The sequence below is a fragment of the Petromyzon marinus genome, chromosome 57 (assembly GCF_048934315.1).
Source record: "Petromyzon marinus isolate PM22_M1 ecotype Great Lakes invasive population chromosome 57, UKy_Petmar_22M1.pri1.0, whole genome shotgun sequence".
Classification (NCBI taxonomy): domain Eukaryota; kingdom Metazoa; phylum Chordata; class Hyperoartia; order Petromyzontiformes; family Petromyzontidae; genus Petromyzon; species Petromyzon marinus.
Genome location: NC_133723.1, coordinates 1,466,673 through 1,538,761, shown reverse-complemented (window position 1 = coordinate 1,538,761; position 72,089 = coordinate 1,466,673). Strand labels below are relative to the sequence as shown.

Here is a 72,089-nt window from a genome sequence, read left to right as displayed (position 1 = left end):
GTGTGTCAGTATATTGTGTGTATTGTGTGTCAGTATATTGTGTGTGTCTGAAAATTGTGTGTGTGGCCTTCATAGGTGCCCACTTACAGCTCTTGCCCCAACAGTATGTTAAAGGTTATAGGAGAGATATAAAAATACATGCTGTGTGTGTATATGTATATTGTGTGTGTCTGTGTGTATTTTGTGTGAGTATATGTATATTGTGTGTGTGTCTGTGTGTGTATTTTGTGTGTATATGTATACTGTGTGTGTGTCTGTGTGTATTTTGTGTGAGTATATGTATATTGTGTGTGTGTTTGTATATTGTGTGTGTATATGTATATTGTGTGTGTCTGTGTGTGTATTTGTGTGAGTATATGTATATTGTGTGTGTGTCTGTGTGTGTATATTTTGTGAGTATATGTATATTGTGTGTCTGTGTCTGTGTGGTTTTTGTGTGAGTATATGTATATTGTGTGTGTCTGTGTGTGTGTATTTTGTGTATATATTGTGTGTGTGTCTGTGTGTGTATTTTGTGTGTGTATATGTATATTGTGTGTGTGTCTGCGTGTGTTTTTGTGTGAGTTTATGTATATTGTGTGTGTGTCTGTGTGTATTTTGTTTGAGTATATGTATAGTGTGTGTGTCTGTGTGTGTATTTTGTGTGAGTATATGTATATTGTGTGTGTGTCTGTGTGTGTATTTTGTGTGAGTATATGTATATTGTGTGTGTCTGTGTGTGTATTTTGTGTGAGTATATGTATATTGTGTGTGTTTGTGTGTATTTTGTGTGTGTATATGTATATTGTGTGTGTGTCTGTGTGTGTATTTTGTGTGTATATGTATATTGTGTGTGTGTCTGTGTGTGTATTTTGTGTGTATTTGTATATTGTGTGTGTGTCTGTGTGTATTTTGTGTATGAATATATGTATATTGTGTGTGTCTGTGTGTGTGTATTTTGTGTGTATATGTATATTGTGTGTGTCTGTGTGTGTATTTTGTGTGAGTATGAGTATATTTTTATTGTGTGTGTCTGTGTGTTCAACAGCAGTGGTTTCACTCTGAATCAGTCGAGCGGCAATATCTTTTCATCGGTTGCGTAACGCTGTATGGAAGCTACCTGGTCTGTCGCTCCGCACTAAGCTTCAGGTCTTCTCGGCCACGGTCATTCCCTCCCTTCTCTACGCTTGCGAAACGTGGACCCCCTAATGGAACATCTTCGCCGGTTAGGAACATTTAGGCAGGCTTGCCTACGATCCATCCTGGGTTTAACCAGGCTGGATTGTGTGAGGAGCTCACAAATCCTTGAAAGATCTGGGCACGGTCCCATCGGTGAGCTCCTCCGGCAGGCAAGGCTGCGTTGGCTGGGTCATGTAGCCCGCATGCCCAGCCACCGCATGCCGAAACAGCTTTTGTTCGGCCGGATCGAGGGGGCTAAACGGGCGCGGCACGGGCTAGAGAAGAGATGGAGTGATGTGGTACAGGAGGACGTGGAGCTGAGTGGACTTGCCGATGACTGGTACCAGCGGTGTCAAGATCGGCCTCTGTGGAGGAGGCTCGTGAAGGACGCTGCTACTGGGCAGTTGGAGGTAGTCGCCCTCCAACAACAACGGAGGGCGGAGGAGCGACGCTCACAACAACGAGCAGAGCGCCGGGTGGCTAAAGCACAGCAGGTTGGCACAGTAGGGGGCACAGGTGGTGCATCAGCCAGTCATCTCAGTCAGTCGACCCCTGGCACCTGGGTCTGCCCCGTGACCTCCTGCCAGCGGGCGTTCGACACTCCACGTGGCCTCAAGGTGCACATAGCCTGGCACAAGCGTCGTGGTGACGTCACTGCCACTTAGTGGCGAATGGCGGTTGTTGTTGTGTATTTTGTGTGTATATGTATATTGTGTGGGTGTCTGTGTGTGTATTTGTGTGTGTATATGTACATTGTGTGTATATGTATATTGTGTGTATATGTATATTGTGTGTATATGTACATTTTGTATATGTATATTGTGTGTGTGTATTTTGTGTGTGTATTTTGTGTGTGTATTTGTGTGTGTGTATATATGTACATTGTGTGTATATGTATATTTGTTTGTGTATATGTATATTGTGTGTATGTATATTGTGTGTGTATTTTGTGTGTATATGTATATTGTGTATATGTACATTGTGTGTATATGTATATTGTGTGTATATGTATATTATGTGTATATTGTGTGTGTATGTATATTGTGTGTGTATTTGTGTGTGTATATGTATATTGTGTATATATATATTGTGTGTCTGTGTGTGTATGTTGTTTGTGTATATGTATATTGTGTGTGTGTATGTGTGTATATGTATATTGTGTGTATATGTATATTGTGTATATGTATATTGTGTGTATATGTTTATTGTGTATATGTACATTCTGTGTATATGTATATTGTGTGTATATGTATATTGTGTGTATATGTATATTGTGTGTATATATTGTGTGTGTATTGTGTGTGTATATGCATATTGTATATATTGTGTGTATGTATATGTATGTTGTTGTTGTGTATTTTGTATGTGGGGAGCGGCAGTGTCGCGGTGAGCACGCGGGAGTGCGAACCCGGTGATCGGAGTTCACTTCCCGATCACGGCCCACACCGGTGACGATACTCTGAACTGGTCCTGGGCCTCCCCTAGGTCGACTCAGCCTCAAATGAGTACCTGGTGCGGTGTGTAAACATCGCCACTGGGGAGACAAAGGCGGTCGGGCGTGGTGCTCGCCATCCACTCCCTCGTGTGCCATGCCGGCCTTCATAGGTGCTGCTCGCTAACAGCACTTGCCCCTACAGTGGGTTTAGGCGATACAGCTGATCTTGATCTTTGTTATTGAATGTGTATGTGTATATTGTGTGTGTGTACACGTTGAGTATATATCCTGTGTATACATGTTGAGTATATATTCTGTGTGTACATGTGGAGTGTATATTCTGTGTGTACACGTTAAGTATATATTCTGTGTGTACACGTTGAGTGTATATTCTGTGTGTACACGTTGAGTGTATAGTCTGTGAGTACATGTTGAGTGTATATTGTGTGTGTGTACACGGTGAGTGTATATTCTGTGTGTACACGTTAAGTGTATATTCTGTGTGTACACGTTGAGTGTATATTCTGTGTGTACATGCTGAGTGTATATTCTGTGTGTACACGTTGAGTGTATATTCTGTGTACATGTTGAGTGTATATTCTGTGTGTACACGTTGAGTGTATATGCTGTGAACATGTGGAGTGTATATTCTGTGTACATGTTGAGTGTATATTCTGTGTGTAAACGTTGAGTGTATATTCTGTGTGTACATGTTGAGTGTATATTCTGTGTTTACATTTTGAGTGTATATTCTGTGTGTACTTGTTGAGTGTATGTATATTCTGTGTATACATGTTGAGTGCATATTCTATGTGTACATGTTGAGTGTATATTCTGTGTTTACATTTTGAGTGTATATTCTGTGTGTACCTGTTGAGTGTATGTATATTCTGTGTATATATGTGGAGTGTATATCCTGCGTGTACATGTTCAGTGTATATTCTGTGTGTAAATGTGGAGTGTATTCTGTGTGTACATGGGGAGTGTATATTCGGCGTGTACATGTGGAGTGTATATTCTGTGTGTACATGTGCAGTGTATATTCTGCGTGTACATGTTGAGTGTATATTCTGTGTACATGTGGAGCGTATATTTTGCGTGTACATGTGCAGTGTATATTCTGCGTGTACATGTGGCGTGTATATTCTGTGTGTACACATGGAGTGATTATTCTGTGTGTACATGTTGAGTGTATATTCTGTGTGTACACGTCGAGTATATATTCTGCGTGTACATGTTAGTGTATATTCTGCGTGTACATGTGGAGTGAATATTATGCGTGTACATGTTGAGTGTATATTCTGTTTGTACACGTGGAGTGTATATTCTGCGTGTACATGTGGGGTGTATATTCTGTGTGTACATGTGGAGTGTATATTCTGTGTGTACATGTGGAGTGTATATTCTGTGTGTACATGTGGAGTGTGTATTCTGTGAACATGTTGAGTGTATATTCTGTGCGTACACGTTGAGTGAATATTATGTTTGTACATGTTGAATGCATATTCTGTGTACACGTGGATTGTATATTCTGTGTACATGTGGAGTGTATATTCTGTGTACATGTGGAGTGAATATTCGGTGTGTACATGTGGAGTGAATATTATGTTTGTACATGTTGAATGCATATTCTGTGTACACGTGGATTGTATATTCTGTGTACATGTGGAGTGTATATTCTGTGTACATGTGGAGTGAATATTCGGTGTGTACATGTGGAGTGTATATTCTGTGTGTACATGTTGAGTGCATATTCTGTGTGTACATGTTGAGTGTATATTCTGCGTGTACATGTGGAGTATATATTCTGTGTGTACATGTGGAGTGTATATTCTGTGTGTACATGTTGAGTGTATATTCTGCGTGTACATGTGGGGTATATATTCTGTGTACATGTGGAGTGTATATTCTGTGTGTACATGTTGAGTGTATATTCTGTGTGTACATGTTGAGTGTATATTCTGTGTGTACATGTGGAGTGTATATTCTGTGTGTACATGTGGAGTGTATACGCTGTGTACACGTTGAGTGTATATTCTGTGTGTACACGTTGAGTGGATATTCTGTGTACATGTGGAGTGTATATTATGCGTGTACATGTGGAGTGTATATTCTGTGTGTAAATGTGGATTGTACATTCTGTGTACATGTGGAGTGTATATTCTGTGTGTAAATGTGGAGTGGAAATTCTGTGTGTACATGTGGAGTGTATATTCTGTGTGTACATGTTGAGTGTATATTCTGTGTGTACATGTTGAGTGTATATTCTGTGCGTACATGTTGAGTGTATGTTCTGTGTGTATATGTGGAGTATATATCCTGTGTGTACATATCGAGTGTATATTCTGTGTGTACATGTTGAGTGCATATTCCATGTGTATATGTTGAGGGTATATTCTGTGTTTACATTTTGAGCGTATATTCTGTGTGTACCTGTTGAGTGTATGTATATTCTGTGTATACATGTGGAGTGTATATTCTGCGTGTACATGTTCAGTGTATATTCTGTGTGTAAATGTGGAATGTATTCTGTGTGTCCATGTGGAGTGTATATTCTGCGTGTACATGTGGAGTGTATATTCTGTGTGTACATGTGGAGTGTATATTCTGTGTACATGTTGAGTGTATATTCTGTGTACATGTGGAGTGCATATTCTGTGTGTACACGTGTAGTGTATATTCTGCTTGTACATGTTGAGTGTATATTTTGCGTGTACATGTGCAGTGTATATTCTGCGTGTACATGTTGAATGTATATTCCGTGTGTACACATTGAGTGGATATTCTGCGTACATGTGGAGTGTATATTCTGCGTGGACATGTTGAGTGTATATTCTGTGTGGAGTATATATTCTGCGTGTACATGATGAGTGTATATTTTGTGTGTACACGTTGAGTGTATATTCTGCGTGAACATGTGGAGTGTATATTCTGTTTGTACACGTGGCGTTTATATTCTGCGTGTACATGTGGGGTGTATATTCTGTGTGTACATGTTGAGTGTATATTCTGTGTGTACATGTAAAGTGAATATTCTGTGTGTACATGTGGAGTGTATATTCTGTGTACATGTGGAGTGTATATTCTGTGTGTAAATGTTGAGTGTATTTTCTGTGTGTACATGTGGAGTGTATATTCTGCGTGTACATGTGGAGTGTATATTCTGTGTGTACATGTGGAGTGTATATTCTCTGTGTACATGTGGAGTGTATATTCTGTGTGTACATGTAGAGTGTATATTCTGTGTACATGTGGAATGTATATTCTGTGTGTACATGTTGAGTGGATATTGTGTGTAAATGTGGAGTGTATATTCTGCTTGTACATGTTGAGTGTATATTTTGCGTGTACATGTGCAGTGTATATTCTGCGTGTACATGTTGAATGTATATTCCGTGTGTACACATTGAGTGGATATTCTGCGTACATGTGGAGTGCATATTCTGCGTGTACATGTGGAGTGTATATTCTGTGTGTACATGTTTAGTGTATATTCTGTGTGTACATGTGGAGTCCAGATTCTGTGTGTACACGTGGAGTGTATATTCTGCATGTACATTTTGAGTCTACATTCTGCCTGTACATGTGGAGTGCATATTCTGCGTGTACATGTTGAGTGTATATTCTGCGTGTACATTTAGAGTGTATATTCTGCGTGTACATGTTGAGTGTATATTCTGTGTGTACATGTGAAGTGTATATTCTGTGTGTACACGTGGAGTGTATATTCTGCCTGTACATTTTGAGTGTTTATTCTGCGTGTACATGTTGAGTGTATATTGTGTGGAGTGTATATTCTGCGTGTACATGTTGAGTGTTTATTCTGGGTGTACATGTGGAGTGTATATTATGTGTGTACACGTGGAGTGTATATTATGTCTGTACACGTGGAGTGTATATTCTGCGTGTACATGTGCGTGCACATGTGGAGTGTATATTTTGTGTGTACATGTGGACTGTATATTCTGTGTGTAAATGTGAAGTGTATATTCTGTGTGTACATGTGGAGTGTATATTCTGTGTGTACATGTTGAGTGTATATTCTGGGAGTACATGTGGAGTGTATATTCTGTTTGTACACGTGGAGTGTAAATTCTGCGTGAACATGTGGGGTGTATATGCTGCGTGTACATGTTGAGTGTATATTCTGTGTGTACATGTGGAGTGTATATTCTGTGTGTACATGTTGAGTGTATATTCTGTGTGTACATGTGGAGTGTATATTCTGCGTGTACATGTGGAGTGTATATTCTGTGTGTACATGTCGAGTGTATATTCTGCGTGTACATGTGCGTGCACATGTGGAGTGTATATTTTGTGTGTACATGTGGACTGTATATTCTGTGTGTAAATGTGAAGTGTATATTCTGTGTGTACATGTGGAGTGTATATTCTGTGTGTACATGTGGAGTGTATATTCTGTGTGTACATGTGGAGTGTATATTCTGTGTACATGTGGAGTGTATATTCTGTGTGTACATGTTGAGTGTATATTCTGTGTGTACATGTGGAGTGTATATTCTGCGTGTACATGTGGAGTGTATATTCTGTGTGTACATGTCGAGTGTATATTCTGTGTGTACATGTGGAGTGTATATTCTGTGTGTACATGTGGAGTCTATATTCTGTGTACATGTTGAGTGTATATTCTGTGTACATGTGGAGTGTATATTCTGTGTGTACATGTTGAGTGTATATTCTGTGTGTCCACGTGGACTGTATATTCTGCGTGTGCACGTGGAGTGTATATTCTGCGTGTACATGTGGAGTGTATATTCTGTGTGTACATGTGGAGTGTATATTCTGTGTGTACATGTTTACTGTATATTCTGCGTGTACATGTGGAGTGCATATTCTGTGTGTACATGTGGAGTGTATATTCTGTGTGTACATGTTGAGTGTATATTCTGTGTGTACATGTGGAGTGTATATTCTGTGTGGAGTGTATATTCTGTGTGTACATTTTGAGTGTATATTCTGTGTGGAGTGTATATTTTGTTCGTACATGTGGAGTGTATATTCTGTGTGTACATGTTGAGTGTATATTCTGTGTGTTCATATTCTTGGGTTTTTCGTTCAATTCACGTAAATACAAAATAATAGATCACGACGTTTCGATTGCAACATCAGCAATCGTCTTCAGGTGACTTGTTCAGTGCATTCAGATAGCCTGCAGCAGCGAGCTCAGTCGCCAAAATCTTTCATTAGTCCTGAGAGCCCCTCCCCTCGACCCCCCCCGATCCCCTCCATCCTCAACACAGACCCCCCCCCCCCCTCCCACCACCTCTACACCCCTCGACCCCCCCCCTTTGACACGGCCCCCCCTCCACACACCCCGACACAGCCCCCCCATACCGCCCCACACGCCAGAGACCAGCCAGGTGAGGAGTCTAGAGACCAGCCAGGTGAGGAGTCTAGAGACCAGCCAGGTGAGGAGTCTAGAGACCAGCCAGGTGAGGAGTCTAGAGACCAGCCAAGTGAGGAGTCTAGAGACCAGCCAGGTGAGGACTCTAGAGACCAGCTAGGTGAGGAGTCTAGAGACCAGCCAGGTGAGGACTCTAGAGACCAGCCAAGTGAGGAGTCTAGAGACCAGCCAGGTGAGGAGTCTAGAGACCAGCCAGGTGAGGAGTCTAGAGACCAGCCAGGTGAGGAGTCTAGAGACCAGCCAGGTGAGGAGTCTAGAGACCAGCGATGTGAGGACTCTAGAGACCAGGCAGGTGAGGAGTCTAGAGACCAGCCAGGTGAGGAGTCTAGAGACCAGCCAGGTGAGGAGTCTAGAGACCAGCCAGGTGAGGAGTCGAGAGACCAGCCAGGTGAGGAGTCTATAGACCACCAGGTGAGGAGTCTAGAGATCAGCCAGGTGAGGACTTTAGAGACCAGCCAGGTGAGGAGTCTAGAGACCAGCCAGGTGAGGACTTTAGAGACCAGCCAGGTGAGGAGTCGAGAGACCAGCCAAGTGAGGAGTCTAGAGACCAGCCAGGTGAGGAGTCTAGAGACCAGCCAGGTGAGGAGTCTAGAGACCAGCCAGGTGAGGAGTCTAGAGACCAGCCAGGTGAAGAGTCTAGAGACCAGCCAGGTGAGGAGTCTAGAGACCAGCCAGGTGAGGAGTCTAGAGACCAGCCAGGTGAGGAGTCTAGAGACCAGCGATGTGAGGACTCTAGAGACCAGGCAGGTGAGGAGTCTAGAGACCAGCCAGGTGAGGAGTCTAGAGACCAGCTAGGTGAGGAGACCAGCCAGGTGAGGAGTCTAGAGACCAGCCAGGTGAGGAGTCTAGAGACCAGCCAGGTGAGGAGTCTAGAGACCAGCCAGGTGAGGAGTCTAGAGACCAGGCAGGTGAGGAGTCTAGAGACCAGCCAGGTGAGGAGTCTAGAGACCAGCCAGGTGAGGAGTCTAGAGACCAGCCAGGTGAGGAGTCGAGAGACCAGCCAGGTGAGGAGTCTATAGACCACCAGGTGAGGAGTCTAGAGACCAGCCAGGTGAGGACTTTAGAGACCAGCCAGGTGAGGAGTCTAGAGACCAGCCAGGTGAGGACTTTAGAGACCAGCCAGGTGAGGAGTCGAGAGACCAGCCAAGTGAGGAGTCTAGAGACCAGCCAGGTGAGGAGTCTAGAGACCAGCCAGGTGAGGAGTCTAGAGACCAGCCAGGTGAGGAGTCTAGAGACCAGCCAGGTGAAGAGTCTAGAGACCAGCCAGGTGAGGAGTCTAGAGACCAGCCAGGTGAGGAGTCTAGAGACCAGCCAGGTGAGGAGTCTAGAGACCAGCGATGTGAGGACTCTAGAGACCAGGCAGGTGAGGAGTCTAGAGACCAGCCAGGTGAGGAGTCTAGAGACCAGCTAGGTGAGGAGACCAGCCAGGTGAGGAGTCTAGAGACCAGCCAGGTGAGGAGTCTAGAGACCAGCCAGGTGAGGAGTCTAGAGACCAGCCAGGTGAGGAGTCTAGAGACCAGCCAGGTGAGGAGTCTAGAGACCAGCCAAGTGAGGAGTCTAGAGACCAGCCAGGTGAGGAGTCTAGAGACCAGCCAGGTGAGGAGTCTAGAGACCAGCCAGGTGAGGAGTCTAGAGACCAGCCAGGTGAGGAGTCTAGAGACCAGCGATGTGAGGACTCTAGAGACCAGGCAGGTGAGGAGTCTAGAGACCAGCCAGGTGAGGAGTGTAGAGACCAGCTAGGTGAGGAGACTAGAGACTAGCCAGGTGTGGAGTCTAGAGACCAGCCAGGTGAGGAGTCTAGAGACCAGCCAGGTGAGGAGTCTAGAGACCAGCCAGGTGAGGAATCTAGAGACCAGCCAGGTGAGGAGTCTAGAGACCAGCCAGGTGAGGAGTCTAGAGACCAGTGATGTGAGGACTCTAGAGACCAGGCAGGTGAGGAGTCTAGAGACCAGCCAGGTGAGGAGTCTAGAGACCAGCCAGGTGAGGAGTCTAGAGACCAGCCAGGTGAGGAGTCTAGAGACCAGCCAGGTGAGGAGACTAGAGACCAGCCAGGTGAGGAGTCTAGAGACCAGCCAGGTGAGGAGTCTAGAGACCAGCCAGGTGAGGAGTCTAGAGACCAGCCAGGTGAGGAGTCTAGAGACCAGCCAGGTGAGGAGTCTAGAGACCAGCCAGGTGAGGAGTCTAGAGACCAGCCAGGTGAGGAGTCTAGAGACCAGCCAGGTGAGGAGTCTAGAGACCAGCCAGGTGAGGAGTCTAGAGACCAGCGATGTGAGGACTCTAGAGACCAGGCAGGTGAGGAGTCTAGAGACCAGCCAGGTGAGGAGTCTAGAGACCAGCTAGGTGAGGAGACCAGCCAGGTGAGGAGTCTAGAGACCAGCCAGGTGAGGAGTCTAGAGACCAGCCAGGTGAGGAGTCTAGAGACCAGCCAGGTGAGGAGTCTAGAGACCAGGCAGGTGAGGAGTCTAGAGACCAGCCAGGTGAGGAGTCTAGAGACCAGCCAGGTGAGGAGTCTAGAGACCAGCCAGGTGAGGAGTCGAGAGACCAGCCAGGTGAGGAGTCTATAGACCACCAGGTGAGGAGTCTAGAGACCAGCCAGGTGAGGACTTTAGAGACCAGCCAGGTGAGGAGTCTAGAGACCAGCCAGGTGAGGACTTTAGAGACCAGCCAGGTGAGGAGTCGAGAGACCAGCCAAGTGAGGAGTCTAGAGACCAGCCAGGTGAGGAGTCTAGAGACCAGCCAGGTGAGGAGTCTAGAGACCAGCCAGGTGAGGAGTCTAGAGACCAGCCAGGTGAAGAGTCTAGAGACCAGCCAGGTGAGGAGTCTAGAGACCAGCCAGGTGAGGAGTCTAGAGACCAGCCAGGTGAGGAGTCTAGAGACCAGCGATGTGAGGACTCTAGAGACCAGGCAGGTGAGGAGTCTAGAGACCAGCCAGGTGAGGAGTCTAGAGACCAGCTAGGTGAGGAGACCAGCCAGGTGAGGAGTCTAGAGACCAGCCAGGTGAGGAGTCTAGAGACCAGCCAGGTGAGGAGTCTAGAGACCAGCCAGGTGAGGAGTCTAGAGACCAGCCAGGTGAGGAGTCTAGAGACCAGCCAGGTGAGGAGTCTAGAGACCAGCCAGGTGAGGAGTCTAGAGACCAGCCAGGTGAGGAGTCTAGAGACCAGCCAGGTGAGGAGTCTAGAGACCAGCCAGGTGAGGAGACTAGAGACCAGCCAGGTGAGGAGTCTAGAGACCAGCCAGGTGAGGAGTCTAGAGACCAGCCAGGTGAGGAGTCTAGAGACCAGCCAGGTGAGGAGTCTAGAGACCAGCCAAGTGAGGAGTCTAGAGACCAGCCAGGTGAGGAGTTTAGAGACCAGCCAGGTGAGGAGTCTAGAGACCAGCCAGGTGAGGAGTCTAGAGACCAGCCAGGTGAGGAGTCTAGAGACCAACCAGGTGAGGAGTCTAGAGACCAGCCAGGTGAGGAGTCTAGAGACCAGCCAGGTGAGGAGTCTAGAGACCAGCCAGGTGAGGAGTCTAGAGACCAGCCAGGTGAGGAGTCTAGAGACCAGCCAGGTGAGGAGTCTAGAGACCAGCCAGGTGAGGATTCTAGAGACCAACCAGGTGAGGAGTCTAGAGACCAGCCAGGTGAGGAGTCTAGAGACCAGCCAGGTGAGGAGTCTAGAGACCAGCCAGGTGAGGAGTCTAGAGACCAGCCAGGTGAAGAGTCTAGAGACCAGCCAGGTGAGGAGTCTAGAGACCAGCCAGGTGAGGAGTCTAGAGACCAGCCAGGTGAGGAGTCTAGAGACCAACCAGGTGAGGAGTCTAGAGACCAGCCAGGTGAGGACTTTAGAGACCAGCCAGGTGAGGAGTCTAGAGACCAGCCAGGTGAGGAGTCTAGAGACCAGCCAGGTGAGGAGTCTAGAGACCAGCCAGGTGAGGAGTCTAGAGACCAGCCAGGTGAGGATTCTAGAGACCAGCCAGGTGAGGAGTCTAGAGACCAGCCAGGTGAGGATTATGGAGACCAGCCAGGTGAGGAGTCTAGAGACCAGCCAGGTGAAGACTCTAGAGACCAGCCAGGTGAGGAGTCTAGAGACCAGCCAGGTGAGGAGTCTAGAGACCAGCCAGGTGAGGAGTCTAGAGACCAACCAGGTGAGGAGTCTAGAGACCAGCCAGGTGAGGACTTTAGAGACCAGCCAGGTGAGGAGTCTAGAGACCAGCCAGGTGAGGAGTCGAGAGACCAGCCAGGTGAGGAGTCTATAGACCACCAGGTGAGGAGTCTAGAGACCAGCCAGGTGAGGACTTTAGAGACCAGCCAGGTGAGGAGTCTAGAGACCAGCCAGGTGAGGACTTTAGAGACCAGCCAGGTGAGGAGTCGAGAGACCAGCCAAGTGAGGAGTCTAGAGACCAGCCAGGTGAGGAGTCTAGAGACCAGCCAGGTGAGGAGTCTAGAGACCAGCCAGGTGAGGAGTCTAGAGACCAGCCAGGTGAAGAGTCTAGAGACCAGCCAGGTGAGGAGTCTAGAGACCAGCCAGGTGAGGAGTCTAGAGACCAGCCAGGTGAGGAGTCTAGAGACCAGCGATGTGAGGACTCTAGAGACCAGGCAGGTGAGGAGTCTAGAGACCAGCCAGGTGAGGAGTCTAGAGACCAGCTAGGTGAGGAGACCAGCCAGGTGAGGAGTCTAGAGACCAGCCAGGTGAGGAGTCTAGAGACCAGCCAGGTGAGGAGTCTAGAGACCAGCCAGGTGAGGAGTCTAGAGACCAGCCAGGTGAGGAGTCTAGAGACCAGCCAAGTGAGGAGTCTAGAGACCAGCCAGGTGAGGAGTCTAGAGACCAGCCAGGTGAGGAGTCTAGAGACCAGCCAGGTGAGGAGTCTAGAGACCAGCCAGGTGAGGAGTCTAGAGACCAGCGATGTGAGGACTCTAGAGACCAGGCAGGTGAGGAGTCTAGAGACCAGCCAGGTGAGGAGTGTAGAGACCAGCTAGGTGAGGAGACTAGAGACTAGCCAGGTGTGGAGTCTAGAGACCAGCCAGGTGAGGAGTCTAGAGACCAGCCAGGTGAGGAGTCTAGAGACCAGCCAGGTGAGGAATCTAGAGACCAGCCAGGTGAGGAGTCTAGAGACCAGCCAGGTGAGGAGTCTAGAGACCAGTGATGTGAGGACTCTAGAGACCAGGCAGGTGAGGAGTCTAGAGACCAGCCAGGTGAGGAGTCTAGAGACCAGCCAGGTGAGGAGTCTAGAGACCAGCCAGGTGAGGAGTCTAGAGACCAGCCAGGTGAGGAGACTAGAGACCAGCCAGGTGAGGAGTCTAGAGACCAGCCAGGTGAGGAGTCTAGAGACCAGCCAGGTGAGGAGTCTAGAGACCAGCCAGGTGAGGAGTCTAGAGACCAGCCAGGTGAGGAGTCTAGAGACCAGCCAGGTGAGGAGTCTAGAGACCAGCCAGGTGAGGAGTCTAGAGACCAGCCAGGTGAGGAGACTAGAGACCAGCCAGGTGAGGAGTCTAGAGACCAGCCAGGTGAGGAGTCTAGAGACCAGCCAGGTGAGGAGTCTAGAGACCAGCCAGGTGAGGAGTCTAGAGACCAGCCAAGTGAGGAGTCTAGAGACCAGCCAGGTGAGGAGTTTAGAGACCAGCCAGGTGAGGAGTCTAGAGACCAGCCAGGTGAGGAGTCTAGAGACCAGCCAGGTGAGGAGTCTAGAGACCAACCAGGTGAGGAGTCTAGAGACCAGCCAGGTGAGGAGTCTAGAGACCAGCCAGGTGAGGAGTCTAGAGACCAGCCAGGTGAGGAGTCTAGAGACCAGCCAGGTGAGGAGTCTAGAGACCAGCCAGGTGAGGAGTCTAGAGACCAGCCAGGTGAGGATTCTAGAGACCAACCAGGTGAGGAGTCTAGAGACCAGCCAGGTGAGGACTCTAGAGACCAGCCAGGTGAGGAGTCTAGAGACCAGCCAGGTGAGGAGTCTAGAGACCAGCCAGGTGAGGAGTCTAGAGACCAACCAGGTGAGGAGTCTAGAGACCAGCCAGGTGAGGACTTTAGAGACCAGCCAGGTGAGGAGTCTAGAGACCAGCCAGGTGAGGAGTCTAGAGACCAGCCAGGTGAGGAGTCTAGAGACCAGCCAGGTGAGGAGTCTAGAGACCAGCCAGGTGAGGATTCTAGAGACCAGCCAGGTGAGGAGTCTAGAGACCAGCCAGGTGAGGATTATGGAGACCAGCCAGGTGAGGAGTCTAGAGACCAGCCAGGTGAAGACTCTAGAGACCAGCCAGGTGAGGAGTCTAGAGACCAGCCAGGTGAGGAGTCTAGAGACCAGCCAGGTGAGGAGTCTAGAGACCAACCAGGTGAGGAGTCTAGAGACCAGCCAGGTGAGGACTTTAGAGACCAGCCAGGTGAGGAGTCTAGAGACCAGCCAGGTGAGGAGTCTAAAGACCAGCCAAGTGAAGAGTCTAGAGACCAGCCAGGTGAGGATTCTAGAGACCAGCCAAGTGAGGAGTCTAAAGACCAGCCAAGTGAGGAGTCTAGAGACCAGCCAGGTGAAGACTCTAGAGACCAGCCAGGTGAGGAGTCTAGAGACCAGCCAGGTGAGGAGTCTAGAGACCAGCCAGGTGAGGAGTCTAGAGACCAACCAGGTGAGGAGTCTAGAGACCAGCCAGGTGAGGACTTTAGAGACCAGCCAGGTGAGGAGTCTAGAGACCAGCCAGGTGAGGAGTCTAGAGACCAGCCAAGTGAGGAGTCTAGAGACCAGCCAGGTGAGGAGTCTAGAGACCAGCCAGGTGAGGAGTCTAGAGACCAGCCAGGTGAGGAGTCTAGAGACCAGCCAGGTGAAGACTCTAGAGACCAGCCAGGTGAGGAGTCTAGAGACCAGCCAGGTGAGGAGTCTAGAGACCAGCCAGGTGAGGAGTCTAGAGACCAGCCAGGTGAGGAGTCTAGAGACCAGCCAGGTGAGGAGTCTAGAGACCAACCAGGTGAGGAGTCTAGAGACCAGCCAGGTGAGGACTTTAGAGACCAGCCAGGTGAGGAGTCTAGAGACCAGCCAGGTGAGGAGTCTAGAGACCAGCCAGGTGAGGAGTCTAGAGACCAGCCAGGTGAGGACTCTAGAGACCAGCCAGGTGAGGAGTCTAGAGACCAGCCAGGTGAGGAGTCTAGAGACCAGCCAGGTGAGGATTCTAGAGACCAACCAGGTGAGGAGTCTAGAGACCAGCCAGGTGAAGACTCTAGAGACCAGCCAGGTGAGGAGTCTAGAGACCAGCCAGGTGAGGAGTCTAGAGACCAGCCAGGTGAGGAGTCTAGAGACCAGCCAGGTGAGGAGTCTAGAGACCAGCCAGGTGAGGAGTCTAGAGACCAGCCAGGTGAGGAGTCTAGAGACCAGCCAGGTGAGGAGTCTAAAGACCAGCCAAGTGAGGAGTCTAGAGACCAGCCAGGTGAGGACTTTAGAGACCAGCCAGGTGAGGAGTCTAGAGACCAGCCAGGTGAGGAGTCTAGAGACCAGCCAGGTGAGGAGTCTAGAGACCAGCCAGGTGAGGAGTCTAGAGACCATCCAGGTGAGGAGTCTAGAGACCAGCCAGGTGAGGAGTCTAGAGACCAGCCAGGTGAGGATTCTAGAGACCAACCAGGTGAGGAGTCTAGAGACCAGCCAGGTGAAGACTCTAGAGACCAGCCAGGTGAGGAGTCTAGAGACCAGCCAGGTGAGGAGTCTAGAGACCAGCCAGGTGAGGAGTCTAGAGACCAACCAGGTGAGGAGTCTAGAGACCAGCTAGGTGAGGACTTTAGAGACCAGCCAGGTGAGGAGTCTAGAGACCAGCCAGGTGAGGAGTCTAAAGACCAGCCAAGTGAGGAGTCTAGAGACCAGCCAGGTGAGGATTCTAGAGACCAGCCAGGTGAGGAGTCTAGAGACCAGCCAGGTGAGGAGTCTAAAGACCAGCCAGGTGAGGAGTCTAGAGACCAGCCAGGTGAGGAGTCTAGAGACCAGCTAGGTGAGGAGTCTAGAGACCAACCAGGTGAGGAGTCTAGAGACCAGCCAGGTGAGGAGTCTAGAGACCAGCCAGGTGAGGAGTCTAGAGACCAGCCAGGTGAGGACTCTAGAGACCAGCAAAGCACCTCCTTATCTTGCAAGGCATGCGGTGAAGCTGGGTTTGAGTAGGGAGCAATAATTCACAGTGGACTGGACCGTGACGCCGACACACAATGGGGCTTCCTCTTGCGAATTACGCCACAGGATCTTTAACAATCGCCTTGAAGCAAACGGCGTATAGTGCAGGGACTCGTCTGCTTACGAACATTCGGCTGACGAACTTTCCGAGATACGACCAAACCTATCTGTATGTACAGTTGCAGCTGTTCGGACCGAGAGTTGTAAGTTCAAACGCCGTGGTGACATCTACATCTACAGAACATGAAGAACCAGTGGCATCTACATCTACAGAACATGAAGAACCAGTGGCATCTACATCTACAGAACATGAAGAACCAGTGGCATTTATATCTACAGAACATGAAGAACCAGTGGCATCTACATCTACAGAACATGAAGAACCAGTGGCATCTACATTTGCAGAATGTGATGAACCAGTGGCATCTACATCTACAGAACATGAAGAACCAGTGGCATCTACATCCGCAGAACGTGAAGAACCATTGGCATCTACATCTGCAGAACGTGAAGAACCAGTGGCATCTACATCCGCAGAACGTGAAGAACCAGTGGCATCTACATCTGCAGAACGTGACGAACCAGTGGCATCTACATCTGCAGAACGTGAAGAACCAGCGGCATCTACATCTGTAGAACGTGAAGAACTAGCGGCATAGACATCTACAGAACGTCAAGAACCAGTGGCATCTACATCTGTAGAACGTGAAGAACCAGTGGCATCTACATCTACAGAATGTGAAGAACCAGTGGCATCTACATCTACAGAATGTGAAGAACCAGTGGCATCTACATCTGCAGAACATGAAGAACCAGTGGCATCTACATCTGCAGAACATGACGAACCAGTGGCATCTACATCTGCAGAACATGAAGAACCAGTGGCATCTACATCCGCAGAACGTGAAGAATCAGTGGCACCTACATTTGCAGAACGTGAAGAACCAGTGGCATCTACATCTACAGAACGTGAAGAACCAGTGGCATCTACAGAACGTGAAGAACCAGTGGCATCTATATCAAAAGGAGATAGTACAAATCTTGACTTGAAGCTTTTGTGACTGGAGGAATTCATATTCTTTGTTTTTTTCGGTAAAGTCACGTAGATAGGTTCAAAGAAAATAACCAAAAAACTACGACGTTTCGATCACAACACAAGCGATCGTCATCAGGAGGCGATCGCTTGCATTGTAATCGAAACGTCGTAGTTTTTGTTATTTTTTTGTTATTTTCTTTGAACCTATCTACGTGACTTTACCGAAAGACCGAAAGAATATGAGATGGTACAACTTTTAAAGCCCTTCCCTGTGTTTAGTGTACATGTCGTACAACATTTTTGGAATCGACCGGAGTGAAGTTGGACTTAGGAACAACTCGACTTACGAACAGACCGAAGGAACCTAACTCGTTCCTAAGTATAAATAAATAGAATTATTTTTTAAGTGGCAATGCCACGCCCGCAATGCTAACCAGGAGGCGGCCGCTGGAATCCGAACCGCGAGCATCTGCAACGAGCGGCGAACCGCGCTACCGACCGCTCACCAGGCGGCCAGTCGCCTCTTTATCGCCCTTCTATCGCTATGTAATCAACGACTTCCACAACGACTCTGGACTGGTGTCTTTTATTTAACAGAATGTCCGCACAGCTCTGCTTTCTCTCTCCGGATGGCTTCCCTCTCTCTCTCTACTGCCGTGACGAGCGCTCTTCCCCTTCCACCGTCGCGGCGTGTCTCTCTCTCTCCACGCTCACCGCTGGCTGGCGGCGCGCTGGAAGGAGAGACGGCTTCGCTGGCAGAGCCCGCCACGTTGCCGGTGGCGAGAAGAGGTCGGCGATGATGCAGTCCGGACTCCAGGCTTTCCACACCGACCCTGAGTCCTCTCCTGCCTCCGCTTATACGCCCCCCGGCAGAGCTAATCTCTAACCCCGAGTAGCCACAAGGAGTAAGCCCAAAAGCTCTAACCCCTAGTAGCCACAATGAGTAAGCCCACAAGCTCTAACCCCTAGTAGCCACAAGGAGTAAGCCCACAAGCTCTAACCCCTAGTAGCCACAATGAGTAAGCCCACAAGCTCTAACCCCTAGTAGCCACAATGAGTAAGCCCAAAAGCTCTAACCCCTAGTAGCCACAATGAGTAAGCCCACAAGCTCTAACCCCTAGTAGCCACAAGGAGTAAGCCCACAAGCTCTAACCCCGAGTAGCCACGATGAGTAAGCCCACAAGCTCTATCCCCTAGTAGCCACAATAAGTAAGCCCACAAGCACAAACCCCGAGTAGCCACAAGCAGTAAGCCCACAAGCTCTAACCCTGAGTAGCCACAAGGAGTAAGCCCACAAGCTCTAACCCCTAGTAGCCACATGGAGTAAGCCCACAAGCTCTAACCCCGAGTAGCCACGATGAGTAAGCCCACAAGCTCTATCCCCTAGTAGCCACAATAAGTAAGCCCACAAGCACAAACCCCGAGTAGCCACAAGCAGTAAGCCCACAAGCTCTAACCCTGAGTAGCCACAAGGAGCAAGCCCACAAGCTCTAACCCCTAGTAGCCACAATGAGTAAGCCCACAAGCTCTAACCCCTAGTAGCCACAATGAGTAAGCCCAAAAGCTCTAACCCCTAGTAGCCACAATGAGTAAGCCCACAAGCTCTAACCCCTAGTAGCCACAAGGAGTAAGCCCACAAGCTCTAACCCCGAGTAGCCACGATGAGTAAGCCCACAAGCTCTATCCCCTAGTAGCCACAATAAGTAAGCCCACAAGCACAAACCCCGAGTAGCCACAAGCAGTAAGCCCACAAGCTCTAACCCTGAGTAGCCACAAGGAGTAAGCCCACAAGCTCTAACCCCTAGTAGCCACAGTGAGTAAGCCCACAAGCTCTAACCCCTAGTAGCCACAAGGAGTAAGCCCACAAGCTCTAACCCCTAGTAGCCACAATGAGTAAGCCCACAAGCTCTAACCCCTAGTAGCCACAATGAGTAAGCCCACAAGCTCTAACCCCTAGTAGCCACAATGAGTAAGCCCACAAGCTCTAACCCCTAGTAGCCACAATGAGTAAGCCCACAAGCTCTAACCCCTAGTAGCCACAATGAGTAAGCCCACAAGCTCTAACCCCTAGAAGCCACAATGAGTAAGCCCACAAGCTCTAACCCCTAGTAGCCACAATGAGTAAGCCCACAAGCTCTAACCCCTAGTAGCCACAATGAGTAAGCCCACAAGCTGACCCCTAGTAGCCACAATGAGTAAGCCCACAAGCTCTAACCCTAGTAGCCACAATGAGTAAGCCCACAAGCTCTAACCCCTAGTAGCCACAATGAGTAAGCCCACAAGCTGACCCCTAGTAGCCACAATGAGTAAGCCCACAAGCTCTAACCCCTAGTAGCCACAATGAGTAAGCCCACAAGCTGACCCCTAGTAGCCACAATGAGTAAGCCCACAAGCTCTAACCCCTAGTAGCCACAATGAGTAAGCCCACAAGCTCTAACCCTAGTAGTCACAATGAGTAAGCCCACAAGCTCTAACCCCTAGTTGCCACAAGGAGTAAGCCCACAAGCTCTAACCCCTAGTAGCCACAATAAGTAAGCCCACAAGCTCTAACCCTAGTAGCCACAAGGAATAAGCCCACAAGCTCTAACCCCTAGTAGCCACAATGAGTAAGCCCACGAGCTATAACCCCTAGTAGCCACAATAAGTAAGCCCACAAGCTCTAACCCCTAGTAGCCACAATGAGTAAGCGCACAAGCTCTAACCCCTAGTAGCCACAATGAATAAGCCCACAAGCTCTAACCCCTAGTAGCCACAATTGTCTACCACGAAACCGGTCCCTGGTGCCAAGAAGGATGGAGAATCCTGCTCTCGATGGTCCCCGTAGCTCCGCCCATTACCTTTGACCATAGATTGAATCCCTACTCCAGATTGGATACCGGTTACCCAGCGGTGGCCGTGCAGATGTCCCCTGTAACCCCCCAGGTGGCGCTCTCTCATGACAGCTACTACCGCGGTCTGCTGCTCCCATGCACGTCTCCAGTTGATTCCTCCAGCACGCGGGATGTGGACTCACTCTCTCTCTCTACCACACACGGAACGCTTCATCTCATTTACCAAACACAGTGTTCAACCACCACGCTTCAGTTCACGATAACACTCACCCACTCACCCACTCACTGACGCACCCACTCACCCACCGATTCTCCCGCTCATTAACTAACCTACCCGCCCGCTCTCTCAACCACTCACCCACCCACTCATCTACTCACTCACCCACCCACTCACCTACTCACCAACCCACCTACTCTCCCGCTCATTCACTAACCCATCGACCAATTGTCCTGCTCATTCACTAACCCACCTGCTCTCTCAATCACTCACCATCTCATAAACCCACTCACCCATTCACTTTTGTAACCACACACTAGTCCACCTACTCACCCATTCACTTTTGTAACCACACACTAGTCCACCCACTCACCCATTCAACCACACACTAGTCCACCCACTCACCCATTCAACCACACACTAGTCCACCCACTCACCCATTCAACCACACACTAGTCCACCCACTCACCCATTCACTTACGTAACCACACACTAGTCCACCCACTCACCCATTCACTTATGTAACCACACACTAGTCCACCCACTCACCCATTCAACCACACACTAGTCCACCCACTCACCCATTCAACCACACACTAGTCCACCCACTCACCCATTCAACCACACACTAGTCCACCCACTCACCCATTCAACCACACTAGTCCACCCACTCACCCATTCAACCACACACTAGTCCACCCACTCACCCATTGAACCACCCACTAGTCCACCCACTCACCCATTCAATCACACACTAGTCCACCCACTCACCCATTCAACCACACACTAGTCCACCCACTCACCCATTCAACCACACTAGTCCACCCACTCACCCATTCACTTACGTAACCACACACTAGTCCACCCACTCACCCATTCACTTATGTAACCACACACTAGTCCACCCACTCACCCATTCAACCACACACTAGTCCACCCACTCACCCATTCAACCACACACTAGTCCACCCACTCACCCATTCAACCACACACTAGTCCACCCACTCACCCATTCAACCACACTAGTCCACCCACTCACCCATTCAACCACACACTAGTCCACCCACTCACCCATTGAACCACCCACTAGTCCACCCACTCACCCATTCAATCACACACTAGTCCACCCACTCACCCATTCAACCACACACTAGTCCACCCACTCGTCACACCACTGATGTCTCTGATTCTTTCCCTCGCATTGCTCAGCCTTGGAATCCCCTCGTCACTGCACCGGCTCCTTCAGACCAAGTTACACTGGTAGGAACCTCCTGGTTACACCAGCCCACAGGGGATTATTGTGTCCGACCGTCGGGCTTCCAAAAATGGGAGGGGTGGGGCTGGGTGGAGAGGGGAGGGTGGGGCTGGGTGGGGAGGGGCTAGGTGGGGAGGGGCTGGGTGGGGAGGGGCTGGGTGGGGCTGGGTGGAGAGGGGAGGGTGGGTAGGGGCTGGGTGGGGAGGGGAGGGTGGGGCTGGGTGGGGAGGGGCTAGGTGGGGAGGGGCTGGGTGGGGAGGGTGGGGAGGGGCTGGGTGGGGCTGGGTGGGGGGTGGGAGGGGTGGGGCTGGGTGGGGGGTGGGAGGGGTGGGGCTGGGTGGGGAGGGGCTGGTCACCCCGTGGTGCCCTTATAAAACTCAACGTTTAACCTACTCACGCCGGCTTGTGCCCGCCCTCACAGTCGGGCATATTGTGCGGAATACACCACGTGGTGCCGCCGTTGACCCTGGCCATTGACCGAGCAACCCAACTACCAGCCCCCTCCGCAGGAGAATGTGTTTACAAACGCCGAGACAGCCGAACACAAAATTCTATTACAGGAATGTCCGGGGCGAAACCGGGACAGGTGGCAACTCCAACCAGGACACAGACTCACCAATACCAACACCCCGCCATTCGCCACTAAGCGACGGTGACGTCAACACGGCGCCTGTGCCAGGCTAGGTGCACTTTGAGGCCACGTGCAGTGTCGAAGGCTCGCTGGCAGGAGGTCTCGGCACAGACCCAGGTGCCATGGGTCGGCTGAGATGACCGGTAGATGCACACCGCCTGTGCCCCCCACTGTGCCAACTTGCTGCGCTTAGCCGCCCGGCTCGTTGTTGTGAGCGTCGCTCCTCCGCCCTCCGTTGTTGCAGGAGGGCGACTGCCTCCAACTGCCCAGTAGCGTCCTTCACGAGCCTCCTCCACAGAGGCCGACCTTGACACCGCTGGTACCAGTCATCGGCAAGTCCACTCAGCTCCACATCCTCCTGCACACACACAGGTCTCTTAAAGGGACCAGGACGCATGCTCATACACTTCTCTTAAAGGGACCAGTACACAGACAGACACACGTGTCTCTTAAAGGGACTAGGACACAAACTCAAACACGTGTTTTATTAAAGGTACCAGGGTACATGGTTACAGACGTGTCTCTGAAAGGGGCCATGACACCTGTCTCTTAAAGGGACCAGGGTACACACACATGTATCTTAAAGGGACCAGCACACATGCCCAAAGACCCGTCTCTTGAAAGAACAGGGTACAAACACACATACCTATCCCTTAAAGGGACAGGGTAAAGCCACACAGACGTGTCTCTTAAAGGGACAGGATACGGACACACCCACGCGCGTCTCTTAAAGGGACCAGGACACATGGCCACACACAGACTTCTCTTAAAGGGACAGGGTACGGACACACCCACGCGCGTCTCTTAAAGGGACCGTGCGTGGGTGTGGGAAGCACCGCGCTTCTCCCAACGGCGTCGTCCCAAGGCCCGCGTGGGCGACTCCGTGCGGCTGCTCGACCACCGCCGATGTCGCTGCTTTTCTCGGCACTGGCGATCCCTAAGCAGTCGACCGCTCCTCTCGCCTCCACACCGCTCCCGCACGCTTTATATGGCCATGTCCGAGCAAATATTTATTTGTATTTATTTAAAATCAGTGTCACTTGCCACAGTTATTTTTTTTTGGTCCCGATTTTGAATTTTTGCTTCGTTGGCAAGTCCAGGACGGGTGGTGGCTGAGGTTCGCTTCCTGATCACCCGTGGGCCACGTGAGAGACTGTACACACGTGGGAGACTGTACACACGTGGACCCCGAGGGAGACTGTACACACGTGGGCCACGTGGGAGACTGTACACACGTGGGCCACGTGGGAAACTGTACACACGTGGGCCACGTGGGAGACTGTACACACGTGGGAGACTGTACACACGTGGACCCCGTGGGAGACTGTACACACGTGGGCCACGTGGGAGACTGTACACCCGTGGGAGACTGTACACCCGTGGGAGACTGTACACCCGTGGGAGACTGTACACCCGTGGGAGACTGTACACCCGTGGGCCACGTGGGAGACTGTACACCCGTGGGCCACGTGGGAGACTGTACACACGTGGGAGACTGTACACACGTGGACCCCGTGGGAGACTGTACACACGTGGGCCACGTGACAGCAGCACACCTGTGATCACAAGGCATGACGAGTTCGCTTGCACGTTCCTCGTCACACGGAGAGCTCCTGCCCAGAAGCGGATTCGGGTGGGGGGAACAAAGGGGTCACGTGCCCCGGGCCCCCTATTCATGCCTCGCTGATGTCAAGGAGCTAGAAGGGCCGTCCATAAATGACGTCACGCACGTAGGGCGGGGGGGGGGGTAACAGACATTTGTGACGATGTGTGACGACGGGAGGGGGGGAGTGAGAAATGTGACGTCACATCAAAATTCGCAACTTTAAATATAGACAACACGTTCTACTTAATTAAATAGACTTTTTAATAAATGTTTTCTCCTGCAACATCAGAGTGCAGCGGCACATTAAATACGCACTACAATAGTGGTCATCCTCGCAGCAGCAGCAGCGCCTCTTGGTTGCCGTCAAACAAAGACGGTGGTCACCGAATCATCATCATCATCGTCGTCATCATCGTCATCATCATCGTCGTCATCGTGCGGCACTTTCAGATTCACTTCCGCGGCCGTCTCGAACGCTCTTCCCGATATTGGGAAGCCACTGGGAAGCTCGGCACTTGTCAATCATCGTCGTCTCCACCGACGGACTCGTCTCTTTACAACTGCTCTGCGTGTTTCGTGTTGTTCTCCTTGCTCCGCGCCTCCGACGAGCGACGGTGGCCGACGTACGGTGCCAAGGAAGTTCCACGCAGACACGTGCTGCGTGCGGATTTAAGAATGTCGTCCGCAGGCCGACGACGGTGTTCCTCTCCGTTCACTCCCAACGCTCGGCCGCTCACCCCCACGTTGTCGGTGGTCGCCGCCCATTGGCTCAACGAACGTCTATCCTGGGCGCTTCGTGACCGTTAACACACACAAGGCACGGTCTCTTTGTGAAAGAAGTGATATTTAAAACATACTTTAGTTTTTAAATCACGCTTTAATTAAATGTGCCGCACGAGTAATGGCACAACTCCACGACTCCAGGAAGTGGCCCCGAAGCTTGCCACAACGTAAGGCGACCGTGGTGATTTACAGCCAACGTGAGTTGAGCGTGGACAATTAGACCCAAGACGAAACATAACATGTAAAAAATAATGTTTAAAAATATATTTTTTATTTGTAACGATAGAATATAGTATTGTCATCAGTATGACATGAGTATACCAAGTTTGCAGTCGATACCACATTGGGAAGTGAGTTAAAATTGAGTTACAAGATTTGAGGATACAACAGAGTGAGTTAAATAAAAGCGTGTAAAATAACTGACGCATGAGAAATGTACCACAACCATCCTCGATTTCGTTTGTGTTCGTACACAAGCCTAGCTGGTGATGTATGGTGGGGTGGGTGGGTGCCTGCGTGAGTGAGAGGGTGGATTGGGTGAGAGAGTGAGTGGATGAGTCAGTAAGTAGGTTGGGTGAGAGTGAGTGGGTTAGGTGAGTAAGTGGGTTAGGTGAGAGTGGGTTAGGTGAGAGTGGGTTGGGTGAGAGTGGGTTGGGTGAGAGTGGGTTGGGTGAGTGGGTTAGGTGAGAGTGGGTTAGGTGAGTGAGTGGGTTAGGTGAGATTGGGTTAGGTGCCCACCCACCCACACTCACCCACCCACACTCACCTGCCCACCCACACTCACCTGCCCACCCACCCTCACCTGCCCACCCACCCACACTCACCCACCCACCCACACCTGCCCACCCACACTCACCTGCCCACCCACACTCACCTGCCCACCCACCCACACTCACTCACCCACCCACACTCACCTGCCCACCCACACTCACCTTCCCACCCACCCACACTCACTCACATGCCCACCCACCCACACTTACCTGCCCACCCACACTCACATGCCCACCCACCCACACTCACCTGCCCACCCACACTCACTCACCCACCCACACTCACTCACCTGCACACCCATCCACACTCACCTGCCCACCCACCCACACTCACTCACCTGCCCACCCACCCAAACTAAACACAATACACAACTACACTATATACATTACATTATACACTACAATACACTACACTATACACTACACTGTGTATGTTGAACTTCTTTTGCACCGTACATAGCCAACCACATTAATCGGAGGTGCGGGAGGGGGGGGACAGCAACACTAAACACAATATGAAGTTTTTTAAAGAATTTTATTTTTCAATCTCAGAGATGAGACCCAGGGGGTCAAACCCGACACAGAGAGAGAGTTTGATGTATTAACAAATGCTGCTGGATACTATCGGTCCGGAAACTCGACAGGCCTGTGGACTACCGTACACGCATTTGCTTCGTGTGTGTGTGTGCGCGTGGTGTGTGTGGAGACATCACCCAATTCTGCACGGACTGATTTCCCTGTTACAAAAAGTATCCAGCGGGAGGGGATGCCAAACGCTGTTAGCGCCGCCTGCTGTTACCTCTAGAATAAAACATCATCAGCCATCAAAAAACACGCACGTAACAGCAATGGTACAAAATCCGTCAAATCAATTAACTTATTAAAATCAGAACTAAGTGCCTCTTTGTTTTACCTGGCATACGCTGGAAAATATGCGTTTACATTATTGTCCAACTGGTTCGTGACTTTGTGGCTACTCCACCACCACCACGCCTCCAGTGAGGATTCTCCAAAATCCGGCGAAATGTTGGGATTGCGGGTTGGGTTATGGAGACCGAACTGGTTTTATTTATTTATGTAAACGTATTTTCTCTGAGATTATTTTTTTGTTGCACGTATATATATTTTACCTCGTTATTTATGTATTCATGTTTTTTTTACATTTGCTAAATAGTAGGGGGGATTGTTTTTTTTATTATCTGTGAACGGGACTGGATGATCGTGCAGCGTTATGGGATCCAATTGCACGAACGACGATTCTATAAAATGAAAGCATTATTAATGCCACCCCGATGATTTAACTCGGGGAGTCTCTCCCCTCTGCTATGGCGCTCCCTGCTGTCACCCATCCTCGAATCTCACCCAGATCGGGAGGAACGCCGCCGCTGGTTTGACGGAGTGGAACGACGTCCGTAATAATAATAGCCACCACCTCGCTCCAGACCAGGGTCGTGACTTATGGGGCCGTTCATAAATGACGTCACGCGGCGTCACAAAAAGTCAGACCCCCCTCAAAAATGACGTCACAAAGCTCTGCCCCCCCCCCAAAAAATAAAACATGCTTCAAATCGCTTTAAACTATTGTCATTGTAGTGCGTATTTAATGTGGCGCTGCACTCTGATGTTGTAGGAGTGTTATTATAACAATTAGTGTTATAACAATTCTATATATATTTAAAGTTGCGCATTTTGATGTGACGTCACATTTCTCAAACCCCCGCCCCCCCCCCCCTCGTCACACAACCGTCACAAATGTCTGACCCCCCCCCCCAGGTGCGTGACGTCATTTATGGACGACCCCAAAGGAGGGCGGTGGGGGGGGGGGAGCTGTGAACCCACATTCGGATCTTGCACACACAGAGGCCCACCAACTCCCCCGCTCGCTCCAGACCCAACAAGCGTCGGCGGTGGAGCAGTCGTGTCAAGTGAAGTGTGCCGCACGAGCAGCAAGGGCACGACTCCACGACTCCAGCAAGTGGCTCCGAAGCTTGCCACAACGTCATAGACCGTGGTGATTTACAGCCAACGTCAGTTGAGCGTGGACAATTAGACCCAAGATTGATTAAAAAACATTTTTTTAAAATTTTTCATGATAGAATATAGTATTGTCATCAGTATGACGTTTACCAAGTTTGCAGTCGAAACGACATTGGGAAGTGAGTTAAAATTGTGTTAGAAGATTTGAGGAGACAACAGACTTGAGGATGCAACAGAGTAAGTTAAATAAAAGCGTGTAATAATAATAGTAAAAGGTGTGTAATAATAGTAAAAGGTGTGTAATAATAATAGTAAAAGGCGTGTAATAATAATAGTAAAAGGTGTGTAATAATAATAGTAAAAGGCGTGTAATAATAATAGTAAAAGGCGTGTAATAATAATAGTAAAAGGCGTGTAATAATAATAGTAAAAGGCGTGTAAATAATAGTAAAAGGCGTGTAATAATAATAGTAAAAGGCGTGTAATAATAATAGTAAAAGGTGTGTAATAATAATAGTAAAAGGCGTGTAATAATAGTAAAAGGCGTGTAATAATAATAGTAAAAGGCGTGTAATAATAATAGTAAAAGGCGTGTAATAATAATAGTAAAAGGCGTGTAAATAATAGTAAAAGGCGTGTAATAATAATAGTAAAAGGCGTGTAATAATAGTAAAAGGCGTGTAATAATAATCGTAAAAGGCGTGTAATAATAATAGTAAAAGGCGTGTAATAATAATAGTAAAAGGCGTGTAATAATAGTAAAAAGCATGTAATAATAGTAAAAGGCGTGTAGTAATAATAGTAAAAGGCGTGTAATAATAATAGTAAAAGGCGTGTAATAATAATAGTAAAAAGCGTGTAATAATAATAGTAAAAGGCGTGTAATAATAATAGTAAAAGGCGTGTAATAATAATAGTAAAAGGCGTGTAATAATAATAGTAAAAGGCGTGTAATAGTAAAAAGCGTGTAATAATAGTAAAAAGCGTGTAATAATAATAGTATAAGGCGTGTAATAATAATAGTAAAAGGCGTGTAATAATAATAGTAAAAAGCGTGTAATAATAATAGTAAAAGGCGTGTAATAATAGTAAAAGGCGTGTAATAATAATAGTAAAAGGCGTGTAATAATAATAATAGTAAAAGGCGTGTAATAACAATAGTAAAAGGCGTGTAGTAATAATAGTAAAAGGTGTGTAATAATAATAGTAAAAGGCGTGTAATAATAATAGTAAAAAGCGTGTAATAATAATAGTAAAAAGCGTGTAATAATAATAGTAAAAGGCGTGTAATAATAATAGTAAAAGGCGTGTAATAATAGTAAAAGGCGTGTAATAATAATAGTAAAAGGCGTGTAATAATAATAGTAAAAGGCATGTAATAATAATAGTAGAAGGCGTGTAATAATAATAGTAAAAGGCGTGTAATAATAATAGTAAAAGGCGTGTAATAATAATAGTAAAAGGCGTGTAATAATAATAGTAAAAGGCGTGTAATAATAATAGTAAAAGACTTGTAATAATAATAGTAAAAGGCGTGTAATAATAATAGTAAAAGGCGTGTAATAATAATAGTAAAAAGCGTGTAATAATAATAGTAAAAGGCGTGTAATAATAATAGTAAAAGGCGTGTAATAATAATAGTAAAAGGCGTGTAATAATAATAGTAAAAGGCATGTAATAATAATAGTAAAAGGCGTGTAATAATAATAGTAAAAGGCGTGTAATAATAATAGTAAAAGGCGTGTAGTAATAATAGTAAAAGGCGTGTAATAATAATAGTAAAAGGCGTGTAATAATAATAGTAAAAGGCGTGTAGTAATAATAGTAAAAGGCGTGTAATAATAATAGTAAAAGGCGTGTAATAATAATAGTAAAAGGCGTGTAATAATAATAGTAAAAGGCGTGTAATAATAATAGTAAAAGGCGTGTAATAATAATAGTAAAAGGCGTGTAATAATAATAGTAAAAGGCGTGTAATAATAATAGTAAAAGGTGTGTAATAATAATAGTAGAAGGCATGTAATAATAATAGTAAAAGGCGTGTAATAATAGTAAAAGGCGTGTAATAATAATAGTAAAAGGCGTGTAATAATAATAGTAAAAGGCGTGTAATAATAATAGTAAAAGGCGTGTAATAATAGTAAACGGCGTGTAATAATAATAGTAAAAGGTGTGTAATAATAATAGTAAAAGGCGTGTAATAATAATAGTAAAAGGCGTGTAATAATAATAGTAAAGGCGTGTAATAATAATAGTAAAAGGCGCGTAATAATAATAGTAAAAGGTGTGTAATAATAATAGTAAAAGGCGTGTAATAATAATAGTAAAAGGCATGTAATAATAGTAGAAGGCGTGTAATAATAATAGTAAAAGGCGTGTAATAATAATAGTGAAAGGCGTGTAATAATAGTAAAAGGTGTGTAATAATAATAGTAAAAGGCGTGTAATAATAATAGTAAAAGGCATGTAATAATAGTAGAAGGCGTGTAATAATAATAGTAAAAGGCGTGTAATAATAATAGTAAAAGGCGTGTAATAATAATAGTAAAAGGCGTGTAATAATAATAGTAAAATGCGTGTAATAATAATAGTAAAAGGCGTGTAATAATAATAGTAGTAAAAGGCGTGTAATAATAATAGTAAAAGGTGTGTAATAATAATAGTAGTAAAAGGCGTGTAATAATAGTAAAAGGCGTGTAATAATAATAGTAAAAGACGTGTAATAATAATAGTAAAAGACGTGTAATAATAATAGTAAAAGGCGTGTAATAATAATAGTAAAAGGCATGTAATAATAATAGTAAAAGGCGTGTAATAATAATAGTAAAAGGCGTGTAATAATAATAGTAAAAGGCGTGTAGTAATAATAGTAAAAGGCGTGTAATAATAATAGTAAAAGGCGTGTAATAATAATAGTAAAAGGCGTGTAGTAATAATAGTAAAAGGCGTGTAATAATAATAGTAAAAGGCGTGTAATAATAATAGTAAAAGGCGTGTAATAATAATAGTAAAAGGCGTGTAATAATAATAGTAAAAGGCGTGTAATAATAATAATAGTAAAAGGCGTGTAATAATAATAGTAAAAGGCGTGTAATAATAATAGTAAAAGGCGTGTAATAATAATAGTAAAAGGTGTGTAATAATAATAATAGTAGAAGGCATGTAATAATAATAGTAAAAGGCGTGTAATAATAGTAAAAGGCGTGTAATAATAATAGTAAAAGGCGTGTAATAATAATAGTAAAAGGCGTGTAATAATAATAGTAAAAGGCGTGTAATAATAGTAAACGGCGTGTAATAATAATAGTAAAAGGTGTGTAATAATAATAGTAAAAGGCGTGTAATAATAATAGTAAAAGGCGTGTAATAATAATAGTAAAGGCGTGTAATAATAATAGTAAAAGGCGCGTAATAATAGTAAAAGGTGTGTAATAATAATAGTAAAAGGCGTGTAATAATAATAGTAAAAGGCATGTAATAATAGTAGAAGGCGTGTAATAATAATAGTAAAAGGCGTGTAATAATAATAGTGAAAGGCGTGTAATAATAGTAAAAGGTGTGTAATAATAATAGTAAAAGGCGTGTAATAATAATAGTAAAAGGCATGTAATAATAGTAGAAGGCGTGTAATAATAATAGTAAAAGGCGTGTAATAATAATAGTAAAAGGCGTGTAATAATAATAGTAAAAGGCGTGTAATAATAATAGTAAAATGCGTGTAATAATAATAGTAAAAGGCGTGTAATAATAATAGTAGTAAAAGGCGTGTAATAATAATAGTAAAAGGTGTGTAATAATAATAGTAGTAAAAGGCGTGTAATAATAGTAAAAGGCGTGTAATAATAATAGTAAAAGACGTGTAATAATAATAGTAAAAGACGTGTAATAATAATAGTAAAAGGCGTGTAATAATAATAGTAAAAGGCGTGTAATAATAATAGTAGTAAAAGGCGTGTAATAATAATAGTAAAAGGTGTGTAATAATAATAGTAGTAAAAGGCGTGTAATAATAGTAAAAGGCGTGTAATAATAATAGTAAAAGACGTGTAATAATAATAGTAAAAGACGTGTAATAATAATAGTAAAAGGCGTGTAATAATAATAGTAAAAGGCGTGTAATAATAATAGTAAAAGGCGTGTAATAATAATAGTAAAAGGCGTGTAATAATAATAGTAGTAAAAGGCGTGTAATAATAATAGTAAAAGGGGTGTAATAATAGTAAAAGGCGTGTAATAATAGTAAAAGGCGTGTAATAATAATAGTAAAAGACGTGTAATAATAATAGTAAAAGACGTGTAATAATAATAGTAAAAGGCGTGTAATAATAATAGTAAAAGGCGTGTAATAATAATAGTAGTAAAAGGCGTGTAATAATAATAGTAAAAGGTGTGTAATAATAATAGTAAAAGGTGTGTAATAATAATAGTAGTAAAAGGCGTGTAATAATAATAGTAAAAGACGTGTAATAATAATAGTAAAAGACGTGTAATAATAATAGTAAAAGGCGTGTAATAATAATAGTAAAAGGCGTGTAATAATAATAGTAAAAGGCGTGTAATAATAATAGTAAAAGACGTGTAATAATAATAGTAAAAGACGTGTAATAATAATAGTAAAAGACGTGTAATAATAATAGTAAAAGGCGTGTAATAATAATAGTAAAAGGCGTGTAATAATAATAGTAAAAGACGTGTAATAATAATAGTAAAAGGCGTGTAATAATAATAGTAAAAGGCGTGTAATAATAATAGTAAAAGGCGTGTAATAATAATAGTAAAAGACGTGTAATAATAATAGTAAAAGGCGTGTAATAATAATAGTAAAAGGCGTGTAATAATAATAGTAAAAGGCGTGTAATAATAATAGTAAAAGGCGTGTAATAATAATAGTAAAAGGCGTGTAATAATAATAGTAAAAGACGTGTAATAATAATAGTAAAAGGCGTGTAATAATAATAGTAAAAGGCGTGTAATAATAATAGTAAAAGGCGTGTAATAATAATAGTAAAAGACGTGTAATAATAATAGTAAAAGGCGTGTAATAATAATAACAACCTAAAACACGGTAGGACCAACACCTCGGCCGTGGTAGATCACTGCGAGTAGGCTCACATGACAGAGGTTCTTTGCAAGCCATCTGGCTACCATGAGAGATTCGTTCATGAGGCTATCCACATATACAAACACAGAGACAATTTCAACCGAGAAGATGGATTCTGGCTTAGAAATCATTGGAAGGATTTGATAAACCATTTCGGGTCTTAATTGATTGTTCACGCTTACGGTGGCTTTCAGACCGCATCCATTATTTTCGTCTCCCCCTCCTCTTTTTCGAACATAGATGGACTCGTCCATCTGAACAAACTGTCAAATCTCTCTCCGTGGTGCTAACGTTAAAAAATAACCCGCCACTTTTTTCAAATTTTCTTGCTGTGGTTTTCACACCTGATGATGATTGCTTGTGTTGCAGTCGAAACGTCGTGAGAATTGTATTGTTTAATATTATTATTATTTTATTGTTTCCCTTCTACGTGACTTTACCGAAAGAACCAAGAATATAAAATAAAAAATTAGTTTAGTTTTCCCTCCGCATTGAGAATCAACGTGCGTTCAGATGAATTGCCTGTTGCTATAACTCCCCACACTATGGTGATGACAATCCACACTTCGTTGAGCGATCATCTTTGAGAGTCAGGTTATTTCTTAAATGAACGGCATGGCTCAGTGGGGCCTTACCTGGGGAAATAAACTGTTTAAAATCGTTTTTAATTTTAGTTTGGTAAAGTTAAAAAAATGTTGCACTTTGAGGATGAAAGACTAAACTAAGCTTTGTAAAATAATGGGGAAAACTTATTAAAATATTTGCATTCTTTGAGCTGTAGTCAAACGAGCGACATCAGGATCCCCGCATCTCCTGGGAAAAAAAGTGTTCGTTCTCGTTCGTTCGTTTCTCAGTCCGCTCGCCATGGTCAGGGTCGTGGCGGGCACGTGTTCAGTGCTGGAGGTTCACAACCTCCCTTTCCCATGGCGACAGACCACAGCTCTTCCCTGGGCCATAGTTTAGTTTTCGTTCGGTAATATAAAAATAGCAATGATTTATTTTTTTTTACTTGGAGGAAGAAAGAATACAAATACATTGTCTTTTAGAAAATTTTAAAAGATAAATAATTGTTATAAAAAACTACGCATCCTTCGAGCCGGAGTCGAACCAGCGACCTAAGGATCTCAGCACTTCCTCTACAGTCCTCCGCTCTACCAACTGAGCTATCGAAGGCGCCACGAGTGTTGCCGCCCTGCACGCCTACTTAAAGCTAACCATACTCGATGTCACCACTTACAGGCCTTGCCGTCGTCGATTTACATTTTTAATGTGTGTTAATTGCGATCGTTACCGAACAGAGTCTTTGTTCGCTGGCGTTGTTGAACAGCCACCCGTACAACCCCATCGGCCTTTAATCTCCCCAAAGAGCCGTGCTGATGGGCAGCTTCGCGCCACGTCATAACCGCCGCGCCAGTGGCGACTCGCCCGCCATCTTAGTAAAGGACACGCGGGGGAGTGGAGACGACAGAGGGGGGGGCGACAGGAGGGGAGGGCGAGGGGGGATAGAGGGGGTGGGGCCGCGTCGCCGCCTCCACCACGAGATGACGCCACCCCCCCCTCTCGCCCCCCCAACCCCCCCCCCCCCCCCGAGGGCTTCCCCCTTCCCAAGATGTCCGCGCGAGCCTCGGGTCCAAAAAAAATTACTAAATCGCAGAGCCGGCGCCGCGTGGTCACTCCTCGGTGTCGGTGTGTGGCCCGGGTCGGTCGGCGTGTCCCCTCTCTCCTCTCTCTCCCCTCTCGCCTCCCTTCTCCTGACCCCCTTACCCCTTCCAGCGACCCCCCTAGGAGAGGACCCCCTAGAGAACCCCCTAGAAACCCTCCCTAAGGAGGACCCCCTAGTAGATAACCCCCCTAGACAATCCCCCCAGAGGACCCCACACTAGAGGACCCCCGAGACGATCCCCCTGTAGTAGAGGACCCCCTCGTAGAGGAACCTCTCAGAGGACTCCCTCGAGAACCCCCCTAGAGAGGACCCCTCCCCATCATAAACCTTAGCGGAGACTCCCACTCGCCCTGCTCCCGCTATCTCGGTAGTTTGGATAATCCGATCCCTCCGCCGCCTCTCCAACTCCATCACAACCCCCGAACCCCCTCCACCCCCCCACCGAAGCTGATCCCCATGCCGACCCAGGGCAGCACCAGCAGCAGCAGCAGCGGTCTCTTCTACGGCTGCTATAGCTCCAGCGAGTTCCTGTCTCGCAAGCCGCCACCATCGGCCGCCGCCGAACCGGCCGCCTGGGCCTCGCGCGTCGCTCTGCTGCTGTCCGCCAGCAGCGCAGCTCACAAGAAGAAGAAGAATAATAATAAGAAGAAGTCCGGCGGCCACAGCTCCAAGATGCGGCGCATCGTGGGCCGGAGGAGACAGCTGGAGACGGAGAGACAGCAGCTGCAGCAACAGCAGCAGCTGCTGATGCGTGCCGGTGGTGATGGTGGTCGTGATGGTGACGGTGGCGAGAGGATCCAGACGGACAGTGGAGGTAGCGGTGGTGGTAACGATGGTGGTGGCGAGAGAATCCAGACGGACAGTGGAGGTAGTGGTGGTGGTGGAGGTAGTGGTGGCGGTGGTGGTAGCGGTGGAGGTAGTGGTAACGGTGACGGTGGCGAGAGAATCCAGACGGACAGTGGAGGTAGCGGTGGTGGTAACGGTGGTGGTGGTAGCGGTGGTGGTAACGGTGGTGGTGGCGAGAGAATCCAGACGGACAGTGGAGGTAGTGGTGGAGGTGGTAGCGGTGGTGGAGGTAGCGGTGGTGGAGGTAGCGGTGGTGGTGACGGTGGCGGTGGTAGCGGCGGTGTTGGTGGTGGTGGTGTTGGTGGCGGCCTTGAGAGCTCCTGGAGCGAGGAGGGCGACCTGGAGAGCCGGGAGGCCGGGCCAGACGCGGCCCGGACGGGGCCTCGGGCACCCACGGCCTTCGCTCAGGGCCGACGGCGACTCGACGGCGAGCGCCGTCGGCCCCGCGGCGGCCGTGGCACCGACAGCTCCCCAGCCCGTGCCGACGACTCCCGAGGCCCTCGCCGTGACCACCACGAGGAGCGCCGGGCCAAGGCGGGGGCAGCGGAGAGGTCATGGGGCCTCGACCCGAGTCCCGGAACGTCGAGCCGACGCGGCAGGGTTCGCTCCAAGCGCAAGGCCCACGTGGTGGGGTCGTCCAGTCGCCTGGCCGAGCACCACTCTGGATTCCCAATGGCCACCACCAATACCACCGCCAATATCACCACCACTGCCACCACCACCAATTACACCACCAATAACACCGCCACCGCCAATATCACCACCACCGCCACCACCAATATCACCACCACCGCCACCACCACCAATAACACCGCCACCAATAACACCGCCACCACCAATATCACCACCACCAATAACACCGCCACCACCAATATCACCACCACCGCCACCACCACCAATATCACCACCACCGCCACAAACGAACTCGAACAGCCACAACAAGGTCCCTCGGCTGTTGCAGGAAGGTCGGCAGATCCCACGACCACCACCACCAACAACAGCAATGTTATTATTGACGATAACCTCCCCCGAGCAGCAGTGCGCGCCGCGTGCCCTCTGGCCGTGCCACCGCCACCGCCCCCCCACAAGCTGGTGGCCGTGGACTGCGAGATGGTGGGCCTGGGTCCCGGCGGCTGTCGGGGCGCGCTGGCTCGCTGCAGCGTGGTGGACTACTACGGCTCGGTGCTCTACGATAGCTACGTGCGCCCCGAGGAGCCCGTCACGGACTACAGGACGAGGTGGAGCGGCATCCGGCCGAGCCACATGCGGGAAGCCACTCCGTTTCGGGCGGCACAAAGAGAGGTGATTTTTGTTTTGTTTTGACATGATGTATGTGTTATTGGTTTAGTGTTTTACGCGACCACCCACCCTCTTAAGAACACGTTGGTCAACCAGTTCGCTACCTCTGGCCAGGTCGCTTCTGAAAATAAAGAAAATCGATACGGGCTTTCGAACACAATTCTTTCCTGAAACCCGTTCGTAAGTCGGGGACGCAATGTACTAGTCCTCGGGTTTCCGAAAACTTCGTCCCGGAGACTCGTTCGTAAGTCGAACACGTTCGTAAGTCGGAAACGCAATATGATAGTCTTCGGGTTCTGAACACAATTCGTTCGTGCTGATCCGTTCAGAAGTCGGATCAGGTTCGTAAGTTGGGAGCTCAATAGGGTGGATCTTTGTTGACGAACACAATTCGTTCCTGAGACCCGTCAATGGAACAGGTTCGTAAGTCGGGAACACTGGGCAGTCCTAGGGTTCTGAACACAATGCGTTCCTGAAGAGCCCGTTCGTAAATCGAAACACAGTAATGCACCGTATTTGACGGTCGGTGTTGTGAAATGTGTTGCGATTTACCCGCAACAAAAAGTAGAGCTTTGTTGAACTCATAATTGAGAAGAGATATTGTTGATTTGCATGTAACATGTTTTGAGTCAATGTTATTTTTGTTATATGTCACGGAAAGCTGGCTCGTACGTACAGGGTGCTCGTATGTCCAAGGCGCTCATAAGTCGAAGACTCTCGAGGTACTATCATAGGGCAGTCTTCGGCTTACGAACACAATTCGTTCCTAAAAACTGTTAGTAAGTGGGACGGGTTCGTAAGGCAGGAAGACAGTGCACTGTGTTTAAATGCCCATGCGGTCGGTGTTGTGAAACATGTTGTGGTTCAACAACAAAAAGGAAAGCATTGTTGAACTCATCATTGATAAGAAATAGTGTACGTTTGCACGTGACACGTTTTGAGTCAACATTCTGTTTTTTCAACATTTTATTGGAGCTGGTTCATACGTAATACGGAGTGTTCGTAAGTCGAGGACTAGAATACAGGGTTATGGACCGAATTAGTTCCTGGTTCGCACGTACGGGAGGGTCGTAAGTACGGGGTGTTCGTAAGTCGAGGACTCGAATACAGGGTTATGAACCGAATTAGTTCCTGAGACCCATTCGTTAGTCAGGATTACAATCATGTGCTCTTTAAATGCCCATACGGTCAGTGTTATGAAATATCTTCTTTGGTTCTTTCGGTAAAGTCACGTAGAATGAGAATAAAATAATAAATTGATAAAATAACACAATAATATTCTCACGACGTTTTGGCCACAACACAAGCGGCCTTCATCAGGTGAAGGGGCGAGACTGTCTGGTAGGACAGCGCTGGAGTGAGAGAGCCACGTTCAGATCACGGCTTTTAAGCTGTGTGAGAGGTGCTGAAATTTGAGGGCTCTTTGTTCCTCTCACACAGCTTAAAAGCCGTGATCTGAACGTGGCTCTCTCACTCCAGCGCTGTCCTACCAGACAGTCTCGCCCCTTCACCTGATGAAGGCCGCTTGTGTTGTGGCCGAAACGTCGTGAGAATATTATTGTGTTATTTTATCAATTTATTAGTTTATTCTCATTCTACGTGACTTTACCGAAAGAACCAAAGAAGATGAATCATTGCAGTCACGAAAGCTTTAAATTGTTATGAAATAGTTTGTGGGGTGTTCGTAAGTGGATGCCTGCCCATATTATAATACAGGAGGCGTTTTAAGGTGTTCAACCTCCAAATTAGACACCCATTATCACAAGGTTCATAATAAAGGCTTGTTTGCTTTTTGAGGGGGGACGGGGGCGTGTTAGGTCGCTTCATTATAAATGTGTTGTTAACCCACCACCACCTAACACAGCCAATTAGTGAGGTTTGTCTCGTAAACAAAATGAGCCAGTTTAGTTTCGGCTTCTGTACGCCCGCGGACTCCGTTTTGAGCGGCCCAGAGAGAGGTGATTTTATTACTTTGCTCTCTCCCCCTGGCCAGGTCGCTTCTGAATATAAGAGCGATATAGCTTAGTGGGGCTTAACCTAGTAAAAATAAATAAATACAGGGACCCTTCTACTTACGAACATTCGACTTACGAACTTTCAAAGATACGAACAAACCTGTCCGTACGTCCAGTTGCCTGTTTGGACCGAGAGTCGTACGTTCAACCAACCAGGCAATAGATGGAGGTAGTGGCGTCCTCATTTGTAGAACGTGAAGAACCATTGGCATCCACGTCTGCAGAACATGCTGAACCAATGGCATCTACAACTACAGGAGATTATTTAACTTTTAATGCCATTTGCCATGTTTAGTGTACACACCGTACAACGTGTTTGGAATCGACTGGAGTAAAGTTGGACTTGCAAGCAAATCTACTTACGAACAGACCTCTGGAACCTAGCTTGTTCGTAATTAGAGGAATCCCTCTAGTTTCACTAGTTGAGTTTATTTGTTTTAACTCGTGACTATGGACGTTCGCCATCGCAAAATGCAGTGATTCATTATTCTTAATTCGTTATAATTTGTTGTAATAATTAATATTTGTAATATAGCGTCGTTCGTGCACAAAACTGCATCTGAACTACAAACTATTTTTTTGTATTTTACCAGATAAGGTCCACTGAGTTACGTAACTCTTTTTCAGAAGCGAACTGGCCATCATAAATGATAGCCCAATGAAGTGGCTAATGTGGACATTTATAGCAGCCAAATACTCTAAACGGATGTTGATTCTAAATGTGGAGGGAAAAACTGGAGGACCCTGGAGAAAAATCCACGCGACCACGGGGAGAGAGAGAAATGCAAACTCGGGTCGGGATCGAAACCACGACATCCTGTATACCAGGCGAGGTAGTTAACATCTCGCCAACCTGGCACCCCAACATACTTTATTATTGTTTTTAAAACTTATTTCGCACCATACGTAGCCATCCGTGCCAATCAGAGGTACTGGTGGTGCAGCGTTTTATCTGCGTGAACATTTTAACTCCCTCGCCTGATATGGAGGAGGTCGTGGTTTTGATCGCACCTGCTGTATATGTTGGAGTTTGCGTGTCTCTCTCTCCCCGTGGTCGTGTGGATTTTTCGCCGGTGGTCCTCCGGTTTTAACCTCCATTTAGAATCGACATTACACCTTCAGAGCATTTGCCTGCTATAAATGTCCACGTGATGATGATGATGAGCCACTTCGTTGAGCCATCATTTGTGATGGCCGGGATCGCCTCTGAAAAAGAACTGCATAGCAGCTCAGCGGGGACATTATGGTGGTGAAATAAAACGAAATAGTTAAGTTGAGTAAACCGGTGGTGGAGGGTTTTTACGACGACGAGCAGTTTTTGGCCTTGCCCAAAAAATAATAATCACAAGCGTGGATCCCGTTCGGGCTGTCACGCGCGTGTTCCACCATCCTGTACCACCACCCTCCTGTACCACCACCCTCCTGCTGCTGTACCACCACCCTCCCCCTGTACCACCACCACCACCCTCCTGTACCACCACCACCCTCCTGTACCACCACCCTCCTGCTGCTGTACCACCACCACCCTCCCCCTGTACCACCACCCTCCTCCTGTACCACCACCACCCTCCTGTACCACCACCACCCTCCTGTACCACCACCCTCCTCCTGTACCACCATCACCCTCCTGTACCACCACCCTCCTCCTGTACCACCACCCTCCTCCTGTACCACCATCACCCTCCTGTACCACCACCACCCTTCTGTACCACCACCCTCCCCCTGTACCACCACCCTCCTCCTGTACCACCACCACCCTCCTGTACCACCACCACCCTCCTGTACCACCACCACCACCCTCCTGTACCACCACCACCCTCCTGTACCACCACCACCCTCCTGTACCACCACCACCACCCTCCCCCTGTACCACGCAGATTGTGCAACTGCTGCACAACAAGGTGGTGGTGGGCCACTCGATCGCCAACGACTTCCGCGCCCTTGGCTACGTGCACCCGATGGAGCGCACGCGCGACACCGCCTCACTGGTGGAGCTACGGCGTCGGGCGGGCCTGCCGCTCGCCCAGCCCGCCTCGCTCAAGCGCCTCACCAAGCTGCTGCTCTACCGCGACATCCAGGCACGGACACTCGCCCACGTGCTCGCCCGCCCGCTCGCTCGCCCACGCGCGCGCTCGCCCATCCGCTCACTCACTCATCAGTTTGCTCACTCATCCACTTGCTCACTCGCTCACTCATCCACTTGCTCACACGCTCACTCATTCACTTGCTCACCCGCTCACTCATCCGCTTGCTCACTCATCCACTTGCTCACTCATCCGCTTGCTCACTCGCTCACTCCTCCGCTTGCTCACACGCTCACTCATCCACTCGCTCACTCATCCACTTGCTCACTCGCTCACTCATCTGCTTGCTCACTCATCCACTCGCTCACTCATCCACGTGCTCACTCGCTCAATCATCCACTTGCTCACACGCTCATTCATCCGCTTGCTCACTCGCTCACTCATCCGCTTGCTCACTCATCCACTCGCTCACTCATCCACGTGCTCACTCGCTCACTCATCCACTTGCTCACACGCTCATTCATCCGCTTGCTCACTCGCTCACTCATCCGCTTGCTCACTCATCCACTCGCTCACTCATCCGCTTGCTCACTCATCCACTCGCTCACTCATCCACGTGCTCACTCGCTCATTCATCCGCTTGCTCACCCATCCGCTTGCTCGCTCGCTCACTCATCCGCTTGCTCACTCATCCACTTGCTCACTCACTCATCCGCTTGCTCACTCGCTCACTCATCCACTTGCTCACTCGCTCACCCATCCGCTTGCTCACTCATCCACTTGCTCGCTCGCTCACTCATCCGCTTGCTCACTCGCTCACTCATCCACTTGCTCACTCGCTCACCCATCCGCTTGCTCACTCGCTCACTCATCCACTCGCTCACTCTTCCACTTGCTCACTCGCTCACTCATCCACTCGCTCACTCATCCACTTGCTCACTCGCTCACTCATCCGCTTGCTCACTCGCTCACTCATCCGCTTGCTCACTCGCTCACTCATCCACTCGCTCACTCATCCACTTGCTCATTCGCTCACTTATCCGCTTGCTCACTCATCCACTTGCTCACTCGCTCACTCATCCGCTTGCTCACTCGCTCACTCATCCACTCGCTCACTCATCCGCTTGCTCACTCGCTCACTCATCCGCTTGCTCACTCGCTCACTCATCCACTTGCTCACTCATCCACTTGCTCATTCACTCACTTATCTGCTTGCTCACTCATCCACTTGCTCACTCGCTCACTCATCCGCTTGCTCACTCGCTCACTCATCCACTCGCTCACTCATCCACTTGCTCATTCGCTCACTTATCCGCTTGCTCACTCATCCGCTTGCTCACTCGTCCGCTTGCTCACTCATCCACTTGCTCTCTCGCTCACTCATCCGCTTGCTCACACGCTCACTCATCCACTTGCTCACTCATCCGCTTGCTCTCTCGCTCACTCATCCGCTTGCTCACACGCTCACTCATTCGCTTGCTCACTCATTCACTTGCTCACTCATCCACTTGCTCACTCGCTCACTCATCCGCTTGCTCACTTGCTCACTCATCCGCTTGCTCACTCATCCACTTGCTCACTCATCCACTTGCTCACTCGCTCACCCATCTGCTTGCTCACTCGCTCACTCATCCGCTTGCTCACTCGCTCACTCATGTGTTTGCTCACTCATCCGCTTGCTCACTCATCCACTTGCTCACTCACTCATCCGCTTGCTCACTCGCTCACTCATCCACTTGCTCACTCGCTCACCCATCCGCTTGCTCACTCATCCACTTGCTCGCTCGCTCACTCATCCGCTTGCTCACTCGCTCACTCATCCACTTGCTCACTCGCTCACCCATCCGCTTGCTCACTCGCTCACTCATCCACTCGCTCACTCTTCCACTTGCTCACTCGCTCACTCATCCCATCGCTCACTCATCCACTTGCTCACTCGCTCACTCATCCGCTTGCTCACTCGCTCACTCATCCGCTTGCTCACTCGCTCACTCATCCACTCGCTCACTCATCCACTTGCTCATTCGCTCACTTATCCGCTTGCTCACTCATCCACTTGCTCACTCGCTCACTCATCCGCTTGCTCACTCCCTCACTCATCCACTCGCTCACTCATCCGCTTGCTCACTCGCTCACTCATCCGCTTGCTCACTCGCTCACTCATCCACTTGCTCACTCATCCACTTGCTCATTCACTCACTTATACGCTTGCTCACTCATCCACTTGCTCACTCGCTCACTCATCCGCTTGCTCACTCGCTCACTCATCCACTCGCTCACTCATCCACTTGCTCATTCGCTCACTTATCCGCTTGCTCACTCATCCGCTTGCTCACTCGCTCACTCGTCCGCTTGCTCACTCATCCGCTTGCTCTCTCGCTCACTCATCCGCTTGCTCACACGCTCACTCATCCACTTGCTCACTCATCCGCTTGCTCTCTCGCTCACTCATCCGCTTGCTCACACGCTCACTCATTCGCTTGCTCACTCATCCACTTGCTCACTCATCCACTTGCTCACTCGCTCACTCATCCGCTTGCTCACTTGCTCACTCATCCGCTTGCTCACTCATCCACTTGCTCACTCATCCACTTGCTCACTCGCTCACCCATCTGCTTGCTCACTCGCTCACTCATCCGCTTGCTCACTCGCTCACTCATGTGTTTGCTCACTCATCCGCTTGCTCAATCGCTCACTCATCCGTTTGCTCACTCATCCACTTGCTCACTCATCCGCTTGCTCACTCGCTCACTCATTCGCTTGGTCACTCGCTCACTCATCCACTCGCTCACTCATCCACTTGCTCACTCGCTCACTCATCCGCTTGCTCACTCGCTCACTCATCCGCTTGCTCACTCGCTCACTCATGTGTTTTCTCACTCATCCACTTGCTTGCTCGCTCCTCTCCTTACTCACTCGCTCGCTCCTCCTCTCGCTCGCTCTCGCCTCCTCTCGCTCGCTCATCCACATGCTCGCTCCTCCGCTCCCTCATCCGCTTACTCGCTCGCTCCTCCACTTAGTCGCTTGCTCATCCACTTATTCGCTTGCTCCTCCGCTTGCTCGCTCATCGACTTGTATATTTGCTCGCTCACTCGCTCCTCCGCTCGCTCCCTCATCCGCTTGCTCGCTCGCTCCTCCTCTTACACGCTCGCTCATCCGCTTACTCGCTCACTCATCCACTTGTTGATTAGCTCGCTCATCCGCTTACTCGCTTGCTCCTCCACTTACTCGCTCATCCACTTGTTGATTAACTCGCTCATCTGCTTACTCACTTGCTCCTCCACTTACTCGCTCATCCACTTGTTGATTAACTCGCTCATCCGCTTACTCGCTTGCTCCTCCACTTACTCGCTCACTCATCCACTTGTTTATTAGCTCCCTCATCCGCTTACTCGCTCTCTCATCCTCTTGCTCGCTCTCTCATCCTCTTGCTCGCTCCTCCACTTACTCGCTCGCTCATCCACTTGTTGATTAGCTCACTCCTCCGCTTACTCGCTCTCTCATCCTCTTGCTCGCTCCTCCACTTACTCGCTCTCTCACCCTCTTGCTCGCTCTCTCATCCTCTTGCTCGCTCCTCCACTTGCTCACTCATCCACTTGTTGATTAGCTCGCTCCTCCACTTACTCGCTCTCTCATCCTCTTGCTCGCTCGATCATCCGTTTGCCTGCTCGATCATCCGCTTGCTCGCTCGCTCCTCCGCATGCTCGCTCGTTTATCCGCTCGCTCATCCGCTTGCTCGCTCGCTCATCCACTGGCTCGCTCGATCACCCGGCTAACGATCCACCGGCATTGCTTCTTCTCGCGACGCCGTCCACCCACGCAGCCGGTCGCTCGCTCATCTGCGGTCCACCTCACTCACTCACCTCACTCACTCACCTCACTCACCTCACTCACTCACCTCACTCGCCTCACTCACTCACCTCACTCACTCACCTCACTCACCTCACTCACCTCACTCACTCACCTCACTCACCTCACTCACTCACCTCACTCACTCACTCACTCACCTCACTCACTCACCTCACTCACCTCACTCACCTCACTCACTCACCTCACTCACTCACTCACCTCACTCACTCACCTCACTCACCTCACTCACCTCACTCACCTCACTCACTCACCTCACTCACTCACTCACCTCACTCACTCACCTCACTCGCCTCACTCACTCACCTCACTCACTCACCTCACTCACTCACCTCACTCACTCACCTCACTCACTCACCTCACTCACTCACCTCACTCACCTCACTCACCTCACTCACTCACCTCACTCACTCACTCACCTCACTCACTCACTCACTCACCTCACTCACTCACCTCACTCACTCACCTCACTCACTCACTCACTCACCTCACTCACTCACCTCACTCACCTCACTCACCTCACTCACTCACTCACCTCACTCACTCACTCACCTCACTCACTCACCTCACTCGCCTCACTCACTCACCTCACTCACTCACCTCACTCACTCACCTCACTCACTCACCTCACTCACTCACCTCACTCACCTCACTCGCTCACCTACCTCACTCGCCTACCTCACTCACCTCCCTCACCTCACTCACTCACCTCACTCACCTCACTCGCTCACCTCACTCGCTCACCTCACTCACTCACCTCACCTCACTCGCTCACCTCACTCACCTCACTCGCTCACCTCACTCGCTCACCTCACTCGCTCACCTCACTCGCTCACCTCACTCACCTCACTCACTCACCTCACTCACCTCACTCGCCATACTCGCTCACCTACTGTCCACCTCGCTCGCTCACATCGCTCGTTCGCCTGCAAACCAACCTAACCCACCTGTTCATCCACATACGCGTCCCAACCATCGCCACGCTCACTCACCGCTCGCCACCGCCGCTCGCCACTCACCACCGCCGCTCACCACCGCCGCTCACCACCGCCGCTCACCACCGCCGCTCACCACCGCCGCTCACCACCGCCGCTCACCACCGCCGCTCACCACCGCCGCTCACCACCGCCGCTCACCACCGCCGCTCACCACCGCCGCTCACCACCGCCGCTCACCACCGTGTGTGCGTGTGGTCGTGTCGGTTTGCAGGTGGGCAGGCACGGCCACTCGTCGGTGGAGGACGCGCGAGCCACCATGGAGCTCTACCGCCTCGTGGAGACTCAGCTGGGAGCCACCGCCGCTCCCTGAGCCGCCACGGCGACGGCCCCCGTCGTCGTCGCCACGGCGACGGCCCCCGTCGTCGTCGTCACGGCGACGGCCCCCGTCGTCGTCGTCACGGCGACGGCCCCCGTCGTCGTCGTCACGGCGACGGCCCCCGTCGTCGTCGTCACGGCGACGGTCCCCGTCGTCGTCACGGCGACGGCCCCCGTCGCACCCCCCCCATCGTGAGAGACCATGAAGGAGAAGGGAGTGGAATGGAGTTCTGGTACCGCTCCCTCTGCGTTAGCCCCCCATTAGAAACCAACAACATCAACCACAACAACAACCACAACCACCACAATATCAACCACAACAATAGCGACAACAACAACAGCCACAACAACAACAGCCACCAGGCCAGCACCGATGACGTTCTCCCCCACGGCATCCTGGACGCTGATCCCACTCGGCGTTCATCACGGTCCTGGATAGGGGGAGGTGGAACTAAAACTAATAAACATAATTTTTTACTTCACTAAACTAAAACTCAACTATCATTATATTATCGGTTCGTTCGGTAAAGTCACGTAGAAGGGAAACAATAAAATAATAAAAATATAAAACAATAAAATTCTCACGACGTTTCGACTGCAGCACAAGCAATCATCATCAGGTGTGAAAACCACAGCAAGAAAATTAAAATAAAATAAAAAACCCGCCACTTTTAAAAATTTCTTGCTGTGGTTTTCACACCTGATGATGATTGCTTGTGTTGCAGTCGAAACGTGGTGATAATTTTATTGTTTTATATTTTTAATATTTTATTGTTTCCCTTCTACGTGACTTTACCGAAAGAACCAAGAATGTGAATCCCTGCAGTCACGAAAGCTTTAAAGCAAAATGTAAACTCTTTATATTTTACCAGGTAAGCCCCCCCCCCCCCACTCAGCTGCTACGTAGCTCTTCTTCAGAGACGACCCTTGCTATCACAAATGATCGCTCAACAGAATCTGGGCTCATCATCAAGTGGAGTTTGATAGCAGGAGCCAAAAGCTGTCACCGCGTGACGCCGATTCTAAATGTGGAGGGGGAAACCGGAGAAAAGTCGACACGACCACGGGGAGAGAGGGAGATGCTCACTCCAAATATACAGCAAGCGTCAGGGTCGGGATTGAACTCACGACCTTCTGTATACCAGGCGAGGTAGTTAACATCTCCTAGCCACCGTGTTGATGATGATGATGAAACAGAGAGACGCTCACTCCAAATATACAGCAGCAGGCGTCAGGGTCGGGATCGAACTCACGACCTTCTGTATACCAGGCGAGGTAGTTAACTGTTTAACTAAAACTAAACTCTTATTTTGCCAGGTGAGATCCCGCTGAGCTACTATTTAGCTCGTCCTTAGAAGCGACCTGCCTCAACCAAGTGGGCTTATCACAATCGTCACCATCATAATGCTGAAATGTGTAGCAGCAGCCAAATTATTTTCTAAATTGGTGGTCGCCATCCAAATTTGATGATTCTTAGAATTGTTGGGTCAGGACGTTGTTCACAATTCTGGCCACTGCCTTGATTATGCTGCTTGTAACTACCAGCGAAGCGTCGGACTAGCCACATGTCCAGTGTGTGTGTGGATCGCTGTCCAACATTGCCGACGGTGCTGCTGAAGGGGAAGTAATACATTGGCACGAATGATCATCGCGCTCCAACGTTATTCGTTGGCTGTGTCAGGTGGCAGAGGGTGTATGACACACGTTTTGCTCATGAGAGTAATATTTAAAATTGAAATGTTTTATTGTACAAATCTTAATGGTATTCTTTCAAATCCCCGACGCGGACATTTTTAGTAGCAGCCAAATTGCTCTGAACGCACGACGTTGATTTTGAATGTGGCGGGGACAAAACCAGAGGAACCCGGTGGAAAAAATCCACGGGACCACCACTCGCAAACGACCTCCTGTATGCCGGGCGAAGTCGGTAACATCTAGCTACCGTGGCGCCCTCACGGGGACCACACGCTGGCTTTCTCCGCTGCCGCCAGGCCCGCTCGCTCGGTGTCGCGATCACGGCCGGGTTCTGGCTTCGTGAGTCTGTGGGCGGTATGTGTGTTTGTGTTGAACTTCTCTTGGATGTACCGTGTGTGTGTGTGTGCTGAACCGTACGTAGGCGACCGTGCTCTTCGGAGGTGCGGGTGGTGGAGGGTTTTTGGCTTTCCGACCAGCGCAGCCTCGCCCAAATTTGTTTTTATCGCGAGCGTGGAAACGGTTTGGCCCGTCGCGCGTGCGCGTGTGCCACCCTGTGCCACCACCCCTCCGCCTGTACCACCACCCTCCTCCTGCAACCTGTACCACCACCCTCTACCACCACCCTCCACCGCCTGTACCACCACCCTCCTCTGCCACTTGTACCACCACCCTCCACCGCCTGTACCACCATCCTCTACCACCACCCTCCTCCGCCACCTGGACCACCACCCACCCTCCACCACCTGTACCACCACCCTCCTCTGCCACCTCTACCACCACCCTCCTGTACCACCAAGGTGGTGGTGCTTGTGGTGGGGGTGGGTGGTGGGGGGGTGTGATGGGTGGTGACCTTGATGACATCAATGACCTCGTTGACATCGATGTCATCGATGACATCGCTGCCATCGATGACATCGCTGCCATCGATGACCTCTGACCTCTTTGACCTTGTTGATAGCGACGACCGATGACGCCATTCGAGGTGTCCTGGTGAACAAGGGGGGGGGGGGGGGGGGGTGGAAGTTCGGCCTCGTTAGCTGGGCTCGGCCGCGTGAATCGTTTTAATAACAATGTCGTGGTTGTGCTTTTAAACGCGTTCGTTGAACTCTGTCGGTAAACTGGGGGGCTTAACGATATTTGTCGTAGATAAACTTTTATTATTTTTCCTAATTTTACCAGTTGTAAGGCCCCCAGTGTGAACTATGTAGCTCTTTCAGAAGCGACCTGGCACATCGCAAATGAAGTGGCTCATCCTGTGGGACATCATAGCAGCTAAATTACTCTATAAACACATGATGTTGATTCTGAATGTGGAGAAAAATCTACGCGACCACGGGGAGAGAGACACGCAAACTCCAGATATACAGCAGCAGCAGCAGCAGGCATCAGGGTCGAACCCACGACCTCCTGCATACCAGGCGAGTCAGTCAACATCCTCTTGCTCTTGGCACGCGATAGTCACCGACGACCGTCCAAAGTCACTTGGCAGTGACGTCCACTGAGACGGTTTGCTGATAAACAAAAATGAATGTGCATCGGCACGTTAAGGCGCCTTCACGTCAAGCCAACGTCGAGTTGATCGCAACGGCCGGGAACGTGGACCCTGTCGGTGCCGCTGAAAACGTCGCCAATAATAAAACGACGCAGGCTCGACGCGATGACGCGGCTGCGGCGTCTTGGTCAGTCGCGATGCGCCCATCGACATCCGCTCCTCCTCGCGTTTGCGGAGCGCACGCACGTGCGCTAGCAGAGCACCGCTCGTACCCCTGTACCCGCGAACATGAAAACCAATCGGCGTCGGGCAAACACGCGCAGGCGATGCGAGTCGTCGCCGCGGCGGCTCGGGCGGGCGAGTTGAAACGCAAACTTGCTAAACTACAAACTTTCAAAGATACAAACTTACTAAACTACAAACTTACTAAAGACTTACTAAGCTACAAACTTCCTAAGCTGCAAACTTACTCAACTGCAAACTTTAAAAGCTACCAACTTACTCAACTGCAAACTTACTAAACGACAAACTTACTAAACTTAAAGCTACAAGCTTGCTAAACTTACAAACTTACTAAACTACAAACTTTAAAAGCTACAAACTTACTCAACTGCGAACTTACTAAACTGCAAACTTACAAAACCACAAACTTACAAAACTACAAACTTACAAACTACAACCGTACAAAACTACAAACTAACAAACTTACTAAACTGCAAACTTAGTAAACTGCAAACTTAGTAAACTACAAACTTACCAAACTACTAACTTTCAAAGCTACAAACTTATTAAAATACAAACCTGCTAAAATACAAACTTACTAAACTACTAACTTTCGAAGCTACAAACTTACTAAACTACAAACTTGCTAAACTACAAACTTACTAAAGTACAAACTATCGAAGCTGCAAACTTACAAACTTTCAAAGCTACAAACTTACAAAACTAGAAACTTACTTAACTACAAACTTTCAAAGCTACAAACTTACAAAACCACAAATTTCCAAACTACAAATGTACAAAACTACAAACTAACAAACTTACTAAACCACAAGCTTACTAAACTGTAAACTTACAAACTACAAACTTTAAAAGCTACAAACTTACTAAACTACAAACTTACTAGGCTACAAACTACAAACTTGCAAGACTAGAAACTTATTAAACTGACAAACTTACCAAGCTACGAACTTACTAAACTACAAACCTGCTATACCACGCACTTAAATACAAACTTACTAAACTAACAAACTTAATAAACTAACAAACTTAATAAACTTCGAACTTGATCAACTTACTAGCTTGCTAAACTACAAACTTACTAAACTACGAACTTACTAAGCTGTAAACTTTCAAGGCTACAAACTTTTTTAACTAACAAACTTACTAAACTACAAACTTGCTAAACTACAAACTTACTAACTACAAACTTCAAAAGCTACAGACTTACTAAACTGCAAGCTTGTACGGCTGCAAGCTTACTAAACTGCGAGCTTGCTAAACTGCGGACTTGCAAACTGCAAACTTTCAAAGCTACAAACTTACTAAACTGCAAGCTTCCTAAACTACAAACGTACTAAACTGCAAACTTATTAAACTACAAACTTTAAAAGCTGCAAACTTACAAACTTTCAAAGCTACAAACTTACTAAGCTGCAAACGTACTAAACCACAAACTTGCTAAACTACAAACTTACTAACTACAAATTTCAAAAGCTGCGGACTTACTAAACTGCAAACTTGTACAGCTGCGAGCTTACTAAACTGCGGGCTTACTAAACTGCGGACTTGCAAACTGCAAACTTTCAAAGCTACAAACTTACTAAACTGCAAGCTTCCTAAACTACAAACGTACTAAACTGCAAACTTATTAAACTACAAACTTTAAAAGCTGCAAACTTACAAACTACAAACTTTCAAAGCTACAAACTTACTAAGCTACAAACTTACTAAACTACAAACTTTCAAAGCTACACACTTGCGAACGTGCAGAACTACAAACTAACAAGCTTACAAAATTAAAAACTTACTAAACTACAAACTTACTAAACTAACAAACTTTCAAAGCTGCAAAGTTACTAAACTACAAACTTCCTAAACTTCAAACTTGCTAAAATTAAAACTTACTAAACTACAAACTGGCAAAGCTACAAACTTGCTAAACTGCAAGCTTACTAAACTGCGAACTTGCAAACTACAAACTTTCAAAGCTGCAAACTTGCTAAACTGCAAACTTACTCAACTACAAACTTTTGAAGCTGCAAACTTACAAACTACAAACTTTCAAAGCTACAAATTTACAAAACTAGAAACTTACTTTACTACAAACTTTCAAAGCTACAAACATACAAAACCACAAATTTCCAAACTACAAATGTACAAAACTACAAACTAACAAACTTACTAAACTGCTTACTATACTGTAAACTTACAAACTTTGAAAGCTACAAACTTAATAAACTACAAACTTACTAAGCTACAAACTTTCAGGACTAGAAACTTACTAAACTAACAAGCTTACCAAACTGTGAGCTTACTAAACTACAAACTTGCTATGCCACGCACTTAAATGCAGACTTGCTAAACTAACAAACTTAATAAACTTCAAACTTGATAAACTTGCCAGCTTGCTAAACTACAAACTTACTAAACTACGAACTTACTAAGCTGTAAACTTTCAAGGCTACAAACTTTTAAAACTAACAAACTTACTAAACTACAAACTTACTAACTACGAACTTCGAAAGCTACAGACTTACTAAACTGCAAACTTATACAGCTGCGAGCTTGCTAAACTGCAAGCTTACTAAACTGCGGACTTGCAAACTACAAACTTTCAAAGCTACAAACTTACTAAACTGCAAACTTCCTAAACTACAAACTTACTAAACTACAAACTTATTAAACTACAAACTTTAAAAGCTACAAACTACAAACTTTCAAAGCTACAAACTTACTAAGCTACAAACTTACTAAACTACAAACTATCAAAGCTACACCCTTACGTGCAAAACTACAAACTAACAAGCTTACAAAATTAAAAACTTACTAAACTACAAACTTACTAAACTAACAAACTTGCTAAAATTAAAACTTACTCAACTACCAACTGGCAAAGCTACAAACTTACTCAACTGCAAGCTTACTAAACTGCGAACTTGTAAACTACAAACTTTCAAAGCTGCAAACTTGCTAAACTGCAAACTTGCTAAACTACAAACTTTCGAAGCTGCAAACTTACAAACTACAAACTTTCAAAGCTACAAATTTACAAAACTAGAAACTTACTTAACTACAAACTTTCAAAGCTACAAACTTACAAAACCACAAATTTCCAAACTACAAATGTACAAAACTACAAACTAACACACTTACTAAACTACTTACTAAACTGTAAACTTACAAACTACAAACTTTAAAAGCTACAAACTTACTAAACTACAAACTTACTAAGCTACAAACTACAAACTTACAAGACTAGAAACTTACTAAACTATCAAACTTACCAAACTACGAACTTACTAAACTACAAACTTGCTATACCGCGCACTTAAATACAAACTTACTAAACTAACAAACTTACTAAACTAACAAACTTAATAAACATCAAACTTGATAAACTTGCCAGCTTGCTAAACTACAAACTTACTAAACTATGAACTTACTAAGCTGTAAACTTTCAAGGCTACAAACTTTTTAAACTAATAAACTTACTAAACTACAAACTTGCTAAACTACAAACTTACTAACTACAAACTTCGAAAGCTACAAACTTACTAAACTGCAAACTTATACAGCTGCGAGCTTGCTAAACTGCAAGCTTACTAAACTGCAGACTTACAAACTTTCAAAGCTACAAACTTACTAAACTGCAAACTTGCTAAACTACAAACTTTTAAAACTACAAACTTTAAAAGCTGCAAACTTACAAACTACAAACTTTCAAAGCTACAAACTTACTAAGCTACAAACTTACTAAACTACAAACTTTCAAAGCTACACACTTACAAACGTGCAAAACTACAAACTAACAAGCTTACAAAATAAAAAAAACTTACTAAACTACAAACTTACTAAACTAACAAACTTTCAAAGCTACAAAGTTACTAAACTACAAACTTCCTAAACTTTAAAATTAAAACTTACTCAACCACAAACTGGCAAAGCTACAAACTTACTAAACTGCAAGCTTACTAAACTGCGAACTTGCAAACTGCAAACTTTCAAAGCTGCAAACTTGCTAAACTGCAAACTTATTAAACTACAAACTTACTAAACTACAAACTTACTAAACTGCAAACTTTTAAAGCTACAAACTACAAACTTTCAAAGCTACAAACTTACAAAACTAGCAACTTAATAAACTACAAACTTTCAAAGCTACAAACTTGCAGACGTAGAAAACTACAAACTTACAAAATTAAAAACTTACTAGACTACAAACTTACTAGACTACAAACTTACTAAACTAACAAACTTTCAAAGCTACAAACTTACTGAACTACAAACTTACTAAGCTTTGAACTTGCTAAAATTAAAACTTACTAAACTACAAACTTGCAAAGCTACAAACTTTCAAAGCTACAAACTTACTAAACTGCAAAATTACTAAACTACAAACTTTCGATGCTGCAAACTTACAAACTACAAACTTTCAAAGGTACAATCTTACAAAACTAGAAACTTACTAAACTAACAAACTTACCAAACTACAAACTTACTAAACTAAGAACTTGCTATACCACACATTGAAATACAAACTTACTAAACTAACAGACTTACTAAACTAACAAACTTAATAAGCTTCAAACTTGATAAACTTACTAGCTTGCTAAACTGCAAACTTACTAAACTACGAACTTACTGAGCTGTAAATTTTCAATGCTACAAACTTATTAAACTAACAAACTTACTAAACTACAAACTTGATAAACTACAAACTTACTAAACTGAAACTTCAAAAGCTACAAACTTACCAAACTACAAACTTATACGGCTGCGAGCTTGCTAAACTGCAAGCTTGCTAAACTGCAAACTACAAACTTTCAAAGCTACAAACTTACTAAACAGCAAACTTCCTAAACTACAAACTTATTAAACTACAATCGTTAAAAGCTGCAAACTTACAAACTACAAACTGTCAAAGCTACAAACTTACTCAACTACAAACTTTCAAAGCTACAGACTTACTAAACTAACAAACTTGCTAAACTGCAAACTTACTAAACTTGCAAACTTACTAAACTGCAAACTTTTAAAGTTTTAAACTTACTAAACTGCGAACTTGCAAAGCTGCACGCTTACTGAACTGCGAGCTTACGAACTACAACCTTTCAAAGCTACACACTTTCTAAACTACAAACTTACTAACCTTTAAACTTACTAAACTACAAACTTGCTAAGCTACAAACTTTCGAAGCTGCAAACTTACAAACTTTCAAAGCTACAAACTTACAAAACTAGCAACTTACTAAAATACAACCTTTCAAAGCTGCGAACTTGCAAAACCACAAATTTCCAAACTACAAGCGTACAAAACTACAAACTTACTAAACTACAAACTTACTAAACTACAAACTTGCTAAACTACAAACTTGCTAAACTACAAACTTGCTAAACTACAAACTTGCTAAACTACAAACTTTCAAAGCTGCCAACTTACAAACTACAAACTTTCAAAGCTACAAACTTACTCAACTATAAACTTGCAATCTACAAACTTACTAAACTACAAACTTACTACTACAAAATTACAAGACTAGAAACTTACTAAACTAACAAACTTGCCAGACTACAAACTTACTAAACTGCAAACTTGCTGTGCCACACACTGATATACAAACTTACTAAACTAACAGACTTACTAAACTAACAAACTTTATCAACTTTGAACTTTATAAACTTACAAACTTAATAAACTAACAAACTTACTAAACTGCAAACTTATTAAACTACAAACTTTAAAAGCTACAAACTTACTAAACTACAAACTTGTACAGCTACAAACTTACTAAACTACAAGCTTACTAAACTGCAAACGTGCGAAGCTGCAAACTAACAAACTTGCAAAACTATAAACTTACTAAACTACAAACTTACTAAACTAACAAACTTTCAAAGCTGCAAACTTACTAAACTGCAAACTTACTAAACTTCGAACTTTACTAAAATTCTAGCTTACTAAACTACAAACTGGCAAAGCTACAAACTTACTACACTACAGACTTACAGACTACAAACGTACAAAACTACAAACTTGCAAAACTAGAAACTTACTAAACTACGAACTTGCTAAACTGACAAACTTTTAAAGCTACAAACTTACTAAACTACAAACTTTCAAAGCTGCAAACTTACTAAACTTCTAACTTTCTTAACTACAAACTTAATAAACTTAACAAACTACAAACTTTCAAAACCAGAAACTTACCAAACTACAACTTACTAAACTACAGACTTTCAAAGCTTCAAACTTACTGAACTAGCAAGCTTACTAAACTGCTAACTTACCAAACTATAAACTTGGTAAAACTTACTAAACCACAAACTTTTACAGCTTCGAACTTACTAAACTGCAAACTTGCTAGACTGCGAACTTACCAAACTACAAACTTGCCAAACTTCAAACGTGCTAAACTGCAATCTTAGTAAACTGCAAACTTACTAAACTGCTAAATTACCAAACTACACACTAAACTACAAACTTACTAAACTAACAAACTTTCAAAGCTACAAACTTACTAAACTAACAAACTTAAACTACAAACTTACAAAACCACAAACTTACCAAACTTACAAACTGCGACCGTGCAAAACTACAAACTAACCAACTTACTAAACTGCAAACTTACTAAACTACAAACTTTTAAAGCTACACCCTTACTAAACTTAGAGCTTACTAAACTACAAACTTTCAAAGCTACAAACTTACTAAACTAACAAACTTGCTAAATTGCAAACTTGCTAAACTTGCAAACTTACTAAACTGCAAACTTTCAAAGCTTCAAACTTACTAAACTACAAACTTTCAAAGCTGCAAACTTGCAAACTACAAACTTTCAAAGCTACAAACTTACTAAACTACAAACTTACTAAGCTACAAACTTACAAGATGAGAAACTTACTAAACTAACAAACTTGCCAAACTACAAACTTCCTAAACTGCAAACTTGCTATACTACTCACTAAAATACAAACTTACTAAACTAACAAACTAGATAAACTTCAAACTTTATAAACTTACAAACTTAATAAACTAACAAACTTACTAAACTGCAAACTTATTAAACTACAAACTTTAAAAGCTACAAACTTATACAGCTACGAACTTACTAAACTGCAGGCTTACTAAACTGCTAACTTTCAAAGCTGCAAATTTACGAAACTGCAAACTTACTAAACTACAAACTTACTCAACTACAAACTTATTAAACTACAAACTTTAAAAGCTGCAAACTTACAAACTACAAACTTTCAAAGCTATAAACTTACTAAACTACAAACTTACTAAACTAAACAACTTTCAAAGCTACAAACTACAAACGTACAAAACTACAAACTAACAAGCTTACAAAACTAAAAACTTACTAAACTAACAAACTTTCAAAGCTGCAACCTTACTAAACTTGAAACTTACTAAACTTAAAACTTGCTAAAATTCAAACTGGCTAAGCTACAAACTTACTACACTATAAACTTACAGGCTACAAACGTACAAACTACAAACTTACAAAACTAGAAGCTTACTAAACTACAAACTTACTCAACTAACACTTCAAAGCTACAAACTTACTAAACTACAAACTTTCAAAGCTTCAAACTTACTGAACTTCAAACTTTCTTAACTACAAACTTAGTAAACTTACTAAACTACAAACTTTCAAAGCTACAAACTTTCAAAACCAGAAACTTACTCAACTACAAACTTTCAAAGCTTCAAACTTACTAAACTAGCAAACTTACTAAACTACTAACTTCCTAAACTTTCAAACTTACTAAACTACAAACTTTCAAAGCTACAATCTTACTAAACTACAAACTTGATAAACTTACTAAACCGCAAACTTTTAAAGCTTCGAACTTACTAAACTACAAACTTACTAAACTACAAACTTGCCAAACTACAAACTTGCCAAACTACAAACGTACTAGACTGCAATCTTGCTAAACTGCAAACTTACTAAACTGCGAACTTACTAGACTACACACCAAACTTCAAACTTACTAAACTAACAAGCTTTTACAGCTACAAACTTACTAAGCTAGCACACTTTAGCTACAAACTTACAAAACCACAAACTTACCAAGCTTACAAACTACAATCGTACAAAACTACAAACTAACAAACTTACTAAACTACAAACTTACTAAACTACAAACTTTAAAAGCTACACCCTTACTAAACTTCAAACTTACTAAACTACAAACTTTCGAAGCTGCGAACTTACTGAACTAACAAACTTGCTCAACTGGAACTTACTAAACTTGCAAACTTACTAAACTACAAAGTTTTAAAGCTACAAACTTGCTAAACTACAAACTTACTAAACTTCAAACTTTTAAAGCTACAAACTTACTAAACTGCAAACTTTCAGAGCTACAAACTTACAAACTTTAAAATCTACAAATTTACTAAACTACTAACTTACTAAACTTCAAACTTACTAAACTTCAAACTTTCAAAAGTTACAAACTTACAAAACTAGAAATGTACTAAACTACAAACTTTCAAAGCTTCAAACTTACTAAACTAACAAACTTACTAAACTATGAACTTACTAAACTGCAATCTTTTGATACTGCGGACTTACTAAACCGCGCGCTTACTAAGCTGCGGACTTACTAGGCTATAAACTTGCTACAAGCTTTCAAAGCTGCAAACTTACTAAATTAGAAACTTGCTAAACTGCGAACTTTCAAAGCTACAAACTTACAAACCACAAACTTTAAAATCTACAGATTTACTGAACTTCTAACTTACTAAACTTCAAACTTACTAAACTTCAAACTTTCAAAAGTTACAAACTTACAAAACTAGAAATGTACTAAACTACAAACTTTCAAAGCTTCAGACTTACTAAACTATAAACTTTAAAACTTACTAAACTACAAGCTTTTCAAACTTCGGGCTTACTAAACCGCGCGCTTACTAAACTGCGAACTTACTGAACTGCAAACTTACTACAAGCTTTCAAAGCTACAAACTTACTAAATTACAAACTTTCTAAACTACAAGCTTTCAAAGCTTCAAACTTACTAAATTAACAAACTTGCTAAACTATAAACTTACTAAACTACAACCTTTTAAAGCTACAAACTTACTCAACTGCAAACTTACTAAACTACAAACTTGCCAAGCTACAAACTTGCCAAACTACAAATTTACTAAACCACACACTAAACTACAAACTTTCTAAACTACGAACCTACTACAAGCTTTCAAAGCTACAAACTTACTAAACTACAAACTTACTAAACTACAAACTTACTAAACAACAAACTTACTAAACTAAGAAACTTTCAAAGCTACAAACTTTAACTATAAACTAAATAAACTACAAACTTACTAAATTCTAGATTTAAAGCTTTCGTGACTGCAAGGATCCATACTCTTTGGTTCTATTCGGTAAAGTCACGTAGGTAAAAAATAAAACAACAAAAATCACGACGTTTCGGCCACAACACAAGCGGCCTTCATCAGGTGAAGGGATCAGGCTGTCTCGAGGACAGCGCTGGAGTGAAACACAGCCACGCTCAGACCGCAACCTTTAAGCTGTGTGCGAGGAAACAAGGTGCCTTGACAAAGAAATTAGCATAAAAATTAGCATTTGATTGGCCGACTTAGCATAGAGGTGGTGTACATGCGGGTGCACATGCCGGTTGGCGCGGTGTGGGGCGGGGGAGTTTACCTATTGATGGTGTGAAAAGGGAATTGAAGAGCTGTGAAAGTTTGGGGTACCACTACTTGAAAAATATACTGTACCATTGAAAATTAGTTTAATGTTTGGTTCGATTTAGAACATCTTTCCAATGGTTCCTTAATTTGAAACCATCTTCTCGGTTGAAATTGTCTGTGTTTGTAGATCTGAATTGCCTCGTGAACAGATCTCTGATAAAAACCCGTGGGTTTGCAAAGAACCTTGGTATCGGAGAAAATTATATCGTGATCACCCACAGCGTTGTAACAATGATCAGCCACGGCAGAAGAATTCGTCCTGCCGTGTTTCAAGTCTGATTTGTGCTCGCGAACTCGGTCAGAGACATGTCGCCTTGTCTCCCCGATATAGCAATCACCGCAGGTACAACTCAATTTGTAAACGCCGGGGTACTGTAAGTCAGGAATGACATCCTTCACGGATGGGATCAGATCACGAATTTTGTGTACTGTATTGAACCGGACCTGGATCTTGTGTTTGTTTAGAATTTTGGAAATCTTTTTAGTAACGCCTGCTATATATGGTAGTGTGATGGTTTTGACCGGAGTATCAAATGGTTGTTTCTGTATGGAGGGAGAAACAGCTTGGCGGATGATACGGTCAGGGTATCCATTCCTTTTGAGGGCCAGGTGTACATGTTTTAATTCACTGGTCAGGTGGTGTTGGTCCGCAATGGTATAAAGTTTTGAGGAGATAATTATTTTGGGCTGGGTGGTGGTGGTGGTGGTGGGAATCAGGTTTCAAGTAGGAATCTGTGTGGATGGGTTTCCTGTAGACAGAATGTCCCAATGAGCCATCAGGTCTCCTCTCAAACAGAACATCTAAGAATGGTAGCTTGCCATCTTTCTCCACTTCCATGGTTAATTTGATGGCGGGATGTCTGGAATTGATGTGGTGTAGGAAAAGGTTCAGAGCTGGGAGGCCATGTGGCCAAATGACGAAAGTGTCATCCACATATCTCTTCCACAGGGAAGGTCTGAGGGTGGAAGTCTGGATGGCGTCTGATTCAAATTTCTCCATGAAAATATTGGCTATCACTGATGACAAGGGGGATCCCATGGGGGTACCCTCATTTTGTTTGTAGAAGAAGCCATTCCAAGTAAAGTAGGTATTGTTGAGGCAGTGCCTAACCAGTGCAGGTGTATCGGGGTCTAGTCCATGTTGGACCAAATTTTCAATTATTTCAATGGTATCAGGTACTGGGACCTTTGTGAACAAAGAGACCATATCGAAGCTGACATGGATATCGTCTTTAACCATAGAGACCAATTGGGCTGAGTTGAGTACTGCTGAGGCGGTCTTGCCAGTGAAAGGCAGCAGGGTATCTGACAGAAAACGGGCTAGTCTACAGGTAGGGGAGTTGATCGTGGATACGATGGGTCGTAGTGGGGTGCCTTCTTTATGAATCTTGGGAAGACCATAGAATCTAGGGGGTCTTGCAGCAGAAGGTTTTAGGGAGGGACGTTTAGTTGGGTCGATTAGGGAGGTCGAACTTGTGATGATCTTGTTGGTTTTTATCGCTAGGCTATTGGTAGGGTCATTTTTAATTTTTGAGTAACTTCCATCGTTGAGCAGATTCTGGATTTTGTTGTTGTATGAATCTTTATCCATAATTACAGTAGCGTTGCCTTTATCGGCTGAGAGGATGACTATATCACTTCTGTTTTTTTAAATTCGCGAGTTCAGAGCGTTCATTTTTGCTGATGTTACTAATGGGTTTCTTAGCATTCTTAAGAATAGTGGCTATTTCAGCTCTCGCAATGTCTGCTTGGATGTGTCCTACGCCTTTGAGGGCTACATCGACCAGAGAGATGATATTATCTACTGGTATGTGTTTTGGGGTAACAGGAAAATTCAGTCCCCTAGCCAGTACTGTTTTCAGATTGTCCGAAATCGGGGTGCTACTCTGATTAATGACGATTTTGTTAACGTCTAGTTTTGTTATATGTGGAACTGGGTTCTTCTTTGATAGGTGGTTGAATTTAGAAATCAGGTTAGCTTTACATTTCACTGACAGTGAATCAGCAAAAGAAGCAGTCATATTGTCTACGTGATTTGAATCAGAAGGTGACATTTTTGTGTTAACATTAAATGAGCTTGTAGGAGAGTCCTGTCTAAAGTATCGAGTTCAAATCGGAGTAGCCTTATCCTCTCTGAATAAAAACTTACTAAACTAACAAACTTGCTAAACTACAAACTTACTAAACTGCAAACTTACTAAACTTCAAACTTTCAAAGCTTCGAACTTACTAAACTACAAACTTGCTAAACTACAAACTTACTAAACTTCAAACTTACTAAACTACAAACTTTCAAAGCTACAAAATTTCAAAGCTACAAACTTTCTAAGCTACAAACTTACAAAACTAGAAACTTACTAAACTACAAACTTAATAAACTACAAACTTTCGAAGCTGCGAACTTACAAACTACAAACTTTCAAAGCTACAAACTTACTAAACTACAACCTTTCAAAGCTACAAACTTACAAAACCACAAATTCCCAAACTACAAACGTACAAAACTGCAAACTAACAAACTACAAACTTTCAAAGCTACAAACTTACTAGACTACAAACTTACTAAACTACAAACTTCCAAAGCTACTAACTTACTAACTTACAAACTACAAACTTTAAAAGCTACAAACTTACTAAACTACAAACTTACTAAGCTGCAAACTACAAACTTGCAAAACTACAAACGTGCAAGACTAGAGACTTACTAAACTAACAAACTTACCAAACTACAAACTTACTAAACTACAAACTTACAAGCTTTAAAAGCTACAAACTTACTAAATTACAAACTTGCTAAACTACAAACTTACTAAGCTACAAACTACAAACTTACAAAACTACAAACTTACAAGACTAGAAACGTACTAAACTAACAAACTTACCAAGCTACGAACTTGCTAAACTGCAAATTTACTAAACTATAAACTTTCAAGGCTGCAAACTTAATAAACTAACAAACTTACTAAACTACAAACTTACGAAACCACAAACTTACAAAACTACAAACTTACAAACTACAAACGTACAAAACTACAAACTAATAAACTTACTAAACTACAAACTTTAAAAACTACAAACTTTAAAAACTACAAACTTATTAAACTACAAACTTTAAAAGCTGCAAACTTACAAACTACAAACTTTCAAAGCTATAAACTTACTAAACTACAAACTTACTAAACTACAAACTTTCAAAGCTACAAACTTACAAACTACAAACGTACAAAACTACAAACTAACAAACTTGCAAAACTAAAAACTTACTAAACTACAAACTTACTAAACTACAAACTTACTAAACTAACAAACTTTCAAAGCTGCAAACTTACTAAACTATAAACTTTCAAGGCTGCAAACTTAATAAACTAACAAACTTACTAAACTACAAACTTTCAAAGCTACAAACTTACAAAACCACAAATTTCAAAACTACAAACGTACAAAACTACAAACTTACTAAACTACAAACTTACTAAACTACAAACTTTAAAAGCTACAAACTTACTAAACTACAAACTTTCAAAGCTACAAACTTATTAAACTACAAACTTTAAAAGCTACAAACTTACTAAACTAGAAACTTACTAAGCTACAAATTTACAAAACTACAAACTTACAAGACTAGAAACATACTAAACTAACAAACTTACCAAACTACGAACTTGCTAAACTAGAAACTTACTAAACTGCACTAAAATTCAAACTTACTAAACTAACAAACTTTAAGAGCTACCAACTTACTAAACTAACAAACTTAATAAACTAAAAAACTTAATAAACTACAAACTTACAAAACCACACACTTACAAAACTACAAACTTACAAACTACAAACTTTAAAAGCTACAAACTTACTAAACGAGAAACTTCTAAGCTACAAACTTACAGAACTACAAAATTACTAGACTAGAAACTTACTAAACTAACAAACTTACCAAACTACACACTTGCTAAACTGCAAACTTACTAAACTGCACACTAAAATTCAAACTTACTCAACTAACAAACTTTGAAAGCTACCAACTTACTAAACTAACAAACTTTATAAACTCAAAAACTTTCTAAACTACATACTTACAAAACCACACACTTACAAAACTACAAACTTACAAACCTACAAAACTATAAACTAACAAACATACTGAACTATAAACTTACTAAACTACAAACTTTAAAAGCTACAAACTTACTAAACTACAAACTTACCAAACTACAAACTTAAAAAGCTACAAACTTACTAAACTTCAAACGTACTAAACTACAAACTTTAAAAGCTACAAACTTACAAACTACAAACTTTCAAAGCTACAAACTTACTACACTACAAACTACAAACGTACAAAACTACAAACTTACAAACTGGAAACTATACTGCAAACTTACTAAACTAACAAATATTCAAAGCTACAAACTTAATAAACTACAAACTTACTAAACCTCTAACTTACTAAACTTCAAACTTGCTAAACTACAAACTTTCAAAGCTTCAAGCTTACTAAACTAACAAACTTACTAAACTGCAAACTTTCTAAACTTACACGCTTATTAAACTACAAATTATCAAACCTGCAAGCTTACTATCCCGCAAACTTAATAAACTTACTAAACTACAAACTTTTAAAGTTACAACCTTGCTAAACTACAAACTTACTAAAATACAAACTTGCTAAACTACAAACTTGCCAAACTACAAACTTTATGAACTACTAACTTACTAAACTACAAACTCACTAAACTGCAAACTTGCCAAACTAAAAAATGCGAAACTACAAACTTACTAAACTAACAAACGTAATAAACTACAAACTTACTGAACTACAAACTTTCAAAGCTACAAACTTATTTAACTACAAGCTAAATAAACTACGAACTTTCAAAGCTACAAACTTACAAAACTACAAACTTACTAAAATACAAACTCGCGAACTTAATAAACTACAAACTTTCAAAACTACAAACTTACAAAACTAGAAACTTACAAAACTACAAACTTTCAAAACTACAAACTTACAAAACCACAAATTTCCAAACTACAAATGTACAAAACTACAAACGAACAAACTTACTAAACTACAAACTTTTAAAGCTACAAGCTTACTAAAATACAAACTTTCTAAACTACAAACTTTCAAAGCTACAAACTTACTATACTACAAACTTACTAAACTACAAACTTTCAAAGCTACAAACTTACTAACCTACAAACTTTCAAACTTTTAAAGCTGCAAACTTACTAAACTACAAACTTACTAAACTACAAACTTGCTAAGCTACAAACTTACAAAACTACAAACTTACAAGACTAGAAACTTACTAAACTAGCAAACTTACTAAACTACAAACTTTCAAAGCTACAAACTTACTAAACTACAAACTTACAAACTACAAACTTTGAAAGCTACAAACTTGCTAAACTAGAAACTTACTAAGCTACAAACTTACAAAACTACAAACTTACAAGACTAGAAACGTACTAAACTAACAAACTTACCAAGCTACGAACTTGCTAAACTGCAAATTTACTCAACTATAAACTTTCAAGGCTGCAAACTTAATAAACTAACAAACTTACTAAACTACAAAGTTACAAAACCACAAACTTACAAAACTACAAACTTACAAACTACAAACGTACAAAACTACAAACTAATAAACTTACTAAACTACAAACTTACTAAACTACAAACTTTAAAAGCTACCAACTTACTAGACTAACAAACTTTATAAACTAAAAAAACTTAATAAACTACAAACTTACAAAACCACACACTTACAAAACTACAAACTTACAAACTACAAACTTTAAAAGCTACAAACTTACTAAACGAGAAACTTACTAAGCTACAAACTTACAAAACTACAAAATTACAAGACTAGAAACTTACTAAACTAACAAACTTACCAAACTACACACTTGCTAAACTGCAAACTTACTAAACTGCATACTAAAATTCAAACTTACTCAACTAACAAACTTTAAAAGCTACCAACTTACTAAACTAACAAACTTTATAAACTCAAAAACTTTCTAAACTACATACTTACAAAACCACACACAAAACTACAAACTTACAAACGTACAAAACTACAAACTAACAAACATACTGAACTATAAACTTACTAAACTACAAACTTTAAAAGCTACAAACTTACTAAACTACAAACTTACCAAACTACAAACTTAAAAAGCTACAAACTTACTAAACTTCAAACGTACTAAACTACAAACTTTAAAAGCTACAAACTTACAAACTACAAACTTTCAAAGCTACAAACTTACTACACTACAAACTACAAACGTACAAAACTACAAACTGAAAACTATACTGCAAACTTACTAAACTAACAAATATTCAAAGCTACAAACTTAATAAACTACAAACTTACTAAGCCTCTAACTTACTAAACTTCAAACTTGCTAAACTACAAACTTTCAAAGCTTCAAACTTACTAAACTAACAAACTTACCAAACTGCAAACTTTCTAAACTTACACACTTATTAAACTACAAATTTTCAAACCTGCAAGCTTACTATCCCGCAAACTTAATAAACTTACTAAACTACAAACTTTTAAAGTTACAACCTTGCTAAACTACAAACTTACTAAAATACAAACTTACTAAACTACAAACTTGCCAAACTACAAACTTTATGAACTACTAACTTACTAAACTACAAACTCACTAAACTGCAAACTTGCCAAACTAGAAAATGCAAAACTACAAACTTACTAAACTGACAAACTTTCAAAGCTACAAACTTACTAAACTAACAAACGTAATAAACTACAAACTTAATAAACTACAAACTTACTAAACTAACAAACGTAATAAACTACAAACTTACTGAACTACAAATTTTCAAAGCTACAAACTTATTTAACTACAAGCTAAATAAACAACGAACTTTCAAAGCTACAAACTTACTAAAATACAAACTCGCGAACTTAATAAACTACAAACTTTCAAAACTACAAACTTACAAAACTAGAAACTTACAAAACTACAAACTTTCAAAACTACAAACTTACAAAACCACAAATTTCCAAACTACAAACGTACAAAACTACAAACGAACAAACTTACTAAACTACAAACTTTAAAAGCTACAAGCTTACTAAAATACAAACTTTCTAAACTACAAACTTTCAAAGCTACAAACTTACTATACTACAAACTTACTAAACTACAAACTTTCAAAGCTACAAACTTTCAAAACTACAAACTTACAAAACCACAAATTTCCAAACTACAAACGTACAAAACTACAAACGAACAAACTTACTAAACTACAAACTTTTAAAGCTACAAGCTTACTAAAATACAAACTTTCTAAACTACAAACTTTCAAAGCTACAAACTTACTATACTACAAACTTACTAAACTACAAACTTTCAAAGCTACAAACTTACTAGCCTACAAACTTTCAAAGCTGCGAACTTACTAAACTACAAACTTACTAAACTACAAACTTGCTAAGCTACAAACTTACAAAACTACAAACTTACAAGACTAGAAACTTACTAAACTAGCAAACTTGCTAAACTACAAACTTTCAAAGCTGCATACTTACTAAACTACAAACTTACACACTACAAACTTTGAAAGCTACAAACTTGCTAAACTAGAAACTTACTAAGCTACAAACTTACAAAACTACAAACTTACAAGACTAGAAACGTACTAAACTAACAAACTTGCCAAGCTACGAACTTGCTAAACTGCAAATTTACTCAACTATAAACTTTCAAGGCTGCAAACTTAATAAACTAATAAACTTACTAAACTACAAACTTACTAAACTACAAACGTACTAAACTACAAACTTTAAAAGCTACAAACTTACAAACTACAAACTTTCAAAGCTACAAACTTACTACACTACAAACTACAAACGTACAAAACTACAAACTTACAAACTAGAAACTATACTGCTAACTTACTAAACTAACAAACTTTCAAAGCTACAAACTTAATAAACTACAAACTTGCTAAACCTTAAACTTACTAAACTTCAAATTTACTAAACTACAAACTTTCAAAGCTTCAGACTTACTAAACTAGCAAACTTACTAAACTACAAACTTGCTAAAATGCAAACTTGCTAAACTACAAACTTGCCAAACTACAAACTTTATAAACTACAAACTTACTAAACTACAAACTTACAAAACTACAAACTTACAGGACTAGAAACTTACTAAACTAACAAACTTGCCAAACTACTAACTTGCTAAACTGCAACCTTACGAAACTACTAACTTACTAAACTACACACTAAAATACAAAATTTCTAAACTATCAAACTTGCTAAACTAACAAACTTAATAAACTACAAACTTGCTAAACTACAAACTTACTAAACTGTAAACTTTCAAGGCTACACACTTAATAAACTAACAAACGTACTAAACTACAAACTTTGAAAGCTACAAACTTACTAATCTACAAACTTACAAAGCTACAAACTTACTAAACTGCAAGCTTGCTAAACTGCAAACTTACAAACTACAAACTTTCAAAGCTACAAACTTACTAAACTACAAACTTACTAAACTACAAACTTTCAAAGCTACAAACTTACAACACTACAAATTTACAAACTACAAACGTACAAAACTACAAACTAACAAACTTACAAAACTAGAAACTTACTAAACTACAAACTTATTAAACTAACAAACTTTCAAAGCTACTAACTTACTGAACTACAAACTTACTAAACTACAAACTTACTAAACTTCGAAATTTCAAAGCAACAAACTTACGAAACCACAAACTTACTAAACTGCGAACTTACTAAACTTCAAACTTGCTCAAATTCAAACTTGCTAAACTACAAACTTTCAAAGCTACAAACTTACTACACTACAAACTTACAGACTACAAACGTACAAAACTTCAAACTAACAAGCTTACAAAACTACTAAGCTTACAAAACTACTAAGCTAACTTACTAAACTAACAAACTTTAAAAGCTACAAACTTACTAAACTACAAACTTACTAAACTACAAACTTTAAAAGCTACAAACGTACCAAACTACAAACTTTCAAAGCTACAAACTTACTATACTATAAACTTACTAAACTACAAACTTTCAAAGCTACAAACTTACTAACCTACAAACTTACCAAACTACAAACTTTCAAAGCTACAAACTTACTATACTATAAACTTACTAAACTACACACTTTCAAGGCTACAAACTTAATAAACTTACAAACTTACTAAACTGCATACTTTAAAAGCTATAAACTTACTAAACTACAAACTTACTAAACTTACAAACTTAAACTACGAACTTTCAAAGCTACAAACTTACTAAACTACAGACTTACAAAACTACAAACTTTACTAAGCTACAAACTTACAAAACTACAAACTTGCACGACTAGAAACTTACTAAACTAACAAACTTACCAAACTACTAACTTACTAAACTGCAAACTTACGAAACTACTAACTTACTAAACTACACACTAAAATACAAAATTTCTAAACTATCAAACTTGCTAAACTAACAAACTTAATAAACTACAAACTTGCTAAACTACAAACTTACTAAACTGTAAACTTTCAAGGCTACAAACTTAATAAACTAACAAACGTACTAAACTACAAACTTTAAAAGCTACAAAATTACTAATATACAAACTTACAAAGCTACAAACTTACTAAACTGCAAGCTTGCTAAACTGCAAACTTACAAACTACAAACTTTCAAGGCTACAGACTTACTAAACTACAAACTTACCAAACTACAAACTTGCTAAACGTCAAACTTACTAAACTACAAACGTTCAAAGCTTCGAACTTACTAAACCGCAAACTTACTAAACTACAAACTTTCAAAGCTACAAACTTTAAAAGACTAGAAGCTTGCTAAACTACAAACGTACTAAACTACAAACTTACTCAACTACAAACTTTCAAAGCTTCAAACTTACTAAACTAACAAACTTACTAAATTACAAACTTACTAAACTACAAACTTGCTAAACTTTCACAGTTTCTAAACTGCAAACTTTCAAAGCTACGAACTTACTAAACTACAAAATTACAAACTACATGATTACAAACTACAAACTTTAAAAGCTACAAATTTACTAAACTACAAACTTTCAAACTTACAAACTACAAACTTTCAAAGCTACAAACTTACAAACTACAAACGTACAAAACTACAAACTAGCAAACTTACAAAACTAGAAACTTACTATACTGCAAACTTACTAAACTAACAAATTTCAAAGCTACAAACTTACTAAACTACAGACGTTAAAAGCTAGAAACTTACTCCACTACAAACTTACTAAACTACAAACTTATTAAACTTACAAACTTTATAAACTACAAACTTTCAAAGCTGCAAACTTACTAAACTACAAACTTTCAAAGCTTAAAACTTACTAAACTACAAACTTTCAAAGCTAAAAACTTACTAAACTACAAACACCACTACAAACTTAACAAACTACAAACTTACCAAACTGCAAACTTACTAAACCACACTTACTAACTACAAACTTTCAAAGCTACAAGCTTACTAAACTACAATCTTACAAACTTTCAAAGCTACAAACTTACTCAACAACAAACTTACTAAACTACAAACTTTCAAAGCTAAAAACTTACTAAACTACAACCTTACTAAACTGCAAACTTGCTAAACTGCACACTTGCTAAACTACAAACTTACCAAACTACAAACTTGCAAAACTTGGAACTTACTATACTGCAAACTTACTAAACTAACAAACTTTCAAAGCTACAAACTTACTCAACTTCAAACTTACTAAACTACATACTTTAAAAGCTACAAACTTACTAAACTACAAACTTACAAACTTAAACTACAAACTTTCAAAGCTGCAAACTTACTAAACTACAACCTTTCAAAGCTAAAAACTTACTAGACTACAAACTTACTAAACTACAAACTTACAAACTACAAACTTTAAAAGCAACAAACTTACTAAACTACGAACTAACTAAGCTACAAACTTACAAAACTACAAACTTACAAGACTAGAAACTTACTAAACTAACAAACTTACCAAACTACTAACTTACTAAACTGCAAACTTGCGAAACTACTAACTTACTAAACTACACACTAAAATACAAACTTTCTAAACTATCAAACTTACTAAATTAACAAACTTAATAAACTACAAACTTACCAAACTACAAACTTACTAAACCACACACTAACTACAAACTTTCAAAGCTACAAACTTACTAAACTACAATCTTGCAAACTACAAACTTTCAAAGCTACAAACTTACTCAACAACAAACTTTCAAAGCTAAAAACTTACTAAACTACAAACTTACTAAACTGCGAACTTACTAAACTGCAAACTTGCTAAACTGCACACTTACCAAACTACAAACTTACAAAACTTCTAAATTTCAAAGCTACAAACTTACGAAACTACAAACTTACGAAACTACAAACTTACTAAACTACAAACTTACTAAACTTCAAACTTGCTCAAATTCAATCTTGCTAAACTACAAACTTTCAAAGCTACAAACTTACTACACTACAAACTTACAGACTACAAACGTACAAAACTTCAAACTAACAAACTTACAAAACTAGAAATTTACTAAACTACAAACTTACTCAACTACAAACTTTCAAAGCTTCAAACTTACTAAACTAACAAACTTACTAAAATACAAACTTGCTAAACTGCGAACTTACTAAATTTGCAAAGTTTCTAAACTGCAAACTTTCAAAGCTACAAACTTACTAAACTACAAACTTACAAACAACAAACGTACAAAGCTACAAACTAATAAAACTTACTAAACTACAAACTTACTACACTACAAACTTTAAAAGCTACAAACTTTATAAACTACAAACTTTCTAGACTACGAACTTTCAAAGCTACAAACTTACTAGACTACAAACTTACTAAACTACAAACTTACAAACTACAAACTTACTAAACTACGAACCAACTAAGCTACAAACTTACAAAACTACAAACTTACAAGACTAGAAACTTACTAAACTAACAAACTTACCAAACTACTAACTTACTAAACTGCAAACTTACGAAACTACTAACTTACTAAACTACACACTAAAATACAAACTTTCTAAACTATCAAACTTACTAAATTAACAAACTTAATAAACTACTAACTTGCTAAACTACAAACTTACTAAACTGTAAACTTTCAAGGCTACAAACTTAATAAACTAACAAACGTACCAAACTACAACTTTCAAAGCTACAAACTTACTAATCTACAAACTTACAAAGCTACAAACTTACTAAACTGCAAGCTTGCTAAACTGCAAGCTTACAAACTACAAACTTTCAAGGCTACAAACTTACTAAACTACGAACTTACTAAACTACGAACTTACTAAACTTCAAACTTGCTCAAATTCAATCTTGCTAAACTACAAACTTTCAAAGCTACAAACGTACTGCACTACAAACTTACAGACTACAAACGTACAAAACTTCAAACTAACAAACTTACAAAACTAGAAATTTACTAAACTACAAACTTACTAAACTAACAAACTTTAAAAGCTACAAACTTACTAAACTACAAACTTACCAATCTACAAACTTGCTAAACGTCAAACTTACTAAACTACAAACGTTCAAAGCTTCAAACTTACTAAACCGCAAACTTACTAAACTACAAACTTTCAAAGCTACAAACTTAAAAAGACTAGAAGCTTGCTAAACTACAAACGTACTAAACTACAAACTTACTCAACTACAAACTTTCAAAGCTTCAAACTTACTAAACTAACAAACTTACTAAATTGCAAACTTGCCAAACTACAAACTTACTAACCTTACAGTTTCTAAACTGCAAACTTTCAAAGCTACGAACTTACTAAACTACAAAATTGCAAACTACATGCTTACAAACTACAAACTTTAAAAGCTACAAACTTACTAAACTACAAACTTTCAAAGTTACAAACTTACAAACTACAAACTTTCAAAGCTACAAACTTACAAACTACAAACGTACAAAACTACAAACTTACAAAACTAGAAACTTACTATACTGCAAACTTACTAAACTAACCAATTTCAAAGCTACAAACTTACTAAACTACAGACGTTAAAAGCTACAAACTTACTCCACTACAAACTTGCTAAACTACAAACTTATTAAACTTACAAACTTAATAAACTACAAACTTTCAAAGCTGCAAACTTACTAAACTACAAACTTTCAAAGCTGAAAACTTACTAAACTACAAACTTTCAAAGCTAAAAACTTACTAAACTACAAACACCACTACAAACTTAACAAACTACAAACTTACCAAACTGCAAACTTACTAAACCACACACTTACTAACTACAAACTTTCACAGCTACAAGCTTACTAAACTACAATCTTACAAACTTTCAAAGCTACAAACTTACTCAACAACAAACTTACTAAACTACAAACTTTCAAAGCTAAAACTTACCAAACTACAAACTTACTAAACTGCAAACTTGCTAAACTGCACACTTGCTAAACTACAAACTTACCAAACTACAAACTTACAAAACTTGGAATTTACTATACTGCAAACTTA

At 43.2% G+C, this 72,089-nt stretch overlaps 1 protein-coding gene and 1 non-coding gene across 2 annotated transcripts; one reads left to right on the top strand and one right to left on the bottom strand.

Annotated features, from left to right (window-relative positions):
* Positions 1-33,421: 33,421 nt before the first annotated feature.
* On the bottom strand, positions 33,422-33,507 carry TRNAY-GUA (transfer RNA tyrosine (anticodon GUA)). Its single transcript is given in 2 exon segments — positions 33,422-33,457; positions 33,471-33,507. It is a non-coding gene; the product is annotated as a tRNA-Tyr (tRNA).
* A 420-nt stretch (positions 33,508-33,927) lies between these two features.
* Positions 33,928-58,685, top strand: LOC116954920 (uncharacterized). Its single transcript, XM_076052614.1, has 3 exons — positions 33,928-36,145; positions 40,035-40,235; positions 45,258-58,685. The coding sequence occupies exons 1-3, from the start codon at positions 34,454-34,456 to the stop codon at positions 45,354-45,356; spliced, it is 1,992 nt and encodes a 663-aa protein (XP_075908729.1). The 5' UTR covers positions 33,928-34,453; the 3' UTR covers positions 45,357-58,685.
* The last annotated feature ends 13,404 nt before the right edge of the window (positions 58,686-72,089 follow it).

Excerpts from the sequence above, each read along its gene's own strand:
- LOC116954920 (XM_076052614.1), top strand. The coding sequence starts at position 34,454 with ATGCCGACCCAGGGCAGCACCAGCAGCAGCAGCAGCGGTCTCTTCTAC. Across the intron at positions 36,146-40,034 it reads TTCGGGCGGCACAAAGAGAG|ATTGTGCAACTGCTGCACAA; the intron begins GTGATTTTTGTT and ends TGTACCACGCAG. Across the intron at positions 40,236-45,257 it reads TGCTCTACCGCGACATCCAG|GTGGGCAGGCACGGCCACTC; the intron begins GCACGGACACTC and ends GTCGGTTTGCAG.